Source organism: Osmerus mordax, chromosome 17 (assembly GCF_038355195.1).
Source record: "Osmerus mordax isolate fOsmMor3 chromosome 17, fOsmMor3.pri, whole genome shotgun sequence".
NCBI lineage: Eukaryota > Metazoa > Chordata > Actinopteri > Osmeriformes > Osmeridae > Osmerus > Osmerus mordax.
This window is the reverse complement of record NC_090066.1, coordinates 15,006,493-15,078,581: the sequence shown is the minus strand read 5'-3', so window position 1 is coordinate 15,078,581 and position 72,089 is coordinate 15,006,493. Positions and strand designations below refer to the sequence as shown.

Sequence of the window (72,089 nt, the reverse complement as noted above, 5' to 3'; positions counted from 1 at the left end):
ACCAAGGCCAAAAGCTCAGCCTTACGGGCCTGCTTCTGCTTCGGGATCGTCAAGCCATAGTGGTCAGCCACGGCAATGAGGTCTTCTTTAAGCATCCCCTCCAACTGATCAACAGAGGGTGCTTCTCTAAACCTGGAAACGGCTCCTGAGGCCGCCATAGCGTAAACGCTCCAAATCCACTAAATGCTCTGTACACAAAACCAGGCCTCACAACCCTATACCACCACACCACAATCCCAAAACCACAGAGAGCTCAGAGCAGCTGGGTATCGTGGATCAAAGATCCCGGACGAGCCCCCATTCTGTTACGTACGCCTCTTGGAAGAGGGAACGCAACGCCCCGCTGCTAGTAAGCCCCCCTAGTGGAGTCAGAGAATGGGTGTGGGGTCGTAGGTGTGAGGAAAGGACACAAAGACTGTGGTACCGTTCACGGGGCTATTTATTTGCCAAAACACGGTACTATGGGGGAAAGGGCTGGACGGAACCAAAGCAAAGGAAGTAAAAGAAATCACACCCCTATCTCACGCGCCAGTCGGCGCACTAAACAAAAATACAGGGGGTGGTCCGCCCAGATCTTACCTAGTGTGCATAGACAAGGTTTCAGCTACGGGTAATGTATGCCCATGGGCCTCTTGCCTAAGCACTCCCAAGGTGCCTTCCCCTTCCCCCTGGGAACAGAAAAGAATACAGGTTATGTCTTTTACACAGACTGATAACAGAAAATATGGTTGGCACAAAAACAAAACGCGTAGCACAGTAGGGATGGGACGTCTGGCACTGATGCATCGATGCTTGTGTCGCAAAACCAATACGCACAGTTTCGAAAAAGTGGTTTGGAGCTTGTGTCAAATTACGATGTCACGTGATTGATGACGTTCAATGCTTCAGACCTCACGAACTGGTTCAAAGTTGTGGCGCACTTCTAAACAACAACAAACAAGTAACAAATCCTGTTCCTGAATAAGAACTTATAAATGTTATCAAATAAGACTGTTGCACAAACACATTCCCCCGAACCCCGTTATGGTACATTGCCTTTTCATATTGCACAAGCACATCCCCACTGTCCCAAGTATTCCCCTGATTCACAATACATATCACAAAATGTAAGGAAAGAGACAGCTATATAAGCAGAGTGGTCGTGTAGGCTACTACTCTGTATCAGCGGTCATTTAATACTTCCATACACTTAAGCATTCTACCGCCCTTATACTGTTTGCTGAACATTACAAAGTGTGGTGTAGACATTTATTCATTTAGCAGACGCTTTTATCCAAAGCGTCTGCTAAATGCTAAATGAATAAATGTAGACTAGTTGAACATCACAGTAAAACATATTTATTGTATGAAAATTACACAGTTCTCAAATACACATGTATGGTTTTAATGAATGAACACGAATATTAGACCATCACGTAGCCTTACAAAAATGAACGACATTGAATAATTAACAGGCGAAGTACCGTCAGAAACTACTGGTACATCTCATTCAGTTAGTTTAAACGGCTGCTATAATTTTATCTGACCACTAGATGTCACTGTGCTCTCCAATTTCAATGCGCCAATAGTTCGGCTCTTTGGTTCGGCACAATCCGGAAGAAACCACCAAAGCTTCACAAGGCATCGTTTGCCCATCCCTATAGCACAGTAACACGGTTCTCACCGAGAGCAACACAACAACAGACTCTAACACAGAACAACACAATCACAGACCACAGTCAGCTCTCCCCTCTGTCACTTGGCAGGGACACGGAGCTTATATGCAGGGGTGGAGATTGAATCCAGCTGCAATCAATGAGGGGGGGAGGAGCCAGAGCTCCTACTCTGGTTCCCTTGGAGCCTAAAAGGGAAACACAGGCAACGCCAACAACATAGGACTGGGGAACGTAACAGTTGGGCTTTTCTCTTTTGAACAGAGATCTTAGTGGGACTTTAATTTTGGTTTGAATTGTAACTGTATTAAGTTTTGTGTTGGGCTTTTCTCTTTTGAACAGAGATACATTACATTTACATTTAGTCGTTTAGCAGACGCTCTTATCCAGAGCGACTTACAGTAAGTACAGGGACATTCCCCCCGAAGCAAGTAGGGTGAAGTGCCTTGCCCAAGGACACAACGTCATTTTGCACGGCTGGGAATCGAACTGGCAATCTTCAGATTACTAGCCCGACTCCCTGACCACTCAGCCATCTGACTCCCGAGTCCCTCTTATTGGGACTTTTATTTTGGTTTGAATTGTAACTGTATTAAGTTTTGTTTTGGGCTTCTCTTAAAACCAAGCACAGTAGGTGGGCGGTCATAATGTGTCAGGGTCAAAGGCTTTATGCGAGAAACCAACATTTAAGGGTAAAGTGGTTTTAAACAAGTTAGGGATACTTTGACAATGTAAAGGGACAGTTAGGCTTTTAACTGACAAGCTTAGCATTTAATGATCAGTGAGGGACACAATCAAATACTAAGGGAAAGATATAGACTGGCAGTTTATGAATTAACTTGTCTCTTTTAAGCACGAATTGTGGTTATTTTGTTACTAATGAGGTAACGGAGTTGAGGAAATTATTGTATGCGCGTTCCCAAAGAGTTGGGTCTTTGTAGGCGCGTCCCATGATCGAGCGCCGGAGGGCGAGGATAGTTTGGCTTGAAAAAGGCCATATTTGTAGTTCACTACCACATGATATTGTAGTTATTTTATTCTTCAATATTGTGACCGTTTTACAGTGCTATGAGATTGTGCGACTGTTTTATAGTGCTATGTGATTTTGTGACTATATTCTAAAGTGCTGTGTGATTCTTACTGCAGTAAATCATAAGAGTTGGCTTCATAGCCTACCGTTATGAGATTTGTTACAGATACTTTGTATTCAGATACATATCCAGGTCCTGATGTATGACAGCCTATGTACCTTTATCGCCCATGGTCAGTGACTGAGCTGAGGGAGCTAGGAAAGGGATTTCCTGACGTGAGAGGACTCAGCAACATTTCTAAGAGATTTGCAAATAGCTATTAATGCCAACATACCTACTTTTATTGATTTGAATCAAGGCTTAGAGGGTGAACTCCAGAATGGTATGCTGAGAAAACTTAAAGCATAGATTTCTGATGGTGTTTAATGGCAGTAATACTGGAGGGGTGTTGCTTGACTGGAGCAAAGTGTATGATCGCAAACAGAAAAGATGAGGATCCTACAGATGATCTGGAAAGACTTACTTGGATTTTTTTTGTTGTTGAAAAAACCCAAAAAACCATTCTGGTTTTACAGCAGCTGCATCCCCATGCCACTTTGTCATGTGTTCATATGTGGATTGCTTCCTGAACTCCAGGTAGAAGTTAAGAAACAGGTTCTAAATTGGGAGAACAAAACTGTTGATATGATTATGGATTATGTCAAACATAATTGTAAATTGATGCAGGAGAATGCAGGAAAGAAAGTTGAGAAATTGATGACATTGCAAATGAATGTCTTACAGAGAATAATAATATGTAAATGTTTTACAAAAAAAAATAGGTTCAAATCCTTGAGGTTAGAGTCCTCTAAAAAATAGGGTTAGAGTCCCTGAGGTTAGAGTCCTCTAAAGTAAAGAACAAAAAATGGTTAAAATCCTTGAGGTTAGAGTCCTAATAATAATAATCAAGAATAGGGGAGGCAGAGAGCTTCTCTTTTTCAAGTAAGACCCAGAGCTACTAGGTTAGCCAGTGCAACAGTATACAGTACCCAAATCAATGAGATGATAGTGGTAGTTTCTGGGGTTCCTGTGGACACAACTGTCAGTTAGCTCTTATGGGTGGATAGAGGGATCTTTGAAAGATGAACATGTATTTCTTTCAACTATGTAAAAGTAAGTAACAAGTAAATCTGTTGGAAAGGAATTTGTTGTGCAAACTGAACCGAAATGAAATGCACTACAGACTTTTTTCTTATCTATTCCTTAGGATAAAGAACACTTGGCCTAGCAATCCCATACACATCCCCCAGCAGTGGAATGCAGAGATTTTAGCGACCGCAGATGTGGCCTTGCTAGAAGCTGGGCCTGAGCTACTGTGGTCCACACACGCTAATCATATTGGGCGCATTAAGAATGCTACCCCAGTTGTTATCATTGTTTGTAGTACCTCAGTATGCTAGTAATAGAGAAGTAGGGAAAGGTATTGTCCCAGTTATTGATGCTTTGTTGTCATAGGTAGACTTAAGGTCAATTTGATCCTTTAAGGCTAATAAAATACTTGGAAGTTTATTATGGGTTTATAAGCAGGTAATGCCTGTGTTATACATCCTGTTGTGCCTAACCCTGTTACGATACTTAGCAAGTAACCCTGTTACTTTCTAGCTCTGTGAATGACTATTGTTTGCTTTCTTTTCTGTTCCCATTGCAGAAGAGAGACAGTATCTGTTTGCATTCACGTTTCACCAGGTCCACTATACATTTCAGTTCTACCACAGGGGTACACCGAATCACCTACGTTGTTTAGTCAAGCATTATGAGAGGACCTCCAGGATGTCACCTTAGCAGCCGGCTCTACTCTGGTGCAGTATATTAATGACCTTTTTGATATGTTCTAAGAATCTTGCCTCCTGCCAACAGGACACTATTGCTGTGCTACAGGCACTGGCTGAGAAGGGCCACAAGGCCTCAAAGGCAAAACTGCAGTTATGGTCTTAGGAGGTCAAGTATCTGGGCCATACACTCAAAGGTACAGAGCATCTATTGACGCCTGATAGAGTGGAGGCCATCCGATGGATACCGAAGCCTAGAACACCAAAACAACTCAAGTCTTTTTCTAGGTTCAGACGGGTATTGTCGTTAGTAGATCCTTGATTATGCTGTGTTGGCTAGACCTCTCCTTGATTTAAGGAAGGAGACTGATACTCATTTGTTGTGGAAAACGAAGCTGATAAATCATTTGTATCTCTCAAGCAGGCCTGGGCCCAGGCGCCAGCTCTCGGTCTGCCAGACTACACCAGGGTGTACTGACCCAGCAGTATGGTAATCTTAAGAGGCCTATTGCCTATGTCAGTTCTTCTTTAGATACTGTGGCAGCAGGTTTCCCCCCGTGCTTACGAGCAGTCTGTGCTGCGGCAACATGTGTGGAAACAACTTCAGATATAGTGTTGGGGTCGCCCTTGGCAGTGATGGTTCCTCATGCAGTAAGTGGTTTTCTGTTACGCACCAAAACTCAACACCTGTCAGCCACTAGAGCTACAAAGTATGAACTGTAATTGTTGACTCAAAGTAACATTACAATCCATAGATGCTCCCCATTGAATCCAGCTTCATTGTTGCCCACCCCTGATGATGGTGTACCACATGACTGTGAGATGGTTGTCGATAGAGTGCTAACACCCAGACCTGATATGTTTGACAAACCTATGGATAATGCTGAACTTGTGTTGTACGTAGATGGATCTTTGTCCCGAGCATGGGATGGCTCTCTAAACTCCGGATATGCGGTCTGCACGGACAGAGAGACATTCAAATCTGGTAAACTGTCTCCACAATGCACTGCACAGCAGGCAGAGTTTTGCTTTGACAAGGGCATGTTGTTTGTCAGAAGGCAAGGTCGTAAATATTCACACTGACTCAAGGTATGGATTTGGATTTACTTATGATTTTGGTGCCATACGGCGAGAAAGAGGTTTCATTAACTCCTTAGGTGGAGCAATCAAGAATGGAAAGATGATTGATAATTTGTTGTCTGCAATACTACTACAGAGAAAGCTAGCTATTGTTACTAAGTGTGAGGCTCATACTAACAATACAGATGATGTTTCAAGAGGAAATGCTAGAGCTGATTTAGCAGCAAAGGCTGCGGCTAAATCCTTCTGATGTGTCCCAGGTCTCTATTTGTTTGTGTCTCAGCAACCGGAAACACGCACTCCCTCTCTTCATGTTGTGGCGGACCTTTGAGCCTCTGCTGATAACACTGAGAGGGATGATTGGTTATCTGTTGGCTTTGTGAAAGATTCCATGTGCATTGTTACCTTGGTTGGCTCGCATGGCGCACGGATGTGCCCATACGAGCAAGGGGGGTATGGTCTCAATAGTAAATACAGATTGGTTTGCACCTGGTTTTTCCACAAAGGCTGAGCAACATTGTGCTCAGTGTCATATTTACCAGCAACATAATCCCGAAAAGGGACCAAAGAGAAGAGACGCAGCCCACCCACCACCAAGTGGTCCTTTTATTAATTTACAAATTGATTTTATGCAGATGAACAAGTGTTGTCATTTTGAGTATGTACTTGTAATTGTTGACATGTTCTCGAAATGGGTAGAAGCCTACCCATGTCGGAAAGTTGATGCTACCACGATAGCCAAGATTCTTATTATTAGAGATGTGATCTGTAGATATGGGATCCTCACAAGACTGTCCAGTGATAGAGGTTCACATTTCACAGGTCAAATTGTTCAGGAACTTTGTAAAGCGCTCCAGATCAACCAGCATTTTCACAACTTTCAAAACTTTTGTTTTGCCCTAACTAGAGCAGCCAGGGTTGTGCATTCACAGGTGAAAGCTGCCCGCTGGGGAGCCATGTCATCCCTATCAACCGGGAGACTATGTGAAAGTGCACAAACGGAGGGCTGCCCTCTCACCGAGATGGACTGGTCCATACCTGGTTTCTCTTGGTGACTCACACAGCTGTAAAAGTGGAGGGTCGTCCGACATGGATTCATGCAACGGAGTGCAAAATGGCCCCTCCACCGAACAACACGGTGGAGGGTCCCAACGGAGAGCCAGGGGCCGGTGGAGGAGCAGGTGCACCTCCAAATGGTGCCTGCTCCAACTTGTCATTTGTCTCATCCCCACTGGGTTACTCCTCCAGGAGTACACCAAGGGGTGTGGAGACCCGTTTGCAGCGGCTGATCCGGGAGCAGGTTCCAGTCCAGCGAACCAATTTGAGCCAAAACCAGGACTCCAATCCAGGGGCGCTGAGAAGGAGGTCCCAAAGAGCACCCACCCGGAGGTGTTGAAGACGTTGAAAGGTGAGTCACATGAGGAGAAAGCCAGAGAGGGGCTGCTGTTGCTACCATGCCTCTCTTCCCCATGTGTGATTCATGAAGCAGATGACAGCACCCAGACGGGAAACCAGAGATAGGAGCCTGGAGAGGGGAAGACACTTTTAGTCTTCCTCCAGCCTCTACATGAAGCAGATGACAATACCCAGAATGGGGACGAGAGGATACTGTGGTGGAGGCCCTCGTTGGTTTAAAGGAAACCGAGGCTGCTGCCGGAGCTACGATGAGAGATGAGATCCAGACATACTGACGCACACACCTGACAGACATTTACTGATACTGGACGCACAAGTCCATAGACATCGCATACATGAGCCACACCGAGAGTCACTATTGCATGCTCCCAATTATACTGATCATTGAGATTCATCATAAAGCACACATGAAGAACAATCTGTACAATAACACCTTACCGTGGACGTGAAAAAATGACTGGACGCAGCATTAGAGGGGACAGACCTTGCAGGGTTTGTGGTTAGAGTCCCAAGCATTCTGGAGGTTATCCTGGGATATCTGTCCCTCTGTCAATGGCTGATATGTGTAAGGTCAAGAAGTGGCCTTGTGTAGGGTTGGATGTGATAAATGTGACTGTTCTGTCAAACGAGTCAGTCATCTCTTGAATATGCCCCACCTGCATGGTTATATGTATGGCACAGTGGTACAGTGAGAGTGTTAATACATGCAAGGATACGGTTTCTATGTATGCTCACACTCTACTGGATGATTTGTAAGTTCAATTGTATCTGAGTTCAATGTTACTTGTCCTGTATACCATCTGGGCGGGTGACATCAATTCCTGATGTTGCTGACTATGCTATTCCTACACCTTTAGCATACTACAGAAGATGTAGTATATGGTTGATTAAATGTTTAAATAATTATGCGAAGGTATTTGGGAAAATATATGTAACCACACTGTGGTATGTATGCTAACAGCCTGTTACATGATTTGCCTGTTGCAGATGGACCTGTAAGTATAAGGGCATCACCATTTTGGGTTTCTCGTGCAGCTAACAATTGCACCATGTGGTTATGTGGTAAGAGTGCTTATTATTTACTGCCGTCCGACTGGTCAGGGACGTGTTACCTTGGGTTTATTGTAGGAGCCCTCAGACCTGTAGATTGGTTGCCCCTGCACCCCTTTCCCAAACATTGGTGGCACCGCCACAAGAGAAGTATTATTAATGCAGATGCTAAGAAGCTGGGATCACATCACATGGATTTAATAGTACACAGTCACTTTTCGTGTTTTCAGCTGCCATTCTCCCTGTGTATGGTGTTATCACTGCCTTTACAGATATTAGGAGCTTAGCACTAGGGTTGTAGTCCATTGGTAATGAGACAGCCGACGCCTTAACTGCGGTTGCTTCTGAGATGAAAGCCATGAGGCAGGTAGTGCTACAGAACCGTATGGCACTGGATTATCTGTTGTCAGCTCAGGGAGGTACCTCTGCTGTGATAGGTCATGACTGTTGTACTTTTATCCAAGATTAATCTGCTAATATCACAAGTATGGCTGCTCACATTAAAGAGTTAATGTCAGCTTTGGGGGAACCTGAAGCTTGGAATTGTGCTGACTAACCTCCTCTGTTGGGGGTTTCCTTTTCGACTATTATTCAAATGGGAATCACTGGATTGGGCATGTTAATCGTTGTTGTGCTGATTGTGGTTTGTGCTTGGAAGATGTGTACTGCCTGCTGTGTACAGTGCTGTGCAGTGGGCTCTCGTAAGGCTGCCAGTAAGATTATGGTAGCCCAAATCAAGCCACAGACAAAAGCAAGCAAGACTGATGATTACTTTATTGCCCTGAGAATGATTGACATGTCTGATATGTAATCTCATGTACCAAGTGACTACTTTGCCAATGTAATAAAGATGGCCATTTGCCTCCTTCTATTTTCCAACTGATATACAATGCTGTATGCAATGTGAATAGATCTGTCCTTGACCACAGATCAGTTAACAATAATTAAAGATGGTTACTTTATTACTTTTTATACTGTTTGAAATACTCTGAATTTAATGAACAGTGTTTGACCTATACCCTGATGTGTTGAGCTCACGAGAGCATGACCAGTGGGTATGTCCAGCAGAGAAATATGCCTATGTTTCTAGAACTATTGATAAACTGTCATTATGCTGTTTGCTTAAGAAGTGAATAGCTAGAAGCTGGTTCTTTTGTGGGGTCTTAGGAAATGCCTGTGTTACTAGGATGAATCAGAGGTCACAATATCGCCAAAGTGTATAATGCCATGCAACTTTGAACAAGGAAAATAGAAGGAGCGTTAAGGTCATTTCTGGGAGCCCTGTCTTGAGAACTAAGCAAAAAGCTATTCACTTCATTGACTTTGTACCTTTTCACCTGTGATTGGGTACTAACTAATGTCTTCAAATCCTATAACGCAGCGGCCCGCCTGGTCTACAATCTACCCAGACGCTTCCATGTTACCCCGCTCCTCATCTCTCTCCACTGGCTACCTATCATGGCCCGTATCAGATTCAAGACCCTGGTATTGACCTTCCGAGCAGTGAACGGGACTGCACCCGTCTACATCAAGTCTCTCCTTCAGCCTTACACCCCCACCCGTCACCTACGGTCTTCTTCAGACAACCGCCTGGTGGTCCCACCGCTCAAGACCGCCCGGTCCCAACACAAGCTCTTCTCCTGTCTGGCCCCCCAGTGGTGGAATCAACTCCCCACCTCCATCAGAGACACTAACTGTCCCTCCACCTTCGAGAAAAGGCTCAAGACGCACTTGTTCCGGAAGTACAACGGTACTTAGGAATGGTTCGCTTGACCCGATGTTAGTTTCCTCAAGGATCACAATGACTCTTGCTCAGAGACTTGTTGCTCTTGTGGTTAGTGGTAACTGATTTAAAATTGTTTGTACTCGCTGTGATATATTGTTTTTATTATTGTTGCTTGTTTGTTGTTTGTTTTTTTTCCACAGGTACACTTGCACTTATAGCAGTTCATGTTGTTTAATTGTAACTTGTTTAACTACATGCTCTTATGGTTCTTCCCTTTGGCACTTACTTTGTTGTTCACAATGTGTGCTTCATGTTTTGGCTACTCGCAATGTTTTGTGGCTATCTCGTTGTTATGATCAGTGACCTATGCACTTTGTAAAGCTCTCTCTTGGAAGTCGCTTTGGATAAAAGCGTCTGCTAAATGAATAAATGTAAATGTTTAATCATGTATGCTGTGCTGAGTAGTAACAGATACTGTATTGTTTGATTGCTAAGGTTTTTAAATGTTATGAAACTTGTGAAATGTAAGGCACTACAGCAGGCCCCAGATTAACAGTTGATGAATGGTTGTTGTGTTGACGTTAAAGGTCAAAAGGGGGGACTGTGGAAGAAATTGCGATTTTCGGTGTGCTTACATTATTCACTAATCAATAGAACTAGTCATTGGATACTAGTTAGTATGTTCTCATGTAAGCTTGCTATTAATAAGAGTAGATTGTGTCTATGTGTCAGGGTTAATAGATGTTCGTGATCAGGAGAAAGTACTGGGTAAACGTCCTTTGTCATGACTACAAGGAGAGCGCCAACTATGATCTCTCTAGTCTGAGTGGTCAGGTGTTGGGAGCTGTGAATCTATTCCTCTGAGACTGTTGTAACGTCATTACTGCCTGACTGTCACTATCTATGTTTACATTCCTGTGCCCTATAAAAGATGGTCCTCCGGCCTTCAGAGCCGAGAGAGACATGATTGAGACCTAAGCCTGGTGTTGTGTTGTCATTTATTGTCAGAGGTCTGGTTTTCTCTCCCAATCTGCAGATTGATAAATACTTAGTAAAATCCAGAACTCAACTGAACTTAGTCACTCCGTTTATGAAGAGATGGACAAAACACTTTCTTCATCAATAGCCAAACATGATGCATACATTGTGAAAACCAAATAAGTCCCAAATGGAAGAACAATAAGAGCATGTAGTTAGACAGTTACAACAAACCAACAAAAGCAACAAGTCTCTCAATAAGAGACATTGTGATCCTGGAGGAAACTAACATCAGGTCCAGCCAATCATTCCTAAGTGCTGTTGTACTCCCGGAACAAGTGCGTCTTGAGCCTATCCATGAAGGTGGGGAGACAGTCAGTGTCCCTGATGGAGGTGGGGAGTTGATTCCACCATTGGGGGGCCAGACAGGAGAAGAGCTTGTGTTGGGACCGGGTGCTCTTGAGCGGTGGGACCACCAGACGGTTGTCCCACCAAGGCTGAAGGAGACTTGATGTAGTCGGGTGCAGTCCCGTTCACCGCTCGGAAGGTCAGTACCAGGCTCTAGAATCTGATACGGGCCGTGATGGGAAGCCAGTGGAGGGAGATGAGGAACGGGGTAACATGGGAGCGTCTGGGTAGATTGAAGACCAGACGGGCTGCCGCGTTCTGAATCCTCTGGAGAGGGCGGGTTGCGCATGCTGAGAAACCGGCGAGCAGCGAGTTGCAGTAGTCCAACTTTGAGAGGACAAGTGCTTGGACTAGCAGCTGGGTGGAATGCTCAGACAGGTATCTCCTGATCTTCCGGATGTTAAAGATCCTGTAAAGTAAATTCCATGTTTTGCTTCTAAGTACATTATATACATTTACATTACATTTACATTTAGTCATTTAGCAGACGCTCTTATCCAGAGCGACTTACAGTAAGTACAGAGACATTCCCCCGAGGCAAGTAGGGTGAAGTGCCTTGCCCAAGGACACAACGTCAGTTGGCACGGCCGGGAATCGAACCGGCACCCTTCGGATTACTAGCCCGATCCCCTCACCGCTCAGCCACCTGACTCCCGTATATATATATATACGTGTGAAATGAGTTCCTGAAAGCATGTGCAAAGTGCTAAAACTTTGTCGCACTGAAATGTGGAGTTAGACCGAAGAACAGTTTCTCTTCCGTTTTCAGATCAGGTTTTAATGGGCGGAGCCAAAAAATGCCCTATCTACGTCAGATCACTGAATGGCTCCTCCTGCTGTACTTTTATTGTAGCTTACATCAGCTAGCTAGCTAGCTTCAGGATGTCTCCCACCACCCGCAACTGCATCTTCCCTGGATGCAAGAACTCCAGCTGCGCTGCAATGCCATTTAAGTTCCCTGTTGATAATGAAAGGAAAAATAGGTGGATAGATTTTGTGAAGAGATACGCTCATGGAAAGCTTCGGATAAACTCCAACAGCCGCCTCTGCGCCACTGACCATTTCACGGCGTACAGTTTTAACATGGACAAGAGACAGACGGGGTTCACCAACACACGGCTTCTCTTGCAGCGCGGAGTCGTACCGAGCATCGCCCCCCGGGCCGTTCATCCTCCGGTCGCACCTGGACCATCCACCGCCGCCAGCAGTTCATCACTCAGTTCTGTGTGCTTGTTATAATTATACTAGATAACTTTTCCAGAGGTATCTCTGCTATGAGTTAGTGCAAACCGCTAACTTGATATTAGGCTTCTCGGTGTAGAATGATGGTATTTTGGTGAAATGGTAGCTAATGTGCTAGAAGTAGTTGGAGAGCTCACTGTCTGCTGTCTCTGCTGTAAATGTTTACTCCTGTGTTACAGCTCAGTGGAATATTTCAATGCATCTGTATGTTTCACTCATTGAACAAATACATTCTAATTCTATACTGTTTTGTTCGGCTTGACGTAGCGTCCATTATCTGGGTCGTAGGTAGCTTACTTGAGAGAGGCGGCGCCTTCCAGCGAGGGGGCCGAGCTTCAGCTCCTTCAGGCGACACGCCTCCCCAGTCTTACTATTTCAAAGCCTAATTTAACATACTTGTCTGTGTTTTTTTTTCATTCGAATTTGGATGGGTAGTTAATAACACATTATTCTGTGGTGTGGTGAACTTGAAACTCGTTTTTAATTCCACATTACAGGATCTTTAAGAAGGGTGCCACTAGCCACTTTACACACTGTCACTTTCAGCTACTGGTTGTATTATCAGCAATTTTGCACTAATTGTTACCCCACTTGTCTTTAGCTCAGTATAGGTTTATACGGTTAGTATATGTTATTATGTGTATTAGAGGTTTAGTCTACTGTATTGTATATTATTTTGTAAATTTTGGAGTTTTTATTTAATTTTCTTATCATAGATGTAATCTATATTCAGAGTACTTATATATTATGCCAGGTTGCTTTGCGTTGACTTGTCCTAAGAATTTCAGTGCCCAGTCTGACCTTGTGTTGTTCTGTGCATCTGACAATAAAAGACTTGAACTTAAACTCAGCTAACAATCAGACTACATGGTAGAACAGTGGTGGTGAAAACACAGTGATTCAAGTTCACAACCCAATCCTCCTGTGGACACATAAAACAACTTAAAATACCTTAAATGGTATTACATTTTAAAACCAGCACATACAACTCATATTCACCTCTTTTGTTTGTCAGAGACACATAAAAAGGCTCTGTCTTGATAGTGACTTAATTAGGACTTCAGCCACTACTATTGTCTAACAATTGAAAGCAGGCTCCTGTCTGACAAAGGGATGGACCCTGTCTTTCCCACCCCCGTTGTTCCCTCCCTTGCTCCCCAGTATCCTAAAGGTATACCTGCTACACAAGGACAAGTAACTAAATGCAAAAACATAGTTTATTATCGAAATAGTAAGATAATCAATACATAATGAGAATGTAACAGAATCAATACAGAAACAAACGCTACCTTGAGAGCAAACAATAACAAAGGTATTTTAAATGCAAATAACCCTAGTGCACCGGAGCAATTATAGTAGGCTAATCAAACTCAGTGATCGTTTTAGCATGTCTTTTTGTTAACCCTACCTGCATACTAAAATAGCGACGCCAACTAAAACATTTGCCTGACACATACAAATTCAAATTGCCCATCACCGGTACTCGGTGGCTGCAGTCAGCCAAATAGGCTTTGCAAGAGAAGACACATTGTTTTAACTATGAATTTGACTATGATGGGTGTGAAAACAATTTGAATGAAATTATTAAATGAAATCATACTCTACCTTTACCACAATGTCTTTAAAAATGCATTGATTTGTTATGGCTCTCCTCCGAGTTTCGATACAAATTATCAGAAGTAATAAAAGCAATCTTAGATCACAAAAGAAATACATGTAATTGAAAACTTGGCAAGATATACAATAGAAATTAGTTTTTGTTCACAGAGGATGAGAAAACGCAGCTTACCACTGTTACAAACTTCCACAAGCGGGAATGTTTGAATGTGTGCAACCTGAATTATCGCCCCACTCGGAACAATACTAAACCCAGTATAGGAAACAAACAAAATATTAAATAGATTAGAATACATTTTGGAGAAAGTTCACTAAAGAAACTTAGCTTCATTTTAACCTTGTTACTTACTACCCTCTGAACTAAACCAAAATATAAAAAACCTGTCATTACCACTTGAGAAAGTACACTTCACAATATACTACAACACGTCACCCAACAAAGGGAAAGCGACCATAGAGGGCAGCACAGACCCCCCATAATGGACTTGCTACAGGCGTGCCTTATACACTACCCGTGACATCTCAAAATGACGACTGATACCTTACTTGGTATAGAATAAGCAACAACAACAAAAAATACACATACATATGATTTCCCACACACTCTTGGTAAGAGTGTCAGTGTGTCAGTGTACATGTTCATGACAGCAGTGCTCTAACTAAACTATGAACTGAACCGTTCGTGTATTGAGCGCGTTGCAATGTCATGTTCTGAATCAGCCGATTCACTGGTCTAACTATTCTCCCCACCCGGGTTTTGACAACATTCATCTTACTACCAGAAGAACTACTATCAGTGGACAACGGCATGGGGATTTGCGATCTCCGATCGACACAACGACTGGCAAGGCACACAGGGTTCTGATATGGGATTGCTTGGCCCACCAGCTTCTCCTGAGTCTGACTGCACACCCAAGTCAGTGCCCTCCGTATTTGGACTGTCAAACAGCTCGATGGATGCAGAGGCCTCTGCCACCCAACTGGCATTCCAGACTGTCTTGTCAACTTCTGAGTCTGCAACAAGTGACCCTTCCGATAAGGCTTCCCATTCATCCCTTGTCTCACATGACTCACTCATAATTGATTCGTCAACCTCAACGTCCTTCTCAAGTGGGAGGAAGTTGGCCAAAAGAAGTAAGTCGCGATGAACAACACGGCCCTGCCCATTGGAAGTGTTCCTGACACGATAAGTATGGCACCTGGGGTTAACAGAAACAACGACATATGGGGTCGAGCCCCACCTATCGGCCAGTTTCCTGCGTCCACGCTCCCCTTTGTTCGCCAACAACACCCGGTCACCTTCCACAATGATGTTGCCTTTCATCTTCCTGTTGTACATTTCAGCTTGACGTTCTTGACTATTGAAAGCATAGGATTGTGCAGCAGCCATAGCCTCCCCGAGATCTTGCCTCATCTTAACAACATACTGGTCATAGTCTGCAAGGTCTCAGTCTCTGCCAGCACCCTGGAACATAACATCAACAGGCAGACGTGGTACTCTTCCATACATTAAATAGAAGGGCGCATACCCCGTTGACTCATGTGCAGTGCAATTGTAAGCAAACGCCAGAGTCTGTAACATCTGCGGCCATTTCTGTTTTGCTCTTGGAGGGAGGGTTCTGATCATACTGCCCAAGGTTCTGTTGAACCGCTCAACTGTCCCATTTCCCATTGGATGGTATGCCGTGGTCCTAGACTTCTTCACTCCAGCAACCTGCAACAACTCTCGGATCAGTTCACTTTCAAAGTTGGCCGCTTGGTCCGAGGTAATCCTCTCAGGAAACCCATACACGCAGAAATAATTCTCCCAGAGCTGCCGTGCCACTTGCTTTGCAGTCTGATCGAGACATTGATAGGCATGAGCCATCTTAGTGAAATGATCAGTTATTACTAACACATCAACACTTTTCCCATTAGAGTCTTCAGCGGACCAGAAGTCAATACAGACCAGCTCAAGTGGACTTGAGGGTCTGATGCTTTCCAGAGGGGCTCTGGGTTCTGGTTCAGGAGTCTTACAAACCACACATCGCATGCAGGTCTTCACATACTCTCTAACATCCCGTTCGATATCTGCCCAAAAGAACCTCTGCCTCGCCAAATACAAAGTTCTGTACTGTCCTTGATCACCCGCATCATCGTGAATACCGTGCAGCACCTGCTTGGCTAACGAGGCTGCAACGACATACTGGAACCTTTTCTTTCCAGGCAGAGGGTCTTTGCTCACTCTATAGAGAAGTCCATCCAGCATCTTGAGTTTGTCCCACTGTTTGAGTATTTTCAAGACTTTGTATGTCTCAAGGGCCCTTTCCCTCCTCGACGGTCGCCTGCCACGCATCACATAAAACAGGACCCTGGACAGCGCACTATCCTGTTGCTGCTCGTCTTGAAGCTCCTTGATGGAGAACACAGGTAAAGGACTCTGATCAGCCGTCAACTGCTGAACATCATGAGCAAGCCAAGAGACAGGTCTCCCTTTAGGGCCCATTTCCCACTCAGCATGACCCTCCAGCACGGCTTTCACCTCATCATTGTCGAGTGAGTGGTGTTCCAGTGTAGTGGTGCGTGCGCAGTATCCGACACCCTGTTGATTGGCACTCAGTCTGACGACCTCCTGTATGGTGTTATCTTTTATCTGCTGTGCCTCCTCAAGCAGGGCTCCGTACGACTCAGACACCAACCTTTTACTAACGTGGCTCTGAACAAAGAGAGCTGTCTGCTGAGAGCGTCTGCGACAATGTTCTTTCTGCCAGGAATGTACTTGATACTGAAGTTGTACGGAGCTAACTTCGCCACCCACCTCTGCTCACATGCGTCCAACTTTGGTTTAGTAAGTATGTACGTCAATGGATTATTATCTATCCAGACAGTAAAGTCGTGGCCCTTGAGCCAATGGCTGAATTTCTTGCAGACCGCCCACTTGAGGGCCAGAAACTCCAGCCGATGTGCAGGGTACTTAGTCTGAGCATGAGAGAGAGATTTACTCGCGAAGGCGATGGGACGGGCCTTGCTTTCCCCCTCTGGCACCTGTGAGATGACCGCACCCAGCCCGTCAAGGGACGCATCAGTTGATAGAACAAAGGGCCGGCTGAAATCAGGATGAGCTAAAACAACTGACTTGAGCAGAGCGGATTTAAGTTGTTCAAATGACTTCTGATGTTCACTCGTCCAATCACTAGGCTTGAGCTTCTTAAAGAAGGCACCACCTCTCGCCTGGCCCTTGTTCTTCTTTGGTGTAGCAGTCAATGCAAAGAGGGGTTTAGCAATACCAGAGAAGTTTTGAATGAAGTGCTGGTAATACATCACCATCCCCAAGAAAGACTTTATCTTCTTTGGAAAAGGCGTGACACCATCATCCCCCATCAGCGCCTTTTCGGTCATGGCAGCAATTGTCTGCACCTTTTCAGGGTCGGTCGAAACGCCACTCTCGTCAATGACATGGCCCAGGAACTTTACACTACGCTGGAGGAAATGACACTTCTTGGGTGCAAGCTTCAACCCGTGTGCACTCAGCCTGCTGAACACTGTTTCTAGCTGCCTCAGAGCCTCCTCCTCATCGGGTGCAAAGACCAGGAGGTCATCCAGATAGCACAGCAGTGTCAGAAAGTTCTGATCGCCAAAGATGTTGGTCATAAGGCGCATAAAGCTGGCTGGTGCATTACATAACCCTTGGGGCATGCGGTTGAACTCATGCAGACCTATGGGCGTGGTAAAGGCTGTCAGCTTCTTGTCTTCTTCACACATCAGAATCAGAATCAGAAAGGGATTTATTCGCCATGAAAGTTTGCACAGACAAGGAATTTGCTTTGGCAGGAAGGTGCATACAATAAACATATACCTAAAATTTAAATATGTGGACTAACTATACTAAGGGTACATAAACTAGCAGTACTAAGTGGGATAAATATAAGTTGCCGTAAATTACAATATAAAAATACAAAAATACAAATATTACAAAAAATACAAATGTACAAGATACCATGTTGTGGTGCAGTGCAAAAGCAGAGTGTTTTAAGCAATAAGTCATTTGAGTCAGTGTGGTCCCTTGGCCTTGTTGAAGAGGCCAACAGCGGAAGGGAAGAAACTGTTTTTGTGGCGTGAGGTATTGGTCCTGATAGACCGCAGCCTTCTGCCGGAGGGGAGTGACTGAAACAGGGAGTGTCCAGGGTGGGAGGAGTCGGCCACAATCTTCCTCGCTCGCCTCAGGGTCCTCGAGGTGTGCAGGTCCTCGAGGGTAGGCAGATTGCAGCCAATCACCTTCTCAGCAGTACGGATGATACGCTGCAGTCTGCTCTTGTCCTTGGCAGTGGCAGCAGCGTACCAGACGGTGATGGAGGAGGTGAGGATGGACTCAATGATGGCTGAGTAGAAGTGCACCATCATTGTCTTTGGCAGGTTGAACTTCTTCAGCTGCCGAAGGAAGTACATCCTCTGTTGTGCTTTCTTGATGAGGGAGCTGATGTTCAGTTCCCACTTGAGGTCCTGGGAGAGGATAGTGCCCAGGAAGCGGAAGGACTCCACAGTGTTGACTGGGGAGTCACACAGGGTGATGGGGGTGAGTGGGGCTGTGTTCCTCCTGAAGTCCACAACCATCTCCACTGTCTTAAGAGCATTGAGCTCTAAGTTGTTCTGGCTGCACCAGGTCACCAGGTTGGCCGCTTCCCACCTATAATCAGACTCGTCTCCACCAGAGATGAGCCCAATAAGGGTGGTGTCGTCCGCAAACTTCAGGAGTTTGACGGACGGATGACTGGAGGTGCAACTGTTGGTGTACAGGGAGAAGAGCAGAGGAGAAAGGACGCAGCCCTGAGGTGATCCGGTGCTGATGGACCGGGAGTCAGAGACTTGTGTTCCCAGCTTAACGCACTGCTTCCTGTCAGACAGGAAGTCTGTGATCCACCTGCAGGTGGAATCAGGCACGTTCAGCTGGGAGAGCTTGTCCTGAAGCAACGGGAACACATCGGGATGTTATAATATCCTGATGTTAGATCCATGGTGCTGAAGAATGCACTGCCCCCCATAGCAGCGAGACAGTCAGCCTGATGAGGCAACGGGTGAGCGTCTTTGATCGTCCTGGAATTCAGCCAACGATAGTCCACACACACTCTCAAATCACCGTTCTTCTTCCATACGAGTACCAGGGGTGACGCCCACTCACTGGAAGACTTTCAGATAATTTCCATTTCCTCCCTCTCAGACAGCACCTGTCTCAGCTTTTGGTAATGCCCCGGCGGAACACGTCGGTAAGGGAGTCTGAATGGACGGGTGTCCGTGAGGTGGATTCGATGGACAAACCCAGGAGTTTCACCACAGTCTAACTTGCTTCTGGAAAACAGACCCTCATACCTCTGGATCAGGTCGACCAACCGACCCTTCCAGTGATGCAACGCATCAACGTCAATGTCACTCAATCCAAGCTCCTGTAGGGTGCCACTGAAGTGAGAGGTACACGGTAGGGGTGGAACGGTACACTGAAGTCACGGTTTGGTTCATACCGCGGTTCAGACATCACGGTTCGGTACGAGTTCGGTACAACGAAGGTAAAAGCAAAACAAACCAGGTTCCTCTACGAGTGAATACGGCGCATTGAAGATGACATGTAAATTCCGATTGCGTGGAATGGAATTGGGCCCTATTTGTATGTGTATCTAATGGCTGGTTAAGCACTGTAGGGAGAAGAAGTTTAACAGTTTTTTTGATCTTGTTCCAGTGATTGGCACACCTGAGTGATGGCGTTGGATATTTTTTGTCATTTAGCTAGCACACGCCAGATGTGTTATATGCGTTAGCACGTTGTATTTCCACTCACATACCCCACAACCAGTGACGTGCGGTGATGTCAGTAAGAGGCTAGGCACTTGACTGGGAAAATGTGTCCAAACTTTTGACTGGTACTGTACATGTTGAAGAATACAGGATCGAAGTGCGCAAGTGAGATTTTCGCTTGTCGTCCGCAGTGAACGGACAGTAAAAGCACTGCTTATTCTAAAAAAAAATTTGTATTTGATTATGCGTAACTGGTACATTCGTCATCGTAACGTCTAAACAATTGGAATAACACACATATTGCATATATAAATCACAAGAATAAACAGTAAAAATACAAATACAAGTTTATTCAATAAAATTATTAAATTAAAATGTTCATGTTTGAATTTTGGCAGGGTAGGCAGTGCCGAAGTTTTCCTAAACTTGCAATCTTAAAAATGCCGGCGGGTTCTCTATCTCTCGCGGGTCGCCACCACTCGCCATACTTGTCCTTAGTGCTGCTAGCTATCCTATCTCTGACTACCGATTAGATTTACATTTAGTCATTTAGCAGACACTCTTATCCAGAGTGACTTACAGTGAGTACAGGTACATTCCCCCCGAGGCAAGTAGGGTGAAGTTCCTTGCCCAAGGACACAACGTCATTTGGCAGAGCCGGGGATCGAACCAGCAACCTTCTGATTACTAGCCCTATTCCCTAACCGCTCAGCCACCTGACTCCCTTATGTCCCTAAAGTACACAAGTATCTAACAGTAGTTCCGCATTACATGAATTAATTTGCACGCAAGTTTTATTTATTTTTATACCGTGTATTCTCTGTGTAATTGCATGCACCGAACCGTGACGCTTGTACCGTACGGTTCGTTACGAATACATGTACCGTTCCACCCCTAGTACACGGGGAAGGGAAAAGACTACCAGTAGCAACATCATGCACACTCTGACTGTGCACCTGGAGTTCCTCCGGAGAGTCATGTGCCACACTCACATCCAGGTCTTCCAAAGCAACACAAAAAAACATCAGCCACTTTGGCGTTACGCCTCAATGTCACTTGCTTGTCAATTGAATTGATTATTTTAACAGGCACCCAGCAGTCTCCTGACATCGTAGCCACAGCTCAACCCACCATGAGGTTCTTCTTGTGAGGCTGAGAATGTGGTGCATCAACAAGTATGGCACTTCCCTCAGAGACAGGTGTGTCATGACGCGGCAGCAGCGTCACAGCTTGGGTCAACTTGACTGTGCCAATGATGTCAGGAATCACGTTCCACTTCCATCTGTTAACCCCAGACATCATGTTCAGGAAATGCTCAACAGCTGTCATCTGTGGATTCAGGTTTGTTCATAACACGCCAGTAACCAGGGGTTTGTTTGAGATGGTGAATCAGATGTTTTATCACATTGGAATCCTTTTGATCATGCTGACCAGGTACAACCAGAGTAGGTACACTCTTCCTGTCCATAGACATTCATCTCCAACTGATAAACACATTTAGGTCTGACCTGCACTCCTCCACAACCCACCAGCACAAGATTAGTGTTCAAATTACAGATCTCTGGACATAACCCAGCACCTTGCAGTTTTTGTTCGGCCTCTTCACTCATTGTACATGCCATTGAGCCACTCTCTATCAATGCATGCAATGAAACTTGATTCCCCACAACGACTTAAGTATAAAAAAGAGAATCAGATTTCGCTAACTTATGTATATTCTGACATACAATCACACTACCACTAGGGGCAGACTTGCAACTCTCCTCATAAACAGGTAGGATGTCATCTTCAAGGCTGAGGGACTGATTAAATGCACCCACATTGTCCCCTCCTACATGTGGGTAGTTCAGTTTCCCTGGTCGGGTGCAGTATGGTTAGGTCCAGCGGTCCCACGCACTGTGCACTCTCTTCTCTGATGACCAACTGCAAAGCACGCAAGACACCTCCTCTCTCTCATGCAGTGTGAGTTTGTGGAATGATCTTTGTCGCAACAAACACGGCAGGGCGAGAACCGAACCCAGGGCCTTGACTGCGTAGCACCTGTAGGGTTAGCCTGGTTGGTCCTCTCCAGCACCCTCTCTAGAATACACAGGACACGCTCAAACGCACCCCCCTCTGCACTCGAAGACTCGCAAGGCCTGGTTGAGCCGGGTGGACTGGGCACACTCTGCCTCCCTTCCTCTTCGCCATCTAACACAGAGTAAGCAGCAGCTGCAGCTACCCTGAGTGCTTTCACCTTCCCCGACTCTCTCTTGGACATCCCTTTGATATTCATCAATGGCCTCCTGTACTTCCATAGCCGTCCATCTGCTCATTGGCTTGCTCCTAAACACACTGAACAGCTCTGGGTCGTTACAGTTCCTAATGAACATCATAGAGATCTCGGCACTCATATTTTCCAATTTCCTGCCCTGCATTTTCAAGTGATGATCTGCCTGCTCAGCTGCTGTGTTCAACCACACCCAATAATCCAGTGGATTTTCGCCCACACTGGGTCGGGTGGCATAAAAGTCTGCTAACGGCAAGCATGACGCAGGACTCTCACTGAAGTACAACTGAGAATATCATAGTTTCTGGCCGGACCGCATCGTCAGGTATCGAGCTACTCCTCAAACCCACCTTCACAATATTTCTTAGCCTTTCCCGCTAAATGACTTAATATCTCATGTTCCCGGGCATGAGGTTCCCGGGCATCCGACTTGACAACCACATTTACTTTGGAGAGATCCGGAGTGTTACTGCCATGACTTATCTCCAACCACAGGAGAAACTGGAACGGGCGAAACAGGTTGAGTGCAAGCAAACATCCGACTGACTATTGAATCCCCTATTTGATTTCCCAAATCAGTAATCAGGTCACGGAGGTCGGCTAATGTGTCACTTCCACTGACAGGGACAATGGGCGTGGAGGATTTTGGCCCTACAGGAGACGTAACTACATGACCTGCCTGTGCATGTCCTACACTAACATGTGGAGGCGGTGTCGATGTAAAAGATGTTGATACCACAGGGTGTGTAGCCATGCACCCACCCACCCACTCCCAAAGTGTCCGTGAAAGACAGTTTTTTAACTTCATCCCCCATACTCATAATCAGGCCCCTGCCCCTCCCTATATACTCCCAATATAAGGAGTCACAGTATCAAAAGGTCGCCCACTAGCCATACTGTAAAATGAGTATTCACAATACAAAAGAAAACTTATGGAAATTTGTCTCACAGATATTCCTTTTTTCTAAACAAGAAAGAATAAAAAAAAAAGAAAAATCATAACATTTATCAGTCATCACTAGATAATCATCAAATTAAATGAAAATCCTCTTTTAGTATTTTTGTGGTCAGCTGTATGGAGAGTAGAGACGTAGAGACGTGAAGTCGCGGACATCAGGTTTATTTCCCTGTAACAGGAATAGTGAAGCGATCACGTAGGCTCACACACAGTAGAACACGTCAATCCTCCACTGTTCAGACCCTCCAGGTATTCGCGATGTTGCGATCGCACCAATTCACGCGAATTCAACGATTCCCCGCGAATTCCGCGCAACGTTGCAATTTTAACCAATCACCGCAATTTTCCCGCAACTTTGACCAATCATCGTCGTCTCCCACGACTCTCTCCATTAGGGGTTTAATCCAGTGTTGCGCCTGAACGCGTTCATTGAACGAAAGTTCATGAACTCGTTGATAATTTGGGTGAACGTGAACTGAACGTACTGTATTACTGCCTGATGAACAATACTGTGAACGCGTTCACTCTTTTTAATTTTGTTCAATAAGGTGCCAGATTTCTAGAGACTCCATCCATCATCTTCCGCTTGTCCGGGGGTCGGGTCGCGGGGGCAGCAACCTAAGTAGGGAGGCTTAGGTTAGCACTTTCCTCTCCCCGGCCACTTCCACCAGCTCTTCCTGGGGGACCCCGAGGCGTTCCCAGGCCAGCCGAGAGACATAGTCCCTCCAGTGTGTCCTGGGTCTTCCCCGGGGCCTCTTCCCAGTGGGACGTGCCCAGAACACCTCACCAGGGAGGCATCCAGGAGGCATCCTTATCAGATGCCCGAGCCACCTCAACTGGCCCCTCTCGACGCGGAGGAGCAGCGGTTCTACTCTGAGCCCCTCCCGGATGACCAAGCTTCTCACCCTATCTCTAAGGGAGAGCCCGGACACCCTGCAGAGAAAACTCATTTTGGCCGCTTGTATTCGCGATCTCGTTCTTTCGGTCACTACCCACAGTTCGTGACCATAGGTGAGGGTAGGAACGTAGATCGACTGGTAAATAGAGAGCTTCGCCTTTCGACTCAGCTCCTTCTTCACCACGACGGACCGATGCAGAGCCTGCATGATTTACATTTATTCATTTAGCAGACACTTTTATCCAAAGCGACTTCCAAGAGAGAGCTTTACAAAGTGCATAGGTCACTGATCATAACAACAAGATAGCCAAAAAACATCGCGAGTAGCCAAAACAGCACACATTGTGAACAACCAAAGTAAGTGCCAAAGGGAAGAACCATAAGAGCATGTAGTTAAACAAGTTACAATTAAACAACATGAGCCGCTATAAGTGCAAGTGTACCTGTGGAAAAAAAGCAAGCAACAGTAATAAAAACAATATATCACAGCGAGAACAGAAATTTAAAACAGTTACCACTAACCACAAGAGCAACAAGTCTCTAAGCAAGAGTCATTGTGATCCTTGAGAAAACTAACATCGGGTCAAGCAAACCATTCCTAAGTACCGTTGTACTCCCGGAACAAGTGCGTCTTGAGCCTTTTCTTGAAGGTGGAGAGACAGTCAGTATCTCTGATGGAGGTGGGGAGTTGATTCCACCACTGGGGGGCCAGACAGGAGAAGAGCTTGTGTTGGGACCGGGCGGTCTTGAGCGGTGGGACCACCAGGCGGTTATCTGAAGAAGACCGTAGGTGACGGGTGGGGGTGTAAGGCTGAAGGAGAGACTTGATGTAGACGGGTGCAGTCCCGTTCACTGCTCGGAAGGTCAATACCAGGGTCTTGAATCTGATACGGGCCATGATAGGTAGCCAGTGGAGAGAGATGAGGAGCGGGGTAACATGGGAGCGTCTGGGTAGATTGTAGACCAGGCGGGCCGCTGCGTTCTGAATCCTCTGAAGAGGGCGGGTTGCACATGCTGGTAGACCAGCGAGCAACGAGTTGCAATAGTCCAACTTGGAGAGGACAAGTGCTTGGACTAGCAGCTGGGTGGAGTGCTCAGACAAGTATCTCCTGATCTTCCGGATGTTGTAGAGGGTGAATCTACACGACCGGGAGACCGCAGCAATGTGGGCCGTGAGGGAGAGCTCGTCGTCCATGGTAACCCCAAGGTTCCTGGCAGAGGATGAAGGGGTCACCGTCGCAGATCCCAGGGTGATTGAGAGATCGTGGGAGATGGAGGGTTTAGCCGGGATGATGAGAAGTTCTGTTTTGGCGAGGTTCAGCTGGAGGTGGTGCTCGGTCATCCAGGCGGAGATGTCTGTGAGGCAGGCCTCAATCCTAGCTGAGATCCCCGGATCGGTCGGGGGGAACGACAGGTGCAGCTGCGTGTCGTCAGCGTAGCAGTGGTAGGAGAAGCCATGGGAGGTGATGATTGGTCCAAGTGAGGTGGTGTACAGAGAGAAGAGGAGGGGTCCAAGGACGGAGCCCTGTGGGACACCAGTGGAGAGCTGGCGAGGTCCTGACAGTTTGCCTCCCCAGGAAACCTGGTAGGATCTTCCCGACAGGTAGGATGAGATCCACTGGAGTGCAGTGCCAGTGATGCCCATCTCAGAAAGTCTGGCGAGCAGGATCTGGTGGTAAACCGTATCAAACCGTATCATCACTGCGGATGCCGCACCGATCCGCCTGTCGATCTCGCGCTCCATCCTTCCCTCACTCGTGAACAAGACCCCGAGATACTTGAACTCCTCCGCTTGGGACAAGATCTCCTCCCCGACCCGGAGATTGCACTCCACCTTTTTCCGGTCGATAACCATGGCCTCAGATTTGGAGGTGCTGATTCCCATCCCAGCCGCTTCGCATTCGGTTGCGAACCGCTCCAGTGAGAGCTGGAGGTCACGGCCCGATGAAGCCAACAGGACCACATCATCCGCAAAAAGCAGCGACCCGATCCTGAGGTCACCAAACCGGACCCCCTCAACGCCCTGGCTGCGCCTAGAAATTCTGTCCATATAAGTTATGAACAGAATCGGTGACAAAGGGCAGCCCTGGCGGAGTCCAACCCTCACCGGGAACAAGTTCGACTTACTACCGGCAATGCGGACCAAACTCTGGCACCGGTCGTACAGGGACCGAACAGCCCCAATCAGGGAGTCCGGTACCCCGTACTCCCGGAGCACCCCCCACATGAGCCCCCGAGGGACACGGTCGAATGCCTTTTCCAAATCCACAAATCCTTTTCCAAATTTTTTTTGGTGGATTTGGACAAGGCGTTTCTAGAGACTTAACAGTCCTGTATCCAGGGTTGCCCAATGAGTCAATTGCTGCGTGTGCTTTCTTCTACTGTCTATGCCTGGCAAGCGTGAGAGCACCGAGTTGCGTAGAGGCCAAGAGCGACAATCTTTTTTGTTAAAAAAGGGAGATTCCTCCCTTCAATGCATGTGAATGTAAATCCTGGTTGGATAAGGATTAAAAATGGGATATGATGAAAATTGGCATGTTGGTAAGGTTATTTAGGGGACCATTTCTCAATGGTTTTATTCTTTGATGAATGTTTGTTAATTACTTAATTTTCAACCAATAACTCAATTAAAATTACAAAGAGGGAAATTCGCAGCTTTTTATCTTTACTTTTACTTGCTCCCGCAATTTCATCGCAACAAACACCTAAAAAACACTGCAACTTTCATCGCAACTTTTTGGAAAAGCTCCCACGAAATCAGGAATTTTAGCCCGCAACTATAAAAAAAAGGCCTGCGAAATCCTGGGGGGACTGACTGTTACAAACTTCCACAAGCAGGGGGCGTGAGTTTTTGTAGGCAACTATAAGCTAACACATTACAGACTGCTAGCTACACAATTTGATCGTATAGTATAACAAATGACAGAATTAAAAAGAAAGTATATAGCAGGTAGCTTTACAGTATTTTAACAGACTAACAGACAGGCAAACATACCTGTAACAGGAATAGTGAAGCGATCATGTAGGCTCACACACAGTAGAACACGTCAATCATCCTACAACAATGTAATTAGCCAGTTAGCCCCTTACTTGACTGCTAAACAAACATTCAACAACACACATATCTTAAGCTAATTTGTACATTTAACACAATACAAATTATCAGAAGTAATAAAGGCAATCTTAGATCACAAAAGAAATACATGTCATTGAAAACTTGGCAAGATATACAATATAAATTAGTTTTTGTTCACAGAGGATGAGAAAACGCAGCTTACCACTCTTTTGTGTCGCCGACATTAGCAGTCGGTTCCCTAAACCCACCCTTCCTACCCTCTCACCCTCCATGACTGACCCAACTAAATGTCTAAACTCTTTTTCTCCCCTGTCTGAGGCAGAGATCTCTGACCTCATTCTCTCTCATCGCGCCACCTCCTGTCCCCTTGATCCTATCCCCTCCCCTCTCTTTCAAACCATCTCCCCCTCCATCATAACTTTTCTTCTCCATGTCCTAAACTCCTATCTTACCTCTGGCACCTTCCCCTCTGCCTTCAAACAGGCTAGAGTTACCCCTCTACTCAAAGAACTACTCAAAGACCGGTATCACTGTTACCCTTCCTTTCAAAAACAATTGAACGTGCTGTATCTAACCAACTGTCTAACTTTCTCTCTCAGAACAACCTGCTTGACCCCAACCAATCGGGCTTCAAGACTGGCCACTCCACAGAGACTGCCCTCCTTTCAGTCACCACTGCCCTCCAGTCTGCCAGAGCGGCTTCCAGGTCATCCGTCATCATTCTGCTGGACCTTTCTGCAGCGTTTGATACGATTAACCACCAGATCCTGCTCGCCAGACTTTCTGAGATGGGCATCACTGGCACTGCACTCCAGTGGATCTCATCCTACCTGTCGGGAAGATCCTACCAGGTTTCCTGGGGAGGCAAACTGTCAGGACCTCGCCAGCTCTCCACTGGTGTCCCACAGGGCTCCGTCCTTGGACCCCTCCTCTTCTCTCTGTACACCACCTCACTTGGACCAATCATCACCTCCCATGGCTTCTCCTACCACTGCTACGCTGACGACACGCAGCTGCACCTGTCGTTCCCCCCGACCGATCCGGGGATCTCAGCTAGGATTGAGGCCTGCCTCACAGACATCTCCGCCTGGATGACCGAGCACCACCTCCAGCTGAACCTCGCCAAAACAGAACTTCTCATCATCCCGGCTAAACCCTCCATCTCCCACGATCTCTCAATCACCCTGGGATCTGCGACGGTGACCCCTTCATCCTCTGCCAGGAACCTTGGGGTTACCATGGACGACGAGCTCTCCCTCACGGCCCACATTGCTGCGGTCTCCCGGTCGTGTAGATTCACCCTCTACAACATCCGGAAGATCAGGAGATACTTGTCTGAGCACTCCACCCAGCTGCTAGTCCAAGCACTTGTCCTCTCCAAGTTGGACTATTGCAACTCGTTGCTCGCTGGTCTACCAGCATGTGCAACCCGCCCTCTTCAGAGGATTCAGAACGCAGCGGCCCGCCTGGTCTACAATCTACCCAGACGCTCCCATGTTACCCCGCTCCTCATCTCTCTCCACTGGCTACCTATCATGGCCCGTATCAGATTCAAGACCCTGGTATTGACCTTCCGAGCAGTGAACGGGACTGCACCCGTCTACATCAAGTCTCTCCTTCAGCCTTACACCCCCACCCGTCACCTACGGTCTTCTTCAGACAACCGCCTGGTGGTCCCACCGCTCAAGACCGCCCGGTCCCAACACAAGCTCTTCTCCTGTCTGGCCCCCCAGTGGTGGAATCAACTCCCCACCTCCATCAGAGATACTGACTGTCTCTCCACCTTCAAGAAAAGGCTCAAGACGCACTTGTTCCGGGAGTACAACGGTACTTAGGAATGGTTCGCTTGACCCGATGTTAGTTACCTCAAGGATCACAATGACTCTTGCTTAGAGACTTGTTGCTCTTGTGGTTAGTGGTAACTGTTTTAAATTTTTGTTCTCGCTGTGATATATTGTTTTTATTACTTTTGCTTGCTTTTTTCCACAGGTACACTTGCACTTATAGCGGTTCATGTTGTTTAATTGTAACTTGTTTAACTACATGCTCTTATGGTTCTTCCCTTTGGCACTTACTTTGGTTGTTCACAATGTGTGCTTCATGTTTTGGCTACTCGCGATGTTTTTTGGCTATCTTGTTGTTATGATCAGTGACCTATGCACTTTGTAAAGCTCTCTCTTGGAAGTCGCTTTGGATAAAAGCATCTGCTAAATGAATAAATGTAAATGTTACAAACTTCCACAAGCGGGAACGTTTGAATATGTGCAACCTCAATTATCGCCCCACCCGGAACAATACTGAACCCAATATAGGAACCAAACAAAATATTACATAGATTTGAATAAATTTTGGAGAAAGTTCACTAAAGAAACTTAGCTTCATTTTAACCTTGTTACACACCTTTAGGCCTACATATATTTTTTTGTTGTTCTTTTAATTAGTTAATTATTTTAAATACAATAAAAATTCATTATTTCATAATCATACATTTTTTATAGGCTACATTAATCTATTAAAAATAGAGTCGGCTCTTCAGATATGCGAGCCAGCTCCCGACGTTCACCTACAAGAACTCTTAGAGCCGGCTCATTCGCGAACAACCCATCACTAGTTTTTAACTCCTCCCCGACTGCAAGCGGCTACTCTCGCCGGTCGTTTCATGCAGCCGCAGTCGATGTCGACCGCACCTAATGACTGTTGAGAGCTGTGTTGTTTAAATGGTTAGCATGGAGACGAGCTAGCAGACAACTTTGAACGACCATGGCTATTTGTCTCCTTGAAGCCGGCCGCAGGTAATAAAGCTTCCTTGACTTCATCGACTCTGTGCATTACTTGATAATGAGAATTATCTAACAGTTACCATCCTAGGATCAGTGTCTTCTACACAACAATCCAAAAGCAACGATCATTGCTAATCTTACTCCAGCCAAATCAGTCACAGATATATATGCACCAGGTGCCAAAAATAGCTGAACGTCCATACAGCTCTATATTTCTAGTGCTCATTACTACCACAGCCATTAAAATTCTTATTTTTTTGTCATTTGATCTTTTATATGTCACCTCAAGCACATGTTGCTTAGCCTACGCAAGGGACTGGTCTGACTTAAGAAAATCCTGTTGCTTTTGGTCATTCTTTGTGCAACATATTATAAATTATATTATAAATGTGCAACATATAATAAATTAGAACAAACTTTTTGTTACAAGTTATGTTGTGATAAGATTCACAATTTCAGGAAATTACAAATCTAACTCTGCACAAACAAGGTTTATTCCAACACACAGCTATTACAAATGTTAATGCACTGTAGCCATGTTGGTCTACTGTATTCAAACATCACATCCATCTTTGAACACCTTGTGCATCCTCTGTTTGTTTTTTATTATTCTTTTTCATTAACCATAACTCAGCACAATATTTGTTTTATTGTTTATAAAATGTGTACTTGTTTAATGTGTAAATGTTGATCAGTCAAATAAATTGAGAATAATCCTCAACACAACATTTCTAGACTACCGTATTTTTCGGAAAATAAAACCGTGGGTTGTACCCCGATTTTACTGTTTTCTTGTGGTTGTAGGCTACGGGTTATATTTCGAAGCGGCATTAGCCTGGTTTTAGAACAAAAAGGTGGCTTTGTCCCAAGATCTCTACAGACCGTGCAGCTAATTTAATGCTCAACACTGGAACGGGGGCTTATTGAAAGAGGAATGATTCACTGTCGTCTCAGTTACACTATCAGGGCTTGGAAATACAGTGACTTGCTAAAGTAGGCAAATGGCTAGTAGAACATAACATTAGCTAGCATCGCTAACGACATTGGCTTATTCAACTTCGGTAGGCTTTCCTCAGGATTTGCCAGCTAGCTAAACTTATACTATATCTAAAATAATTTTGTAGACAATGGATTTTGCCACGCATGGACATACTAGCCACAACCGAAGTGTGTTACAGCATACTGTAAGATCGCCTACACGTGCATTGCTTGGTATCATTGTTCCCGTATCAAGTACGGCATATTTTAAGTGCGGGTTAAAATCTGATTTATAAAACACAAACTTCCCATTCTGGTGGGGTGCGGATTATAGAAAATGCAGCTTGTTTTCCCAAAAATATGGTTCCATTCCTTGGTACCAAAGTATACACCCTCCTATATAAAAAATAAATAAATACTATTACAATTTAATACAATACAATTACCACGGCACAGATGGTCAAGAATTGACACCCAATTCAGTCGTTTTATTCCATATCACTACTTATAACACAATTCTCACATGCAACAAAATAGACATCTGCCACAACAATATTAAAGAAAGGCTTTGCATTGTGCTGCAGTGTTCTGAGTCTGTGGGACTAGAAGTGAGTTGGGAGGGTGGAATGGGAGGAAGGTCCTACAGGGCTTAGCTCTTCCGAAGGTTGATGTCAGCCCTGGTTAAAAGGGCCGACAGTGAAGAGCTATCTGAGGCATTCTCTCTCTCCATTACCCAGAAGGCCTCTCGGCTGACTCCCAACAACTCACGAAGTCCATTATTCTCCAGCTGAAAGAAAATGAATAACAGACACCACATGTGAATTGGCTAAAGGTTTTAACCAACAAATCACCATGAAACTTCCCCAGTTGATCACTTACATCAAGACAAAAAAACATGTATTACAAGTTTTCAAAATATGTTTTTTAAATATGTTAATTATATGCAAGTTAGGCATAATTTCATAAAATATGCATAGTTTTCCAGAACATAAATCTAAACAATGGAGAATTGTCATTTGAGTCAAGGTTTTTACAGAGGACATTTTTGCTATCTATTTTTATCACTCCAAAAATCAGCAAATACTGTCGACAGCCATTTGTCAAAACCTTCTGAATAAAGATAGGAATCTAAATGGAAAGTTTGATGTAAGTGCTACTGAATGAGATTTCTGGCTCAGAGTATGAGGAAAAACTCATTTTGTGAGCCTTTAAAAAGAAAAATTCCATAGGGTTAGGGTTAGAAATTCCATACATTTGGAGGGGAAATACTATTTACAGACACAATATCTTAAAGTATCATTAGCAACAACACTAGAGAACATCTCAAACACATCAAAACTTAACTGAATGACAGCATGGCCTTCAACTGAACAGAACTAGTAAAACAGTCACACACATACACACACACTGGCACCAGTAGAACTGCCACCCTAGTTGGTTTTATGTCCATCCAGGACAACACTGCCTAGTTACCCATCCTATTTACAGCCTAGTTCTCCATGCCTGCTCCATATGTAGGCCCCTTGTCCATTTCCTGCTTGTGTCTTTTCAGGGGGTTTTCTGTGCTCATACTCTTGCGACTATGTTTCATGCTGGGGTTAACAGCCTCAACTTTTGAGATTCTTAACCGATAATTTTCCTTCATTGCATCCACAGTAACAACAGTTCCCTGAAGCCACAACCTCCATCACAGTTGGCAGAGGCACTTTCATTAAAAGTGGAGATGGCCATACTTGCTGCTGCCTCAACCCTGCTTTTCCCTACCTACAAAGACCGTTTTTGGACATATAACTGGTTATGGCACTCGTTTGCATTCTGTGTGCCTCCATGCTGCATTTGCTGCAGCAGGCTGTCACTTGAAATGCGGTGGTACACTGGGATAAGCTTCTTCCCCACCTCTCGTGTTACAAAGTTTCCAGCATGGTGTTTATAACTACCAGGTGTTTCCCCATTCTCCTCTGCTTTCTCATACCAACACCAGGAGGAATTGCAGCTGGTGTGCAAGGGGTTGTCATCAGTGGACATACAGTGGAGGAGACCTTCCCATATTGCTGCCTTCATCCCATCTATTGAACCCTGGTTGTTCAGAATTGTCCCCCTGTATTAATTTTGAAAAGTTTGACATTTACTTGCAGTCAGCTTTCCCACACCCTTACCTCCTAACTTACACTGTGCATTCAATTTTCTCAGTGCTGTTCCCATTTGCTTGTGAGCATGATTGAGATACACCAATTTTAAAACGTCATGCCCAGGTGTTCCAGGGTTCCTCCCTAAATGCTGCACTATCCCCATCTGAGAGCATCTCAGTGTACCGCACCTGGTGGCGATACACATATCTGACCCACATCCTCTTTGCTGACTCCTGCTCCATTGCCTTACTAGATCCTGCAAAGTTTTTAGCACAGTTATTGTGCGTCTCTCTCCAGCTTCCAAACTCCTGCTCTGTTATTTCTCTCTCTTGGCATTTTCCTTCAGGGCACAAGCATGTCAATATGAGGATAGGACCTCAGTCCATCACCAGTCCTGAAAGGAGGTCAATGCAAACACCAATTCCATAGGGAGAGGTGAAGCCTCTTTTGTGCCGTCAAAAGACACACTGACCAGCTACCATGGCTCTGACCCCAGGCGCATGTGGAGTGGATTTCTACCCTTGCTTTGAGAGGGACAGTGACCCCCCTGCAGTGGAGCTACCTGAAGGCCTAGCCAGTGGCATGCCTACATTAAGTGTAGCTGAGGTGAAGCACTGCTTCAAAAAGATCAACCCTCGCAAGACACATGGGCCCAGACGGCATATCAGGTAGGGCTCTCAGGGGCTGTGCTGACCAACTGCATGAATGAATGACTATCGCCTGATAGCACTGACCTCTGTCATCATGAAGTGCTTCGAGCGGCTAGGCAAATCATTCATCTGCTCCTCGCTGCCTCCCACCCTGGAACCTATGCAGTTTGCATACCGGTCCAACAGGTCTACAGACGATGCCATCACCCTGACAATGCACACTGCTCTCTCCCACCTGGACAAAGGGATAACGTATGTGAGGATGCTGTTCATTGACTACAGCAACACCATCATCCCCTCCAGACTGGTCTCCAAGCTTGTGGACCTGGGACTAAGCGCCTCCCTCTGCAAGTCGATCCTCAATTTCCTGACGGGGAGGCCACACTGATCACCAGCACAGACGATCCTGTTCTCCTTGTTCACGTACGACAACGCACAGCTCCAACCTCCTTGTTAAGTTTGCTGATGACACAACCATTGTGGGCCTCATCTCTGGCAGTGATGAGTCAGCCTACAGAGAGGAGGTTGATACCCTGACATCATGGTGTCAGGACAATAACCTCTCTCTCAACGTAAGACCAAGCAAGACCAAGGAGATGATTGTGGACCATAGGAGGAGGAGCATGCATCCCTTCACATCAACGGATCCGAAGTGGAAAAGGTCACCTGCTTCAGGTTCCTCGGGGTGAACATCAGCCATGACCTCACCTGGTCTGCTCACACGGACAAGGTGGTCAAAGCGGCCCGGAAATGCCTCTTCTTCTTGAGGAGACAAGGGCTGCCAGACGCACATGACGGGGAGAAGGCGGGCGCAAATACCGTCATTGACCTCAGTGCTGAGGCCGTGAACCACGCTGTCTCCGTTTGGGCCTGTTCCACTTGTTGCAGCCTTTGTTTGTGAACTTTAACTATTTGGACTTTAAAACTGCAATTGCATCCTTGTTTTTGTAACATAATTCCTCTACAATAAAACCAGCAACATTGGATGGTCAAACTCCCTTTGCATTGGATTACTGGACAGACCTGCGAGTCATGACATTGCTTCACCTGCTTTCTCCATGGTGGTAAAATCAACTAGGACAGGGGTCGGCAACCCGCGGCTCTAGAGCCGCATGCGGCTCTTTAGCGCCGCCCTAGTGGCTCCCTGGAGCTTTTTCAAAAATATTAAAATGGAAAAAGATGGTGTGAACATATGTTTTGTTTTAATTATTAAAACAGAAATGTTGAAAAAATATTTATTATACACATTTTGTACAAAATGTGTATGTGTATAATAAATATTTTATTTCAACATTTCTGTCAACGAAGATTTACGTCATAGCCTACGACACACGTTTCTTTCAGCTCGGCGTAGTGCCAGACAGGTGGCTGTTGCAAACAAACCGGCGGGTGTGTCATGGGCCATGGATCCCAAAGGGAAAAAGAGAAAGATAGCTGAGGAGAACAGAGGATTCAACCGTGTTTGGACCGAATCATTTGCTTTCATTGCCAATGCGGAAGGATTGCCTGCATGTTTGCTTTGTAATAAGTTGTCAAATAACAAAAAGAGTAACGTGGAAAGACATTTCCAGGGAAGGCATGCTACATTTGCAGCCGAGTACCCAGTTGGGAGTGAGAGAAAAAGTGCGATTGCATGAATGCTCATTATGCATTTGTAGCCTACTTATCATTTTGATAGTAATATAGCTAATATAGACCAATTTTCACCCTACGTCACACCACTGTCAAGCATGCTCAACTGCGCATGTCGGCTGCAAAGGACGGACTTCTCCCAGGTATACACTTGGATCAGGTCATCATATATCTCTGGCCACTGGATTTCAGAGCTTGACATTAACTTTTTGAGGCACTTGTCCTTTGGACAAATACATTTACGTTTCATTTGTCCATGCACAAAAGTCACTTGACCGCCGATACCTATAAATAGCCTGACCAAGTGATAGGTCAAAACTAGCCTGGCTAACGGAGGTCACTTTCTCAGGCAAATGACGAATGAAACATGCTCGGTTAAAGAAATCCGAGATGTTGGCTATCTTCAGCAGGCTCGTATCTACAAAAGGCAGTCCTCCCTGACGTTTTTACTGTAGAATGGAGTGAACGGGCAAAACTAGGCTGGCTCGGGCAAAACTAGCCTGGCTAACGAAGGTCGCTTTCTCAGGCAAATGATGAATGAAACAGGCTTGGTTAAGGAAATCCGAGATGCTGGCTATCTTCAGCAGGCTTGTATCTACAAAAGGCAGTCCTCCCTGACGTTTATAGTGGAGAATGGAGTGAAATACAACATTGTGCACACTGCCAGTGAGCGACCCGAGTCTGACTGAGGCTAACAACGTCAAAACAGTGTAACGGGGACGCAGTCAGAATCAGGATGGGATTTATTCGCCATGAAGTTTGCACAGACAAGGAATTTGCTTTGGCAGGAAGGTGCATACAATAAACATATACCTAAAATTTTAATATGTGGACTAACTATACTAAGGGTACATAAACTAGCAGTACTAAGTGGGATTAGAATATAATTAAATATACAATAAAATATAAGTTGCCGTAAATTACAATATAAAAATACAAAAATACAAATATTACAAAAAATACAAATGTACAAGATACCATGTTGTAATGCAGTGCAAAAAGCTGTGTGTTTTAAGCAAGAAGTCATTAGAGTCAGTGTGGTCCCTTGGCCTTGTTGAAGAGGCCAACAGCGGAAGGGAAGAAACTGTTTTTGTGGCGTGAGGTATTGGTCCTGATGGACCGCAGCCTTCTGCCGGAGGGGAGTGACTGAAACAGGGAGTGTCCAGGGTGGGAGGAGTCGGCCACAATCTTCCTCGCTTGCCTCAGGGTCCTCGAGGTGTGCAGGTCCTCGAGGGTAGGCAGATTGCAGCCAATCACCTTCTCAGCAGAGCGGATGATACGCTGCAGTCTGCTCTTGTCCTTGGCAGTGGCAGTAGCGTACCAGACGGTGATGGAAGAGGTGGACTCAATGATGGCTGTGTAGAAGTGCACCATCATTGTCTTTGGCAGGTTGAATTTCTTCAGCTGCCGTAGGAAGTACATCCTCTGTTGTGCTTTTTTGGTGAGGGAGCTAATGTTCAGTTCCCACTTGAGGTCCTGGGAGAGGATGGTGCCCAGGAAGCGGAAGGACTCCACAGTGTTGACTGGGGAGTCGCACAGGGTGATGGGGGTGAGTGGGGCTGTATTCTTCCTGAAGTCCACAACCACTCCACTGTCTTAAGAGCATTGAGCTCCAAGTTGTTCTGGCTACACCAGGTTGTCAGCTTCCCACCTATAGTCAGACTCATCCCCGTCAGAGATGAGCCCAATGAGGGTGGTGCCGTCCGCAAACTTCAGAAGTTTGACAGACGGATGACTGGAGGTGCAGCTGTTGGTGTACAGGGAGAAGAGCAGAGGGGAAAGGACGCAGCTCTGAGGAGATCCGGTGCTGATTGACCGAGAGTCAGAGACTTGTGTTCCCAGCTTAACGCACTGCTTCCTGTCAGACAGGAAGTCTGTGATCCACCTGCAGGTGGAGTCGGGCACGTTCAGCTGGGAGAGCTTGTCCTGATGCAGGGCAGGGATGATGGTGTTGAAGGCAGAGCTGAAGTCCACAAACAGGATCCTGGCATAGGATGCTGGGGAGTCCAGGTGCTGTAGGGTGAAGTGGAGGGCCATGTTAACGGCGTCATCCACAGATCTGTTGGCTCTGTACGCAAACTGCAGGGGGTCCAGTAGAGGGTCAGTGATGGATTTAAGGTGTGCCAGCACCAGGCGCTCGAAAGACTTCATTACCACAGAGGTCAGGGCGACGGGTCTGTAGTCATTATGTCCTGTTGGCCTTGGCTTTTTGGGCACAGGGATGATGGTGGAGGACTTGAGACAGGCCTGCACATGGCATGTCTCAAGGGAGGTGTTAAAGATGTAGGTAAACACCGGAGACAGCTGGTCAGCGCAGTGCTTGAGGGTGGCTGGAGAGACAGAGTCCGGCCCAGCTGCTTTGCGGGGATTCTGCCTATTGTAAAGTCTGTTAACTTCACCCTCCTAAATGGAGAGAGTCGTCACTGTAGAGGGGGGGAGGTGGGAGGCATCCTGGGTGGGAAGGGGTAGTTCAGGACTGTCCAATTGTCTTTCAAATCTGCAGTAGAACTCATTCAGGTCGTTGGCCAGGCGGGAGTCGTTAGTGGAGTGGGGGGCTCTGGGCTTGTAGTTGGTAATTTGCCTGAGCCCTCTCCAGACAGAAGCAGAGTCGTTTGCAGAGAATTGGTGTTTTAGTCTCTCTGAGTACAGTCGTTTAGCCTCCCTCACCGCCTTGCTAAACCTGTTCTTAGACTCCTTGAAACTGTCTTTGTCCCCACTCCTAAACGCGGCCTCTTTCTCTGACCTCAACCTTCTGAGTTTAGCTGTAAACCAGGGTTTGTCGTTGTTGTAGCTTACCCTGGTGCGTGTTGGTATACAGCAGTCCTCACAGAAGCTGATGTATGATGTCACAGCCTCTGTGAGCTCATCCAGACTATTGGTAGCAGTCGTGAACATGTCCCAGTCAGTGCAGTCCAAGCACGCCCGCAGATCCTCCATGGCTTCACTAGTCCACTGTTTTGATGTCCTCACAGCAGGCTTACAGCGCTTTAGCTTCTGCCTGTATGCAGGAATCAGGTGGACCATGGCGTGGTCAGAGTGACCCAGTGCTGCTCGGGGGACCGCATGGTATGCTTTGCTGATTGTAGAGTAGCAGTGATCCAAGGTGTTTCCTTCTCTGGTAGGGCATTTGATGAATTGTCTATATTTTGGGAGTTCTTGAGTGAGATTGCCTTTGTTAAAGTCGGCTAGCACAATAACCAAGGAATCCGGATTTTCATGCTCCACACTCAGTATCTGGCTGGCGAGCACACTTTGAGCCTCGTTGACGCTAGCCTGCGGAGGCATGTAGACGCCAACCAGAATGAATGATGCAAACTCTCGTGGCGAGTAAAAAGATCTACAGTTAATAAAAAATGATTCCAGATCAGGAGAACAGTGCTGCAGAATCACTGTCACATCTTCACACCAGCCACTGTTAATGTAAAAACAAATACCACCGCCTTTCGTTTTGTCAGAGAGCACAGGGTCACGATCCGCTCTCAGCAGTTTGAAACCTGCTAGCTGTAGCGCAGAGACTGGGATCAGTTCACTCAGCCATGTTTCCGTAAAGCACAAAACGGAAGATGAATGAAAGGCTCTGTTTTTCCACACCAGTAGCTGAAGTTCATCCAGTTTGTTGCTCAGTGAACGCACGTTGGAGAGAAATATCCCCGGTAACGCTCGGCGTGCCCCACGCCGACGGAGTCGCACCAGAGCACCGGCTTGTTTGCCTCTCCTACGGCGCTTCGCTGCTAGGACAAAGCCGAGGGTGGCTTTGACTATAATTCCCACTAATTCTGCCGCTGGAAGCAGAAAAGTGGGAAATAAATCCACAGGAGTTGTAGTCCTGATGTTTAGAAGTACTTCTCTAGTTAGAGAACCCCGGAAATCTTGGCAGAACACTGAATTAACAGACAAAACAAGACAAAAAAGAGCGCACCTAACGACCGAGGCAGCCATCATCGGCGCCATCTCAGATTGCCAGTTTTACAGAAATCACAAAAATAAATCGGACCAGCTGGCTAAAAGCAGAATTCCCATATCTCTTTAAAGCTGCCCTGTTTGACTTTTAAGGTGTATAATTGACTTTAAAACTGTAAAATTATTAACTTTGTGATGTGAAGACATAGCTGCCGCATAATATGCGGTCTGCCGGGCGACATTCTCACTCAAATTTCAAGACTTCCATAACCCAAATCAAAATTCTGATGTGACAGATCAATGGGGAATTTTCTCTTAAAGGCTGACCTTCTCGACCTTTTTGGTCTTTTTAAATCGAACTATTTGTATAATCCGTTTACTTCTCTAGCCATTATAAAGGCTATCCTTTCCCGGTTTTCTGCAGCCACATTGCGCGCGCATCCCGAATGTTTACAAACAAATAATTGGTCTATAGACACTTACAGCATGTGTTGCCTTCATTATAAGTCTTATATAAGGCTTTGAATTTTTTGCGGCTCCAGACAGATTTGTTTTTTGGTCCAATACGGCTCTTTCAACATTTTGGGTTGCCGACCCCTGAACTAGGACATAGGAATAGGATTTAGGGGTTTAAAGGAAAAAACTCAAAACTTTTTTTGCCAGAAATTTGGAGTCCTGAAATTAGGACTGACAAGCCCATTATTTTTTAAGAGTTTCTCATCAATCAGCAAGTGAGGAGCTACTTTAAGCCTTAAGATTGTTTGTGAATACGGCCCCAGACCTTTACTGCTTTGGATTATGGGTAGTTATCACTTGGAACCTTTTATCATTTTATCACGTTTCTCATTTTATATGTTTTTGTGCATGGTAGATAATTGCCTTTTGAGGTGTTCCATATCTGGAGAAGTGCAGTAGTTTCTTCCTCTGACCAAACTACTCCCCATCCACTAGTAATACTAGCATTACCAGCTCCCATGGCTGCATGTTTCAGGGCTCGACAATAACGATGGCCCGATGGCCCAGGGCCAGTAAAAAGTAACGTCGGGACAGTTAAACTAGCAACTCACTGGCCCGATCGGGCCACTGCAAATTATTGATTGAAAAAAAAATTTGCATTGTAAAAGTTAACATCCTTCATATGTTTTGCTATCTGCTAAATGCATAAATAACTTTGCAGCTTGTGGGGCACACAGTTGGCAAATCAAGAGTTGAGTAGTGAGTGACGAGTGGTTGTCAAATTGTAATTCTCTAATCTCGATACATTTTTTAACAACTGGCGTGAGACAATAAAGTGAAGATGGCAGAAAAGTAGAGCTACGAGCTCAAATGGAAGCAACTTTTTTATGGAACGAAGATGCACTGTTGTCGTCTGTTCCCGTCTAAAGCAGACAAAATGGATATTTTTACAGAGGCACCGTCAATTTTCGAAAACAATACCTGACCAGCCATGCTAGCAGACAGCCCCTGGTTTGCGTGACAGCTAAGCGGATGGTTGACAATCCATCTTCGAGGCCGTTGACCATGCTGGTCAGGAATTTAAATGTGGATGCCCATCGTGTTATTGCACGACTTATAACAACCGCATATCACGTAATTAAGACGGGCCAGCCGTTCGCCTAGTTCCCCCAGGCAATTGAACTGCAGCAGAAGAATGGTGTCGACTTGGGTACTTAATATCATACTGATGAAATGCTATGGAAGCTTTTATATATTAGCATTGAGGGACCAGAGGTTTCAGTTTCAGCCAGACAGAGTTGTGCAGAGATGGCTGTCAGCAGGGAAGAGAGCACGTCATGTTTGAGGTTAAGTCAATTGTTTTGCTGACTATTACCTTTAAATTTTTTATCACTAGAAATGTGATTTCATTTTTGTTTGTTTTTATATCCAGGATGTGTTTAATAAATGGTTAAATATGTTAACAGAATAACACAACATATAAGTCTTTGGTTTTGTTGTAACAATGATAAATTACAACTTTTGGAGGGGGGGCCAGTAAAAACTGTCTTGGGGTCAGTAAGTTTCAAACCCACTGGCCCGATGGGGCCAGTGCCCAAAAATGTTAATGTTGAGCCCTGATGTTTGTTTTTTCAAATGTCCCAGTCAATATATGGCTGGTCTACATCTAGCCGATAGGGATAAAATACAATGGCAAAGGGCAAAGCGAGTGCTTTCTGTTCACAATGCACAGGTTAATGATCCACAACTTGAAGCGAAACATACTTAGACCTCCTCCCTAGAGTTTTAACATGCGCAATAAATGCGGACTAATCGATCCGAGTTTGTTTTGAGGGCTGAATGGGACCAAGTGTGAAAACCCCCAATGACTGCTCACCTCCAATTGTTTGATCCTTTCCTCATCTTCACATTGTCTCTCCTCATCCACTTCAATTGCCTTCTTCATTACTGTCGCCATCTCATTTATTTTATCGTAGTGTGCCTGCATTTCCTGTTTAAATATACAGAACATTTTAGGGATAAAAACATATTTGAATACTGGAATGCTCGTTAACAACTGTATTAATTTGCAAAGTAATCAGCAATTGGGACATTGTAAAATGCTTCAGGTTTATGTTAATAGAATCCACTTGAAGGTTGGGGATGAAAAAATAAATTTTGTATGAACCTATATGGTCAAGAAAACAAGCAAATATTTTTTTGACATTAATTTTACATTGTCAGAAAATACTGATGATTCCTATTAAGTTTATGGCATGTTTTGCATGCATTGCTACAGTATTTTTCTTAAGTACACTTAAATGCACTTATGCATAAAAAACACCCAGACCCATATTTATAAGAGCACAATGTTTCAGCCTAACCACACAAAGTAGACTAAAAAAATAAAATACAAATTAAAAAAAGGAGAAATGCATGCATGAAATAAGGATATTGGAACAATGGGGAAGCTTTTAACAAAATCCTTGCATTTTTATCTTCTGCAATCTATTTTTTGACCTGCCATTGTTTGATACATACACTATATGACCCAGTGTGGACACTTGGCCATCATACCTATATGAGCTTATTGGACATCTCATTCAAAAACCATGGGCGTTAATAAGGAGGTGCCCCCTCCCCCCTTTGTGGATATCACAGCATTTAACATGTCAATTATTTACAAAGTTTAAGCATTCATCTTGCAGAGTGGGTGAAATCAATTGGGTTCAAATCAATACAATAAAAATGTTAAGACCAAAAATCTGGCATTACTTACAGTGGTGTGCTGCTCCTTTAACTGTGTAACAATGGCGGGGTCATCTCTCTTACTGGCCTTAAGGAGTCTGAAGACCTGCTCTCTATACTTAGTCATAATAAGTTCAAGGGCTGATTGGTGTTCTTCTAGAGACGTTCGCAACTCTGCAGGAAGAAGAGGTACAGTAAACTGTGTGTGTGTATATACATATTTATATATCAGGGCTTGAAATTGCAACCATTTTGGTCGCATATGACAGGTCGCATCATAACAGTTATTTGGACTCGCACAAATGCTCCCAAATATATTTTGAGGTTGCACAGATTCAATATCGGGATCTGTATCTGTGCAAGCTCAAAATATATTTGGGAGCATTTGTGCGAGTGCAAATAATGTTTTAATTGCTTTATAAAACGCTTGCTAATTAGCCTACTGCACACCAGTTAAACTTCTTCTTTACGATTTTAACTTTAATGCAGACTTTTGATTGACGGCTCATTTTAACCAATCACTCCTTGTCACTGCATTCCGTTATCACATGACAGGGAGCTGACTTGTGGTCAAAATTTGAAGTGCTGAATAGACAATATGAAAGTTTTCGGTGGATGATCCAAAATTTATGCTGGTGCTCCTAACTTTTTAAAGTTAGGATGATAATCCTGATCTTCAATTATAGAATTTGATAATTTGGTCACATTGTAGAGACATTCAGATCAACTTTATCGATCCCAAAACGAGCAATTCATCAATCCATACACACAACTTCAAAACTCACAGGCAGGTAGTTGTCAAAAGCACAGATCAAAATTCATAGGTCAATACATAAAAAATCTTTACATTTACGTAAATGAACGAGTTTAAAAGAATGTCACAGCTAGGGTTGGGTAACGAAACCCGGTGCTAATATGGCACCTGTACCTAGGGGCGTGTCCAGGGAGTGGCCAGGGGTGGCACTGGCCACCCCTACCATGCGATCGGCTATTTGCTGACAGTCTTGTCCATATGCATGAATACTGGCCAATGAAAAATAATCTAAAATATGAGGGGCGGGAGTTCAGGCTGAGCGGCATGTTCAACAACTACACTGGAGAAGCATGAGAGAAGACGCTGATGATACTAACGTCGATTTTTTCATGTGTGCTGGGAGATATTCATAAGGATATAAACATTCAGAAACTAAACATGAGCTAGAAATGTGTATGACGTTTTTCAACACCATGCAGCCCCTTTACTTTCGGTGTATGGAATACAGTTCGTATTCCAAAAAACAGCCTGATGTAAAGTTTCTACAGACTGTAGCTTGCTTTGCTAAATAGCATGCTAGCTAGCAAGCATTCACGATATCTGAGACATTTTATTTATAAGATGTTAAATACCCATGCCATTTGTCTGTAAGTGTTTCACATGATAATTGGTTTGTAGAGTAGTTAATATACAGTTAGGTCCATAAGTATTTGGACATTGACACAATTTATATCATTTTGGCTGTGTATACCACCACAATGGATTTGAAATGAAACAATCAAGATGTGCTTTAAGTGCAGACTTTCAGCTTTAATTTCAGGGTATTTACATCCAAATCAGGTGAACGGTGTAGGAATTACAACACATTTGATATGTGGGCCCCCCCCTTTTTAACCCTTGTGTTATCTTCGGGTCATTCTGACCCATCAGTCATTGTGACCCACCGTCGTATTGCGACAAGTTTACCTCATACAAAAACAAAGTGAAGCATTTTCTTTTAACTGTCGGGCTGTCTCAGACCCCCCACATTGGAATGGTTAAAAGAAAAAAAAAAAAAAAAGTTTTTGTATTGGGTAAAATTGGGTAAACACAACGATGGTTCGTTATGAACCTTTGGGTCATGTGACCCGAAGGCAGCACGAGGGTTAAGGGACCAAAAATAATTGGACAAACTAACATAATCATAAATCTAATTGTCACTTTTAATACTTGGTTGCAAATCCTTTGCAGTCAATGACAGCCTGAAGTCTGGAACCCATAGACATCACTAGACGCTGGGTTTCGTCCCTGGTGATGCTCTGCCAGGCCTCTACTGCAACTGTCTTCAGTTCCTGCTTGTTCTTGGGGCATTTTCCCTTCAGTTTTGTCTTTAGCAAGTGAAATGCATGCTCAATTGGATTTAGGTCAGGTGATTGACTTGGCCATTGCAGAACATTCCACTTCTTTGCCTTAAACGCTTTGGTTGCTTTCGCAGTATGCTTCGGGTCATTGTCCATCTGCACTGTGAAGCGCCGTCCTATGAGTTCTGAAGCATTTGGCTGAATTTGAGCAGATAATATTGCCCAAAACACTTCAGAATTCATCCTACTGCTTTTGTCAGCAGTCACATCATCGATAAATACAAGGGAACCAGTTCCATTGGCAGCCATACATGCCCACGCCAAAACACTACCTCCACCATGCTTCACTGATGAGGTGGTATGCTTTGGATCATGAGCAGTTCCTTCCCTTCTCATCATTCTGGTACAAGTTGATCTTGGTCTCATCTGTCCATAGGATGTTGTTCCAGAACTGTACAGGCTCTTTTAGATGGTTTTTGGCAAACTCTAATCTGGTCTTCCTGTTTTTGAGACTCATCAATGGTTTACATCTTGTGGTGAACCCTCTGTATTTACTCTTGTGAAGTCTTCTCTTAATTGTTGACTTTGACACAGATACGCCTACCTCCTGGAGAGTGTTCTTGATCTGGCCAACTGTTGTGAAGGGGTTTTTCTTCACCAGGGAAAGAATTCTTCTGTCATCCACCACAGTTGTTTTCCGTGGTTTTCCGGGTCTTTTGGTGTTGCTGAGCTCACCAGTGCGTTCTTTCTTTTTAAGAATGTACCAAACAGTTGATTTGGCCACACCTAATGTTTTTGCTATCTCTCTGATAGGTTTGTTTTGATTTTTCAGCCTAACGATGGCTTGCTTCACTGATGGTGACAGCTCTTTGGACTTCATATTGAGAGTTGACAGCAACAGATTCCAAACACAAATACCATACTTGAATTGAACTGTAGACCTTTTATCTGCTCCTTGTCAATGAAATAACGAACTCCCTTTATGAGGGAATAACATACACCTGGCCATGGAACAGCTGAGCAGCCAATTGTCCAATTACTTTTGGTCCCTTAAAAAGGGGAGGGCCACATATAAAATGTATTGTAATTCCTACACCGTTCACCTGATTTGGATGTAAATACCCTGAAATTAAAGCTGAAAGTCTGCACTTAAAGCACATCTTGATTGTTTCATTTCAAATCCATTGTGGTGGTATACAGAGCCAAAATGATGAAAATTGTGTCAATGTCCAAATACTTATGGACCTAACTGTAAGTAACGCAATGCATTGTATTGTTATTCTGCCAAGCTTACTATATTAAGTGTAAATCATGATCCTGGCTTACTCCAGTCATAAGATGACCAAGGTGAAGTTACAATTTTGAAAAATGATGACTTATAATATTTTTATGAATATAAAACCTAAAACGGACACCAGAGTATTCTAACAACGTCTGGTGTACTTCCTCAGCCTTTACTTTTTCAATTAAGTTTCAAACTAAATTATAGAAAATCACTAATCTCTGAAAATAGCTTAATCCTCACAAATCTTAATAACCTTTTCAAAATGGTGTCAAAAAATCTCAAATATACACCAGATTATTCTAATAATGTCTGGCCTACTTCCACATACAATACAAAAGAAAAAATAATTGGAATTCTACATACGGCTGACGTGAGGTGAACATAATATTATTGAACAATGTGAACTTTCTGAAGAACAAAGAATTGACTGACACAGGCAGCAATGAGCCCCCAACAGTGCCTGATGCAGTGTCTGCTCATCAAGGTATGTCCTCTGAACATCAGTAAGATTGAATAAGTACGTAATACAGTAAAAGTATGATATCGGTTATATTGTTTGTTTTTTATTACTCTAGGAATCTATAAATAATGGTAAAATTACTGAATAAATGGTTCTTAATGTATGAGTAGGCCTACAAATAATAAGTCTGTCATTTCAAGTTTGTAGTTTGAATGTTTCTGACGTGTATGACTGTTAGAACTTACGGAATACATCAAAGAAACTGTAGACTAATTTCTAGACTGTTGAAAATTATTAGAATAAATCATAATTAGGGAATAGGGAAATCCCATATGCGGGATGCTCAATTTAGATTAAGGATGTGACCATTTACTAACAACTACACACAGGAGGAAAATGTTAATAGAAAATGCTTAGTTTATTGAGCTATAACACGCAGTGTTTCATTACCTACAACAAGAAGGGTAGATAAAAAATGTGAACTTGAGTCTCGATACGTGGTTGATGGCCACCCTGCTCTGAGGCTGTGCCCCTGCCTGGCCACCCTGTTCAAAATGTTCTAGACACGCCCCTGCCTGTACCTATATGACCAGTGTGTACTGGACCGAATCAGAAAGCAGATTTCGGTGTCTCATTTCGGTACCACTTAAATGCCTGAGCTGTCGTTTGAAATATTAACCCTCTAGTGCTCCGAAACGGACGTAAGAAGCATCATCGATGCACAGGCTAGGCTCCAGAATGAATTGGATGGGGGGCATTTGGTTTCCACAAGGGGGCATTTTATATATAGCACTCTTATAGAAACATATCGCTAAAATAATGGGGGAGTGGGCACAGCATTCCATTTGAGGGGGCATTGCACATGATCGCTAGTTACATTACAGCCTACTGCATTCATGTGGTGGTGTCAGAATAATCTGACACTTTTATAACTCCGGCCGGAGGGCATTATAGTGAATTTACTGGAAAGCACATGGTATGAGCATTCGTTTATGGAATGAGCCAATGTAGTGATGAATATACAGTGCCACTCAAGTTACACTAACCAAAGAGGCTACATTTTATTTACACAAAGTCTCAAAGTTTAACTGAATTCAAGTTGCAATACTTTTTCAGTGTATATAATACTATGAGTTAAACTATTTGTACCTCTGTTTTCTTGTTGTAGCTCACGGATCTGTCGATTTTCCTGCTGAATTCCCATTACAAGGCTGGAGCGGGGTCTATGTCTTGCCACCTCATTTAACGTCTCAATTTCTTCTTGATACTGGCAACAAAAACACAGGACATGGTTACATTTAGTTTAGGAGAGCAAAAATTATCTTTATAAAATGTGTGAAAGAATCCACAAATCCAAACAATGTCATTCTGTCATTATTTTCATAATTAAGGGCTCCACACTAATACCTGCCAGCTAATGACAATGGTTTACAAGGCCACAAGTTTAATGTCAGAACTGTTACCCTAACTAGAACACTGTTACCATAACAGTTCTGCCAAGTAATTGATAGAGCTTTGTAAGGCTTTAGTTTGTTAGAGAGAACCTCAGTTGGTTACATTCAAAATAAATAATATTTTATTAATTTACCAGACTTTTCTGAAGCGACGTACAAATAGTGCATATAGAAAGTACAGCAGAAGTGCATAGTTCTACGGTATTTTGAGGTCAGAATCAAGGAACAGTCTCTATTTAGGAAGAATTTCTAAACAAACAGCATTATGGAGATATTCATGTTGTGGACACTCCCAAATTCCAACAAATATTGACAAAGGTGAATGAATACTTATTATGTAACCAATATTTTTTGTGTTAATCCAATTGTCTCATTATTAACGTTAATTAATACGTTTGGTGGAAAAAAAACTAACATAACCAGAACAGAGAAAGACACTTGAAGCTGACAATGATTCAATACATAAATCAATTTCATATTAACCAACACGACTGTACACTTTTTATGTTGTACACTTTTTACAACATAAAGCTGTACACTTTTTATGTTGTTGAATATGTTGACATTATGCTGTGATCATACTTGCTGTGCAAAAGGCATTCTGACGACACTTTGGCACACCATACAGAACTAATAATCTGATACATGAATACCTGTTTCATTGCTTCTACTCGCTTGTTAAGGACAGTTGTCTGTTCAATAAGCATCTCTGCTGCGCTGTCATGGTTGCGCAGACGTTCCACGAGCGACTTGGCATCTGCTAAAACCATTTCCAATGAACACATCATTCCTGTTAAAGTACAATGAAAGAGTAGTTCAATTTCACTTTTAAGGAAGAGCACACAACTCTTGCCTAAACTATTCTGATTTCAGACTCAACAGTCGAATACACACGTACAGAAATGTGGCTCATCATTTGGAATTACTTTTTCCTTGTCCACCGAGTTAGCCAGTGGATTTACGAACCTGGTGTTATCTAACTAGCTAGCAAAGCACAATATATTGAAGTGGAATGCTAATGGTTACGTTCTTCAGCAGCTATGTTCCCATTCGTTTGGCACACATTCTAGACAGAACATTTTAGGCTACCTAGCCAAACTTCAGGTTTGAGAGACAAGGCTGCGCATGTCCGGAAAGTTCACAGTACTCTTGGTCTAGGGCCTACTAGTAGGCCTACTGCAGGGGCCCGTTCTCCGTACGTCACTTATTTCATCCGAGACCAAATGACACATCCAAGATGACATCATCTTGCTTATCATGATCTGGCTAATTCGGTTCTTCGAACACACTTGTTTATGATTAGTATAGCTCAGGGGTCGGCAACCCGCGGCTCTAGAACCGCATGCGGCTCTTTAGCGCCACCCCTGGAGCTTTTTCAAAAATATGAAAATGGAAAAAGATGGTGTGAACATGTTTTGTTTTAATTATTAAAACTGAAATGTTGAAAAAATATTTATTAGACACATTTTTACAGCAAAATGTGTATGTGTATAATAAATATTTTATTTCAACATTTCTGTCAACGAAGATTTACGTCATAGCCTACGACACACGTTTCTTTCAGCTCGGCGTAGTGCCAGACAGGTGGCTGTTGCAAACAAACCGGCGGGTGTGTCATGGGCCATGGATCCCAAAGGGAAAAAGAGAAAGATAGCTGAGGAGAACAGAGGATTCAACCGTGTTTGGACCGAATCATTTGCTTTCATTGCCAATGCGGAAGGATTGCCTGCATGTTTGCTTTGTAATGAGAAGTTGTCAAATAACAAAAAGAGTAACGTGGAAAGACATTTCCAGGGAAGGCATGCTACATTTGCAGCCGAGTACCCAGTTGGGAGTGAGAGAAAAAGTGCGATTGCATGAATGCTCATTATGCATTTGTAGCCTACTTATCATTTTGATAGTAATATAGCTAATATAGACCAATTATCACCCTACGTCACACCACTGTCAAGCATGCTCAACTGCTGCAAAGGACGGACTTCTCCCAGGTATACACTTGGTTCAGGTCATCATATATCTCTGGCCACTGGATTTCAGAGCTTGACATTAACTTTTTGAGGCACTTGTCCTTTGGACAAATACATTTACGTTTCATTTGTCCATGCACAAAAGTCACTTGACCGCCGATACCTATAAATAGCCTGACCAAGTGATAGGTCAAAACTAGCCTGGCTAACGGAGGTCACTTTCTCAGGCAAATGACGAATGAAACATGCTCGGTTAAAGAAATCCGAGATGTTGGCTATCTTCAGCAGGCTCGTATCTACAAAAGGCAGTCCTCCCTGACGTTTTTACTGTAGAATGGAGTGAACGGGCAAAACTAGGCTGGCTCGGGCAAAACTAGCCTGGCTAACGAAGGTCGCTTTCTCAGGCAAATGATGAATGAAACAGGCTTGGTTAAGGAAATCCGAGATGCTGGCTATCTTCAACAGGCTTGTATCTACAAAAGGCAGTCCTCCCTGACGTTTATAGTGGAGAATGGAGTGAAATACAACATTGTGCACACTGCCAGTGAGCGACCCGAGTCTGACTGAGGCTAACGACGTCAAAACAGTGTAACGGGGACGCAGTCTCACTCAGATTGCCAGTTTTACAGAAATCACAAAAATAATAGGACCAGCTGGCTAAAAGCAGAATTCCCATATCTCTTTAAAGCTGCCCTGTTTGACTTTTAAGGTGTATAATTGACTGTAAAATTATGAACTTTGTGATGTGAAGACATAGCTGCCGCATAATATGCGGTCTGCCTGGCGACATTCTCACTCAAATTTCAAGACTTCCGTAACCCAAATCAAAATTCTGATGTGACAGATCAATGGGGAATCGACTTTTCTCTCAAATGCTGTCCTTCTCGACCTTTTTGGTCTTTTTAAATCGAACTATTTGTATAATCCGTGTACTTCTCTAGCCATTATAAAGGCTATCCTTTCCCGTTTTTTTGCAGCCACATTGCGCGCGCATCCCGAATGTTTACAATAAGTCTTATATAAGGCTTAAAAAATTTTGCGGCTCCAGACAGATTTGTTTTTTGGTCCAATACGGCTCTTTCAACATTTTGGGTTGCCGACCGCTGGTATAGCTGGATTGAGTTATACGTTGGTCTAAAAGGGGGTATGTATCGATAGTAGAAACCTTGATCAGCAACGCTGCTATTGGCTGCTCACATAAGTCTATGGCTGCTCACCGTGGCCAAAATAAGCGCCCTGTTTTTTTCCGCAACAGAGCCAACAGAGCAACAGCTTGTTCGAAGGTTACTCCGAATTTGAAGATTTTATCAGAACGCCAGGGAACACCTCAAAGTCTGCAAAATCCAAGAAAGAGGGCTGGCAAAAAGTAGCAGACCAAATTAAATGACGCGTTTTATCGCTTATTACAGTAAGCTAGGCCTATGTTTTTTTTAATTTTCATACTTTCATATTTTCATTTATCATCTTTAATGTCATATGATGTGGTTTCAACAAATTTATTATGTAAATAACACCCTCACAAAAAAACGATAGGCTATCCTCTCAAAAAGTATAGGCTACCATAATATCGCGCAGTGCTTAAGGAGCCTATCTATCACGCAATGAGCAATTCATTCGGTTTCATGTTAAATTCTGCTAATTATTCTTGCACCTTCTGCAACAGTTTCCTGTAGTAAAAACGGACAAGACATGTCTGTGACAGACTTCCTGTATCACCTCTGCTTGTAAAGCCTCAATCTAATCGTGTTTACATAAAATAAACCTGCTCCCGAGCAGGTTTAAGCTTACGGAACTGTTGCTATCACAGCAAGTCCAGGATGAGCTTCGAAAAACCGAACAATCCAAGATAATGACAAATCGTCAACAATCAAATCCAGCTAACTGAGTTAGCGGAGAACGGGCCCCTGGAGCAAAAGTCCAACCAGAGAATGTAGACGGGCTCTGGTCCAACTCATCTGCATTTTATTTCCCAATAAAATTGTGCTTGTTTAAAACTGTGATTATATCTGTGGCCTGGTAATGGAAAGGTCGACATGTTTGTTTGAGATTAATTTGTGTAGGTATACAAATTATTAACACGGTGTCACATAACTATTTGCTAGCTAGCTAGCTGATTAGATAAATTAGCATGCATCACATCGACTGAGCTGATAAGTAAATCTTCGTCTGATAACTATTTTGGAACGTTAATCTTAATTGAAATAACTGGCAATTTATTATTAGCCAAAGCAACAGCTTCAGTTCGTGTAATAAATGTGTTTGTGTATGGATAGCTAGCATACCTTGGTTCGATTTTCACTTCCTGTTTTAGCTTGTTTGACTCATAGACTTATATACAGTAGACCAAGCGAGCCTGCTATTTAAAGAAATAGAATGGCTTCCCCATTCTATTTTTTTTTTTATGAGCAGTTTCAACAATGTCAAATACAATTGAATTTACAAGAAACACAGACTAAATAAAATAAACAAACTTAAAATTAAGAGTATACATGTATTAATATAAATTAAATTAACCAAAATTAACGCTAGGAGAAATAAAAGTATATATAAATATATTTAAATTAGTACAGATTGTTACTGTTATAATTGCCTTTTGTTTAAGATATATATTTTTAAAGAACATACTGTCTGAGCTCTCCATTCAAATCAATATAGCATGGTTTCTTTCCCATTAATTTGCATCTGTGAATATGATATTTGGCCATAATAATAATAAGATAAATTATATATACACAGATGTTTCCCCTGCAACCGTCTGATTGCCCAAACAGTACATCCTTCCAAAACAAACAAAGAACAACCTCAATATTTTCAGTACTGTAACAGTTTCTTCACATTCATTACAAAAACTGCAAAGAACATCAATGTCTTCCTTAAATCTATTCTTAATATAGCTTTTTGCTGGATAACATTTATGGATGAGTTTAAATTAATTTAAATGGTGACTAAATATAAATTAGGTAAAAGCCAGACATTCTTCCAAACAATATCATCATGGCGTCCCCATTCATTCTATGAAAAGTGCTCAGTGGCGCAGTGAGGCAAGCGAGATTGCCATCTTTCCAGTTCCGGCTCGTCCGGTCTTGCGCAGAACAGTGGCTCGCCTTGTTCCTAGCTCTGAGACTCGTGAACACTTGCAACTAGCTGTACACGTCATACTTTTCGACAACCAGTCGCGAGCGTGTGAGCTAATGCATTGCAGTGGAGTTAGAAAACTGGCAGAATGGGGTACAAGTCCGATCAAGAAGCAGAACTTCGAAAATCAATGCTAATCTATACTATTAGTACTGTATAGTAAGCCTTTCACTTGTTTTTTAGAAATATAGGCCTATTCTAGATGGAACATTAGTTCCACATACAACTCAGACTCACCAAATATACGTTGTTCTTTTTGCTCCGTGTTTTTAGTATGACTGCTTAAGTATTAAGAAGCACCAGAAGACGTCAACAATCTATAATGACGTCTTAACATGCCACGATATCACTTATGCTTAGGCTACGTTTGTCATGCCATTTCCATTTAGTCATTTAGCAGACTTGATTTGCTTGTTGTACCAGTAGCTCGTGTGAGCCCCTTACCATACTGATAATAAAGTGCATTATTTTGTACACCCCCTCCTCCCCTATTCATTTAATTGAACAACCATGGGAAATACCATTCTAGCTACCGCTGGCTCTAAGTGAAGAGCCAGTAGGGTGTAGGTTACACTAATTAAACGCCGCCCTCGAATAAACGCTGCACCAAAAATGATCGTTGTGTAATAAACGCTACGGCGTTTAATAGAAGAAATACGGTATTTAAAATGTTATATTTAAGTTGGATTAGCGTAAATATATAACATTACATACATTTTTGTTTCAACTAAAATATTTTAACCCTTGTGCGCCTTGGGGTCACATGACCCAAAGGTTCATAACGAACCATCGTTGTGTTTACCCAATTTCACCCAATACAAAAACAAATTAAAATAATTTTCTTTTAATCTTCGCAATGTGGGGGGTCTGAGACAGCCCAACGGTTAAGAGAAAATGCTTCGAGGGATCCAAGATGGCACCGATGATTGCTGCCTCGGTTACTAGGTGCGCTCTGTTTTATCTTGTTTTGTCTGTTAATTCAGTGTTCTGCCAAGATTTCCGGGGTTCTCTAACAAGAGAAGTACTTCTAAACATCAGGACTACAACTCCTGTGGATTTGTTTCCCACTTTTCTGCTTCCAGCGGCAGATTTAGTGGGAATTCTAGCCAGTGCCGCGCTAGGCTTTGCTCATGCAGTGAAACGCCGAAGAAGGGGAAAGCGAGCGGGAGCTAGTTTGGGTAATAAATGTGTTTGTGTATGGATAGCTAGCATACCTTGGTTCGATTTTCACTTCCTGTTTTAGCTTGTTTGACTCATAGACTTATATACAGTAGACCAAGCGAGCCTGCTATTTAAAGAAATAGAATGGCGTCCCCATTCTGTTTTTTTTTTTTTTTATGAGCAGTTTCAACAATGTCAAATACAAATTTGTTGAATTTACAAGAAACACAGACTAAATAAAATAAACAAACTTAAAATTAAGAGTATACATGTATTAATATAAATTAAATTAACCAAAATTAACGCTAGGGGAAATAAAAGTATATATAAATATATTTAAATTAGTACAGATTGTTACTGTTATAATTGCCTTTTGTTTAAGATATATATTTTTAAAGAATATACTGTCTGAGCTCTCCATTCAAATCAATATAGCATGGTTTCTTTCCCATTAATTTGCATCTGTGAATATGATATTGTGTCAACGTCAGCTACTGATGGTGAAAAACAGAGACTTTCTTTCAGGAGCGGCGCCAGATAATTTTTAATGCAGGTGCTAAGGGGGTGCTAGATCATTGACAGGGGGAGCTGCGCAATTCTATATATTATATATAAATACTATCAGGGCCGCCTGGGCCGGAGTGGGACCCATTTTCAGCCCGGCAGTGTAATGGCCAAAGCCAGCCCATCCCCCATCAGGGGCCGAGCCATACGTTGAACAATCGGGGCTTAACCCGACCTTAGAACCTAGTCAAGGTTTTGATGCGAGGTGAAATCGGAACTTCACATGAATGCGAGCGAGCACAGCGGTTTTAGTTTAGTGCAAAATAGTTTTTTGAGCTTTCTGTAGGCTAATATAAATATTTCGTTGGACTCAAATTGTAATATTTTCTGGAAATTACAACCCAAATTTGTACCTGAAAGATTCAGGGCTTTTGAGAAAACATATTTTTCCCACCCTTGCAGGAACCTAGATTTATGAAGTGACAGATCTTTCTTTTTTTACCTGTCTTTTTCAGTTCGTCCTGGCATCTTTCCCCCATCCATTTTATTCTTTTTGCATCAGCTTAATTTTGCTAACTCCACAACAGTAAATGATTGTTTAGGCTTGTGTCCGTGGCAACAAACTTTGTACACGCACTTGTGTTTGAGAAAGAGAGCATGCGCGACAACTGAAAACGGCACTTTTTAATCCACGGTCTGATCATGAGCTTATTTAGATTAAAACCTAGTGTAGCCTATTAGCTTACTTATCAGTCACAGTAACTTAACACATATCGTTTTATTCGGTGTGTGAAAAAAACTAAGAGAAAGCAGGCGATCTGCTGGGCCAATTTATGAGCGGGCAGAGCGGCCCACCGTGAATTCTCCCGATTCTCCCGATGGCCACTCCGGGCCTGAATACTATTAATAAATGAGCAATATTGTTGGGGGTGCTATCGGGGTGCTTTGTTCTTTCTTGGGGGTGCTGAAGCACCTGCTAGCCCCTCCCTAGCGCCGCCCATGCTTTCTTTCATCTCCGGTTTTGTGCTTCACTGAGACATGGCTGTGCTATTTGATTCCGGACTCTGCATTACATCTGGCAGGCTTTCAACTTGTGAGAGCTGACCGGGACACTGCACTCTCCGGCAAAACCAAAGGCAGTGGTATCTGTTTCTACATCAACAGTGGCTGGTGTGTAGATGTGACAGTGATTCTGCAACATTGTTCTCTGGATCTGGAAAAATGTTTTATAAAATGTAAACATTTTTACTCGCCACGAGAATTTGCGTCACTCATTTTGGTCGGAGTTTACATGGCACCGGGTCCACAGGTTAAAGAGACCCAACGCATGCTCGCCGACCAGATTCTGAGTGTGGAGCGAGCAAACCCGGATTCCCTTGTTATTGTACTCGGCGACTTTAACAAAGGTAATCTCAGCCACGAACTCCCTAAATACAGACAATTCATCAAATGCCCAACCAGAGAAGAGAACACTCTGGATCACTGCTACACTACAGTCAGTAAAGCCTACCATGCCGTCCCTCGTGCAGCACTGGGTCACTCTGACCATAACATGGTCCATCTGATTCCTGCATACAGGCATAAATTAAAGCTCTGTAAACCTGTTGTGAGGACATCAAAACAGTGGACCAGTGAGGCTATGGAGGATCTGCGGGCATGCTTGGACTGTACTGACTGGGATATGTTCACGACTGCTACCAATAGTCTGGATGAACTCACAGAGGCTGTGACATCATACATCAGCTTCTGTGAGGACTGCTGTATTCCAACACGCACCAGGGTGAACTTCAACAACGACAAGCCCTGGTTCTCAGCAGAGCTCAGAAGGTTGAGGTCGGAGAAGGAGGAAGCATTTCGGAGTGGGGATAGAGACAGATTCAAGGAGTCGAAGAACAGGTTTAGCAAGGCGGTGAGAGAGGCTAAACGACTGTACTCAGAGAGACTGAAGCGTCAGTTCTCTGCTAACGACTCTGCTTCTGTCTGGAGAGGGCTCAGGCAGATCACCAACTACAAGCCCAGAGCCCCCCACTCCTCTAACGACTCCCGCCTGGCCAACGACCTGAATGAGTTCTACTGTAGATTTGAAAGACAATTGGACTGTCCTGATCTACCCCTTCCCACCCACGGGGCCTCCTCCCTCACCCCCTCTACAGTGACAACTCTCTCCATTCAGGAGGGTGAAGTTAACAGACTTTTCAAGAGGCAGAACCCCCGCAAAGCAGCTGGGCTGGACTCTGTCTCTCCTGCCACCCTCAAGCACTGCGCTGACCAGCTGTCTCCGGTGTTCACCTACATCTTTAACACCTCCCTGGAGACATGCCATGTGCCAGCCTGTCTCAAGTCCTCCACCATTATCCCTGTGCCCAAAAAGTCAAGGCCTCAATGACTACAGACCCGTCGCCCTGACCTCTGTGGTAATGAAGTCTTTTGAGCGCCTTGTGCTGGCACACCTCAAAGCCATCACAGACCCTTTCCTGGACCCACTGCAGTTTGCCTACAGAGCCAACAGATCTGTGGATGACGCCGTTAACATGGCCCTCCACTTCACCCTACAGCACCTGGACTCCCCAGCATCCTATGCCAGGATCCTGTTTGTGGACTTCAGCTCTGCCTTCAACACCATCATCCCTGCCCTGCATCAGGACAAGCTCTCCCAGCTGAACGTGCCCGACTCCACCTGCAGGTGGATCACAGACTTCCTGTCTGACAGGAAGCAGTGCGTTAAGCCTCTGACTCTCGGTCAATCAGCACCGGATCTCCTCAGAGCTGCGTCCTTTCCCCTCTGCTCTTCTCCCTGTACACCAACAGCTGCACCTCCAGTCATCCGTCTGTCAAACTTCTGAAGTTTGCGGACGGCACCACCCTCATTGGGCTCATCTCTGACGGGGATGAGTCTGACTATAGGTGGAAGCTGACAACCTGGTGTAGCCAGAACAACTTGGAGCTCAATGCTCTTAAGACAGTGGAGATGGTTGTGGACTTCAGGAAGAATACAGCCCCACTCACCCCCATCACCCTGTGCGACTCCCCAGTCAACACTGTGGAGTCCTTCCGCTTCCTGGGCACCATCCTCTCCCAGGACCTCAAGTGGGAACTGAACATTAGCTCCCTCACCAAAAAAAGCACAACAGAGGATGTACTTCCTACGGCAGCTGAAGAAATTCAACCTGCCAAAGACAATGATGGTGCACTTCTACACAGCCATCATTGAGTCCATCCTCACCTCTTCCATCACCGTCTGGTACGCTACTGCCACTGCCAAGGACAAGAGCAGACTGCAGCGTATCATCCGCACTGCTGAGAAGGTGATTGGCTGCAATCTACCTACCCTCGAGGACCTGCACACCTCGAGGACCCTGAGGCAAGCGAGGAAGATTGTGGCCGACTCCTCCCACCCTGGACACTCCCTGTTTCAGTCACTCCCCTCCGGCAGAAGGCTGCGGTCCATCAGGACCAATACCTCACGCCACAAAAACAGTTTCTTCCCTTCCGCTGTTGGCCTCTTCAACAAGGCCAAAGGACCACACTGACTCTAATGACTTCTTGCTTAAAACACACTGCTTTTTGCACTGCATTACAACATGGTATCTTGTACATTTGTATTTTTTGTAATATTTGTATTTTTATATTGTAATTTACGGCAACTTATATTTTATTTTATTGTATATTTAATTCTATTCTAATCCCACTTAGTACTGCTAGTTTATGTACCCTTAGTATAGTTAGTCCACATATTACAATTTTAGGTATATGTTTATTGTATGCACCTTCCTGCCAAAGCAAATTCCTTGTCTGTGCAAACTTCATGGCGAATAAATCCCATTCTGATTCTGACTGCGTCCCCGTTACACTGTTTTGACGTCGTTAGCCTCAGTTAGACTCGGGTCGCTCACTGGCAGTGTGCACAATGTTGTATTTCACTCCATTCTCCACTATAAACGTCAGGGAGGACTGCCTTTTGTAGATACAAGCCTGCTGAAGATAGCCAGCATCTCGGATTTCCTTAACCAAGCCTGTTTCATTCATCATTTGCCTGAGAAAGCGACCTTCGTTAGCCAGGCTAGTTTTGCCAGAGCCAGCCTAGTTTTGCCCGTTCACTCCATTCTACAGTAAAAACGTCAGGGAGGACTACCTGCTTCAGGACAAGCTCTCCCAGCTGAACGTGCCTGACTCCACCTGCAGATGGATCACAGACTTCCTGTCTGACAGGAAGCAGTGCGTTAAGCTGGGAACACAAGCTCTATCTCTCTGTGTCTGTCTGTCCAATGATGGCGTCCAAATGTCCATCGGATAATCTCAACCAAGGGGGCAGACTCACTGCGCTCTCCATCAAGCAAAAACATTTTTTAAGTGAAGCGAGGGTTAGTGCTTTTACAATAATCCTACATTTAGGTTGCTATACAGTATCATTATACAGTAGCATTTCAAGGATCACAGTCAAATTATATTTTTAACAGAAACTGAGTAATGGTGCATCCGGAGAGGCTACTCCACCGATTAAAAGGGGATGTGTAGTTGGTCCACGAGCCAAGCCTAGGGGAAGATGTGGTGGGCGAAGGCAGGGCTCAACTACTGGTTGGTTGTCGTTATTCATACAAATGTATCATGTGCAAGTCTGAATTTACCTCTATTTATCACACTTAAGAAATACAATAGTCTGACACTGTGGCGTAACCTTTTGAGAATCACTGAACCTAAATTCGGTCTAAATACAATACAAAAATCTGACATCTAAAATGTGTTTTATTTATTCTCTCATGTCTTGTTTTACAGGAACTCCTTTCAGTGCAGAGGAATCCTCTCCGGAGCTCCAAACTCAAGAAGAATTTGGTAATATTGTCTCTACAGATTCTAATCTTAATTTGTCCAACATGGCTAATTTAAACCATTTCTTCTATAGACCGAAACATGGAGTAACTTTCGGAAATGTTGAAGTCTTGCCCAGTTGCAATGCCAACGGAGTCCCCACAAACCACTTCATCTTGGCCCTCACGTCACCTGACAGCACAAGAGCATTGGAAAGAAGCTCGGCCATTTCACCTGAAATGTCTTCTGGACTCAGAGGATGTTGGCCAGGAACTGTGCTACATCTGCCAGAAGACTGCTGTCATACGGTTGGACCACTTGTTTGCATTTTCTAGCTACGTTTGGGAGTAAAAAGTAGTTTGCACCTCCATTTTAGTCTGAAAACTGAAACACTAAAATAGCTAGCAAATAAACCTTGTTTTCCTGTCTTAGGTGCAGAGATTGTCTTCCTGAGGAGTGGCTGTGTGAGGCATGTGATGTCCACATTCATAAAAGATGGCCACTCCACAACAGAGACAGTGTGGTAGTCCTCCATCCACCTATCTAGCTATTGGTGAAGCTCGGCAGTACACCACCCAAGAGCAAGGTACGCTTCTTTTACCCTGTAATAATACTAAGATTTTGAATTGGTTATTTTTGATTATCAGTTGAAGAGCAAATGTGAACTTCACTGGTACAGTATGTTTCTGTGTTCCGTCTGCATGATTAGTTGAATATACGTGTTTATTTTTTTTCCAGCTTGCATTTTACCCACAGTGCGTGCTCCTAAATTGTGTTCCTGTGAGGTCGCCAACGTCACTGTGTTGGCTGGAAAAGCAGTAATCCTCATTACCATGAATGGTAAAGCAAGAAATTCCCCTCATTTAACATTCTTTAGTCAGTGTATGTACACAAAGTATAGAATGTTGACATTATTTACTAATTTTTCATCAGAATGTTATGACTTGCACAAACCTGTGTATTTGTGCAATATCTGCATGCAAAAGTGGACCCCAGAAGTCAGGGACCTGATCAAAAGTGGTTATTGGCCAGCTACAACACTTTCACAGACCCTATACTCTCTTGACCTCCTAAGCTTATTCCAGGAGCTGAAGGGGATCTCTCCAGGCTTGTCCAGGCAGGCCTTCACAAAATTGCTTGAACATCGCACACAGCGTGCTGGAAGAGTAAGTGTAAAAGAGAAAAGCATATCAGCCATTTTATGTATGTTTTTTGTATTCTCTTGTTGTGAATTGCTGTAATTGTATTTATTTATTATATTTCAGTCTGGTCAAATCAATGGGGATGCACTGCAGCGGAGCTTTCTGGATTTTATGTACTGTTCCTTTCAGAAAGAGCAGCTCGGCTGTGTGACCCCATTCACCTGTCCAGCCTGCACACCACAAACAGTTGCCATGTCAGTGGATGGTAACCGTAAACTTTACCGCTTTCGGCGATCAGGAAGGTGAGTTTGGTATCTAATTAAAATACATTTCAATTACACCTCAAATGGTTTACGCAATTTACATTATTGTTTTTTCTGTAGCTCTGATGAAGCTGCATTTTTTGATGGGCTGTTCCTTGCAAAGGACAGTGAGTTGACAAGTTTTGTTGACCTCATCCACAGTGCTGTAAAAACGTTTTTACCACACACAAGTGTTAAGCTAATACAAAGTTTTAGATTTCATTGTTATTGAATGTATTTGTTTATGAATTGTCTTCACAGACACAAGGGAGGGGCACGTGTGGTGCCTCACAGTGGATAGCCGCAAGGGAGACTTCCAGGAGGGCCAACAAGCTGGATGAGGAAGGGGTTGAGGTGGCTGTGTGTCGCCATGGATATTTGCTGAAAGGCCTCAGCATGTACAGGGGGGAGATATTTGCATACCCACTGTATCTACAGAAAGAGCTACATGCCACCGAAAACATCAGGTTCTTTGCAATGGACGTTGCCTGCAAATACTGGCCCTACCTAGAGAAGGTGGCTGGTGTTGTGTCATCTCTCCGGGGGCTCCTAGATATGAAGCCTTTCCTCAGCATCATGCATGCTAGAGCCCATGCCACAAAGTGTGAGGTATGTATCTGTTAACATTTTGCTATGTTACATTATAAAGGAAGTAGATTGAGAACATTCAACCAAAATGTAAATGTTCATAGTATTTAGTTCCCCAACATTGTCATTTGTACCCCTATCAGATCAAATGGAGTGGAAGGAACCAGAGCGGAACAGGCACAACCGCCGGTGAAGAAGTTGAGCAAGTCAACAGTTTCCTCTCCCGTTGTGCCCTGACAACCAAGTACATGTCCAAATCAGGTTGGCTACTTTTACGACTAATTGAGTATCTGTTCTCTTCTTATATTGCTCTTTAATTTGCCACATAACCACATCCTTTTACTTACAGCACGTGTGGACATGCTGACAGTCCATGCTATGGTGTGGAACAGGTACAAGGATGAAACTCTTCACCAGGCCCTCTCCACAAGATATGTGAAGGTATTCATGTTAGCTGTCTTATTGTATTTTGTGTATGTGTCCACTTCTGTAGGGAAATCTATATGGTGGTTCCAAAGAAATCCCACAGTTGAATAGTAATATTTAATTATTATTGTTATTATTATAAAACAGACTTGTCAAAGGGCTGTGGTTGAGGCAGCAAAACTGTCCGAGCTCAAGGCGGAGCTACATTGCTCCGACCAGTTGGCACTGGAGTGGGTTGCTGATATTCAGGATTGGGCAGTTAGCGGTAAGGATGGCACCCCTCCCGTGAGCCCTTTTTTAGGCATAATCTGTTCTAGGCAGCAGCACTACACTTTGTTACTGACTGTTCAAGCTTAACTACACATAAAAGTACACAACATACAAAATTACTACTAATGCTTTTTCATTACATACTTATTTTTTTGTAGAGCTTCAGGCTCTGCAGCAGTCCATTGAGGGGCTTCATATGAGTGTGCATGCACGAAAACAAAGCCTCTACCGTCAGAATGGTATGTGGGCATTCTTTTCTTTAAAAAGACTTAGATTAAGCTATAAAAATCTATGAATTATGAAGAACATAATCAAATTAAATTTGATTCAATTCAATATATTTATTTGTCATTGTCATAGAAAACAACAAAATTCTGTTTAGAGCATTCAAACACTGCATAGTTTGACATAAGTGCGTAACATAACAAGGGCGTAACAGTCAAGATATGTGGAGTATTTTGTTATTTGTGCAACAATGCAAGTCCAGTTCATTGTTATTGTAATTGGTGGGTGTGGTTACTGTCCATGAGAGGGAGGCAGAAGGGGGGGTGGCACTGTTCAGAAGCCTCACAGCCTGAGGGTACAGACTGTTGGTCAGTCTGGATGTTCTGGCCCGTATGGACCTGTACCTTCTACCTGAGGGCAGCAGGTGGAACAGATGGTGAGCTGGGTGCTGACGGTCTCGCAGGATGTTGTGCACTCTCCTCAGACAGTGGGTGGCGTAGACGGTACTGATCTCCGGGAGAGTCGTCCCAATGATTCTCCCCGCAGTTTTGACCCCCCGTTGCCTCGAGTGCCTGCTGTTCAGCCTTAGTGCAGCTGGAAAACCACACTAAGAAACCCTACGTTAAAACGCTGCTGATGGCACAGTTGTAGACGTTTGCCATCAGTGGTTTGGGGATTTTGGCGCTCCTCAGTTTCCTCAGATCGTAGAGGCGTTGTTGGGCCTTTCCCACACCTAAGGCAATGTGAGCACCCCAGGACAGGTCTTCAGTCAAGGTCACCCCCAGGAACTTAAAGTTGGGCACCCTCTCTACCTCCTCTGTGCCAATAGAGAGTGTCTGATGGTTATTTTGTGCGCATTTGCGGAAATCTCCAATGATCTGCTTGGTCTTCTTGATGTTCAAGACCAGGTTATTGCAGTGGCACCATGACGCCAGATGTCGCACCTCATCCCTGTAGGCAGTCTCATTGTTGATGTTTTAAAAAAAACATTTTCTCACACCAGTTGGAACTCTTCTGATTTTTTACAGACAGCAACAAGCTTCGTCATCGCCTACGTTCTAGGTTGGCAGAGGATAAAAGGCGGCTTTTTGAGCAGGTCTCAAAATACAATGGCATGGTACCTGAAGATGTCAACATCAATGTGGCTTTGTTAGAGGGGTCGCTGGCTGGATCGAGTGCAGAGTCACTGCTATTGCCATGGGGGGTGCTTTGCAATGGTATGTGTCGTTTTAGAAGTGTCCCTAAAGGTATCAACATTTTACTTGTATCTCTACAGTCTACAAAAATTACAAAACAACAGATGTACTTACATTTCTTAAATTATTTAGAATCACTAGTGTCCATTGCAACGAAAAAGAGGATGCATGATCAACATATGCTGACCACACGCCTGCAAGAGGAGAGGACCATCCTGGTCTGTGAGATTGCCCAACACTGCACCTGGCTGAAAAACCTGTCCTCAGTACAAAAATTGCAGAAGAGGGTAATACTGAGCAACATAAGTTTACTGGAAAAAATCTGCAGATTTGACATACATTGAGACACTTTAATGAAGTTCTGCATATTGTCTTGTTACATTTTAAATTGTTAGGGGAGGAAAATAATGGACTACATTGTCTACTGCGACAAAGACTGTCAGAGGTGGAGGGAAGATTGCAGCTGGTCCTCCAGTACTACAAGGCAGCTGTAGGTCAACAGACCTTTCTCCTTGACGATGTGGGAGAGGAAGAGGAATGTGACAGTGTGGGCAGCGATGAAGAGAGTGAGGAGGAAGAGGATAAAGAAGGTATTATTTAATGCAGTATTTCTCAATCCTGGTCCTGGGGATCCACTGTCCTGCATGATTTAGCTTCAGAAAAATATCTTAATAAACCACAATCACTCAAACGCTCTCTCTTTCTCCCTCTATCTCTGTCCTACTCTCTGTTCTCCTCAGATGTAAGCTGCTGAAAGATGAGGGGCGGTGGTAGCAGATAATGTGGATGGACTATCCCCTTGGAAGAACTATCTCTGTTCAAATAAACTTACAGTTAAAATTACATACTGGTCATTTCTTTGTCAGTGGGCAAACGTACACAACTAGCAGGGGATCCAATAATATTTCAGCTATATAAAGGATTCCTTATGAAATTATATGAGCTTATATATATATGGCACGCGAAATATGTAACAATTGAGACAGGGTAACACTTCTATTTTGCGTGCCATATATATGCCAAATCCCTGTTTTGCGTGCAGTTTATACGCAAATTCCTCCCATTCTTTCTATCAACAGAAAATGCCTCTAAATCACACGCAGAACGTCATCAACGCTTTATATCGATTAGACGCTAATCTAATTTGATGCTGTGCAGTCTGTTTTGACCATGTCTTATGCAGAGCTAATTATCCTCTTTTAAGTTTGGGGATAAACAAATGCACAAGTGGGTCTGTACCCTGATATTGTTTGTGCTAAACCAGGACTATGTGCCACCAAAACATAATTTGACTTTGACAACTGATGTAGTCTATTTAGATTATGAATGGTCTTGGAATCTATAGCCTACTTGGAAAGAAACCTCACTGCAATGGCAGATTTGGACTTTAAAAAGACTTTGTCGTACAACGAAATCAAACCCATTTTTGGAAAGGTCTTAGCTTGTAGGTTAATTTATGTAAGTTTGACACATTCCTGTCAACCCTTATCTGATATATTGACCTTTGAACCCATGTCAGGGTCACCTTTAAAGCCCTATAACCCTAATTGAGGTAATTCATACTCTTGGCTCTTGACGAAGGCGGTCGCATTTTTCTCTCCTCCCCTCCCTGACCTTCGCTGCTTGGCTGTGTCTTGAGTCTTGTCTTGTCTCAAGATACTCTCTCATCATCACTCTCCGAAACTAGAAGCATGGAATTAATTAGCTGGTCTCTCAATGCTATTGACACCATCTTCTCGAAGAGAAGCTCGGGTTCGGGGGAACCCAACTGTCCGGACGGGACGTTCGCAGCTGGCTACACGATGGACGCGTGGGAGAATTGGCGTGTCGTGTGTCTAGCGGCGCTTTCCGTGGAGGACGTTGAAGACATCTTCATATTCGGAACCATGATTACAGGCTTTCTGCTGTTTGGAATAGGCGCTGGCTTTGTATATCGTAAAATCAAGGTAACGGCTGCAGCCGTCAAAAGCCCCGTTAGGCTGCCCGATATGATTGATGCGGTGGGCAGAGTTGTTGGAGTTCAGTCTGTGAACTTACAACGCAGCATTGATTACAACAGGGATAAGTTTGCGGCTCTGCAAAGGAAGATGGAGGACTTGGAGACCTTCCTGAAGGGTGGACGCGAAAATTGAGTTGCGGCTACTCGTCAAAACAACTACCCCAATCTTATCCTCTTTCGGCCCCGTAACCAGCACAAGCCCTGGCCAAGGTCGTCGCTGGAAAACAACTCCCCTGGAGAGCGCTGAAGCGAGACTATCTTGCTCCTCCCTTCCCCCCCCCCCCCCACCGACATCTGTGGTTTGGTCTCTTCCCGGGTCATGACCAAGGATGTCTCCTGGCCAACACAATCTGCATAGGGAGAATCGGACTGATTGTGGCCTAGGTCGAGGGCGCCAACCCAGACCTACTCACACATTAACTTTCACCTACTACAGATATCACCACCCCCCCACCCCCATCCAACGCCTTCGCCTGCTTGTTTCCCCAGGGTGGCTGGCGGATCTGTGTCCAGCGCCTACCATGGCTGCAGGTCCAGATGCTGCTTGTCTACCCCCCCCCCCCCCCCCACTCCCCGTTGCAAGTATCGTGTTTTTGTAAATGTTGTTGTGCTTATGTGCTGAGGTTTTTGTCTGTTCCCACACTGTACTCCTCTAGGAGCATTGTCTGGGTGTTGCCTTTTTCTCTCCTCCTCTCTCCTCATGTAATGCTGTAACTTTCTAGTTGGCGCCGAAAATGGCTGCCTAGGTAGGCTCTCCTGCCAAAGTAAATTCCTTGTCTGTGCAAACTTTCATGGCGAATAAAAACCCATTCTGATTCTGATTAGGGTTCCTTTCATGGCACATAGTCCTGGCTTGGTACAGTTAATAACTGGGGTTAGATAAACAGTGTTTTTCAATTTCATAACCCTAGCCCCTACATCTTCCCATTCATTAGGTGCGTTCGACTTGGACTGACATCATGCAGCGCCGCAGACTTGAAGCAGCCAATGGCATTCTCAGATTCAAGGCAGCCGGCTGCAGCCACAGCTGTAGTCCATGTCGAACGCACCTATTTCTATCTACGCTTATCATTTTACGTCATCATCCAGACTCAGATTTCACGAAGGTCACTAATCGATATTAACGTGTGTGGTAAATAGAGTTAAATAAATAAAATAACTTTTTAAAAAATCTCCACAGCCCACCCTTCCATAGCTGGCAAGATCCAGGCCATAAACTAGCCTAGCCTAGCTGCTTATATTGTCTGTGTTAGGCTGTAGCTTGTCTTTTTTCTTATTTAAATTTACAAGAATGCTGTTTGGTGTTAGTGGCAAATAATTATTGTTTGTTATTTAAAGGTGTTTGAGGTGAAAATTCCCCCACAAAAACGTATAAAAAATAGAAGTAGGCAGGAATCATGATAATGTGTTTTCCATATTTGAATGGTCCGAATGGAAAGGGTTATGGTACCGCAGATCATTCCCTTGATAGCCTACGTCTTTAAGAATCTTCGTTAATTGATACAGGTCCTCAGTAGATGCTTGCTTCAGAGACTCGCTATACAAACCTACATTTGCTGCAGGCGTCCAGGTTGTCCCACGCCGAAGCACTGGTCACATTTTGGTCAGAAATACAGATGTAGAAAGAGATAATTTAAAGACCGGTATATCAAAATGTAATTCTTAATATAATTTCCTGTTCCTGATAAGACTTGGCACCAACAAACCTACTGAAAGAATGTTCACCCAGTTGAAAACAAGCACAAAATACTTCCATACTCAGTTACTCTCCAACAGAAAGGACCTATTCTTCAGAGACCAACAAAGAACTCTATCACCATTTTAATTTTGATTGTTGCAGTTTATTTTGTAAGTAACATTTAATTAATACAAAATATAACACCAACACAAAATATAACACCATATAATACTAACTAAATTGATGTTTCCAAAGTAAGTTGTTGGTGACGAAGCATTTAATTTAGTCAAATGTAGAAGACAAACACAAGACTCAGTCTTGCTTAGGAAATGGTAATATTCACCAGACAGAAAGGAATGAGTGTTTGGGATAAAGTTGAGAGATTCCTACAGAGAAGCATGATATCCTGGTTTCTAGAGTGAGGTTTATGCGGTTGGTGATTCAATGAGATATATTGCATTCAGTGTTGCTTGCAATTGCCATCTCCTTCAGCCAACGGCACTTTTCTTTTGTGTTGAGAACAAAGCCCTCTTATGCCCTTCTCTGAGATCATCTAGACTGCAGAGCGTTACACACAGCGTCAGAAGTAGCCTCATTTTGTAAGCCTGTTTTGGTCAGATTTTTACAAAAAGTTTTGGAACGATTATGGGGTTTAGTACAGTAGATGAAATGCTATTTGTGAGACTCCATTTAAAATATACCAGTTCAAACGGTACAAATATCACAGAAAGATCCTGGTGGAAATGCCAGAGTTTGACTTTAAGTACACTTGAATTTATCCAGCGCAGTGTGATTCGGTTATGCTATTCCACTTCACAATGATAAGCCTGATACCAGTTTAGATAAAAAGTTAGGTTACCTGCTTTTTTAACTAGTTGTCAATGTAGACATTAATAAAGTGACTTCACTGGCACTTCACAATTGCCAAAACAGATGTCCCACTCTTGGCCCTCTGCTGTTCTCCGAGATCTGCTCTTTTCTAGATGTTCAAACTCTCCCCAGTGGTGGTGTGTGGGATGAAAAGGGATGGAGGGATAGAGATGGGCTGGTGGAGAAAGGCTGAGGTAGAATAGAGAAATGTATAGTCCGCTGACTCCCCTCCACTTCAGAGGAGGGTGTTCTCTGGCTATTCCCAATGTTCCTCTGTTGGCCTCTTCTTAACTTGACCTACAAATAAAGTATGATATGTTTTTTCAGACACATATACAGTATATGACCCACAGGCTGTGCAAGCTTAATTATGACTATTGTCAATCATTTCATTTTCTGTTAATAAAGCATCACATCTAGGTAGGGCTAATACAAAGTAGAACTTGTGTAAGTGTCAATGCCCCACACACTGAGCATACTATTGCATATATCATGAACTTACCACACACACTAAGAGGAACACACTGGCTGTGGCTGGGAGAAAAAGCAGGGACAAAAGACTATTCCTTGAGCGAGTGAGTTCATGGTCCTGTGCTTTACTCCCTGTAAATAAAAACAAAACAAAGTTAATCTAATTACATTAATTACAATGTTTAACATTAACATACATAGTCCCTCCAGCGTGTCCTGGGTCTTCACCGGGGCCTCTTCCCAGTGGGACGTGCCCAGAACACCTCACCAGGGAGGCGTCCAGGAGGCATCCTTATCAGATGCCCGAGCCACCTCAACTGGCCCCTCTCGACGCGGAGGAGCAGCGGTTCTACTCTGAGCCCCTCCCGGATGACCGAGCTTCTCACCCTATCTCTAAGGGAGAGCCCGGACACCCTGCGGAGTAAACTCATTTCGGCCGCTTGTATTCGCGATCTCGTTCTTTCGGTCACTACCCACAGTTCGTGACCATAGGTGAGGGTAGGAACGTAGATCGACTGGTAAATAGAGAGCTTCGCCTTTCGACTCAGCTCTTTCACCACGACGGACCGATGCAGAGCCCGCATCACTGCGGACGCTGCACCGATCCGCCTGTCAATCTCGCGCTCCATCCTTCCCTCACTCGTGAACAAGACCCCGAGATACTTGAACTCCTCCGCTTGGGACAAGATCTCCTCCCCGACCCGGAGATTGCACTCCACCTTTTTCCGGTCGATAACCATGGCCTCAGATTTGGAGGTGCTGATTCCCATCCCAGCCGCTTCGCATTCGGTTGCGAACCGCTCCAGTGAGAGCTGGAGGTCACGGCCCGATGAAGCCAACAGGACCACATCATCCGCAAAAAGCAGCGACCCGATCCTGAGGTCACCAAACCGGACCCCCTCAACGCCCTGGCTGCGCCTAGAAATTCTGTCCATATAAGTTATGAACAGAATCGGTGACAAAGGGCAGCCCTGGCGGAGTCCAACCCTCACCGGGAACAATTTCGACTTACTACCGGCAATGCGGACCAAACTCTGGCACCGGTCGTACAGGGACCGAACAGCCCCGATCAGGGAGTCCGGTACCCCGTACTCCCGGAGCACCCCCCACATGAGCCACCACCGGGTCCGAGGGTTGCCGCCGCGACATGCACCGACCACCTTGCGTCCGCAGCTCCGGTCAACCGCCTCAACAATGGAGGCCCGGAACATGGCCCATTCGGACTCAATGTCCCCGGCCTCCCCCGAGACATGATAGAAGCTCTCCCGGAGGTGGGAGTTGAAGCTCCTTCTGACAGGAAGGAGCCAGTTATAGTATTGAAATACAGCACATTCCTGAAACTTCCACATCTATCTATGAAGGCATGAATCACGGTTTGTCTTTTCCACTCCAAGGAACAAATAGCTCAAGAGCCGGGCAGTATATGAAGTAAAAAATCGGTCTGTGTATTGCTCAGCACCCAAGGACATGCAGTGCCGGGAGTGATGTTATTTTGATTGATTTTTCGCATTTGCGAAAAATAAGTAGGCCTTTAAATATGACCACGTTACACCACGGAATGTAGCCATAATCTAGCGAACTGCTCACCCAATCAGTGTCCTCCTTAGGCTTGCCATGACAATAGAAAAGGCTGCTATGAACACCCCGGAACAGTTATGTCTCTTGTAAACTTGTCACCCAATCAATCACATGCAAAACTGTGTGAAGTTGAAATGCTGTTGGTGTATTGCTAGGATGAGTGGTTTGCAAAAAATTCAATAGATGTCAGAATGGATGTCAGAATCAGGTGGTGTATAAAAACATCAAATAAAAATACTTCAATTTCAATTGAATAATGATTTCCCATCAGTCTTATTGAAATTAAGGTTAAGCTCTTTTCTTTCAATGACATTAAATCAGCGTTCCCCAACCACCGGTCCGCGGACTGGTACCGGTCCGTGGGTCATTTGGTACCGGGCCGCACAGAAAAAACTATAATAACATTATTTCCTTTTAATTGATTATCAGAGTCTGAAATACGTTTTATTCAGAAAAAATTACCGTATTCTATCCTTTTCTGCTGGCCTTTTCCCCTGAGCAAAAATATCTGCAAAGACGTTTGTTTACTCATTTTTTAGCAAGTTTGTGGGCTTCTTTGAGCGGTAACTATCACGCGTGTCTCTTCCTCTTGACACATGATACGTGATAGTTACCACTCAATGAAGCCTGTTTGAGACAACAACTCTGCCGGTGTTTTGGATGAAGGCTGAATATCCTGAGATCGCCACAAAAGCACTGAAAACCCTGCTTCCATTTCCAACATCCTTTGTGAAACGGGATTTTCTGCCATGACAGCAATCAAACAAAATCACGGAATAAACTGGATATAAGGAACGCACTTTGGGTGTCACTGTCGTCTCGTTTACACACAAAAGTGGGACTGACAGATCGAAAGCTAGCTAGTAACAATATAACGATGGAAAACCAGGCTCTATCTAGGATCACATCAAACCCAGAATGTGCATGCATTAGCAGGGCAGCTGTGGTGGCGTAGGCCTATAAAGGGGCCGGTTCTGGTGGGCCAGTTTGGATCAAAGTCCATGGCCTATCTTTCCTCCCAGTCTGTCCCTGCCGGTCCGTGAAAATATGTCTTACATGAAACCGGTCCGTGGCGCATAAAAGGTTGGGGACCGCTGCATTAAATTATTTAGTACATAAATTGAGGCTCCAACTACTTTGTTCTTTCTGCAAGAATGAACAGCATTGACCTTTGCCTATAAATAAAGACATGTCCTATCCTCATTAAGCCAATGTTTAATGTAAATCATAATCATAGTTCTTAGAAAGTACTGATATTCAAGTCAGAAATATTGAATAATTAACCTATGATTGGCTTTGGGTTCAATGATTAAACTGACTCTTTACGAGGCAGAGGTGGCTCAGGAGGTAGAGAGAGTCATCAAGTAATTGAAAGGTTGGCGGTTTGATCCCTGATTTCAAGTGTCAAAGAGACCTTGAGCATGACACTTAACCCCAAGGTTCTTCCTGATTGCAGGCCAGTGCCTTGCATGGCAGCTCTGCCACTGTGTGTGTGAATGGGTAAAAGAGAACAAGTATGTTTAGTGCTGCTAAGGTACAAAAACGTGCTATTTAAATGCGGTCCATTCTCATCATAGTTTTAGCATTTACCAAATCTGGCATTGTTTATGTCAAAAGGATGAAAACAAACCACTTACAAAGGACTCAATTCTATTAATATTATTGCCAGAGGATTCAGTGGAACAACTCATGACTGTAGTGTAGTGTTGTGTCGTACAACAAAGCAACTAAGAACAGTACAGCAAAACATCCCCAGTTTGATTGGAGGGTGAACAATTAACTTGTCATACTTCAATTAGGCTTTCAGTCTCTCAGCTCTGAGTTGGGGCAATAGTTCCTTTCTCTTTAAACAAACACACAATAAAGTCCTAATTAATGAAAAAGTTAGTAACTTTGATGTTCTTTGCACATTTCAGGATTTGTTTCTTGTACCAGACTAACTTCAGTAAAATATATCTTGGATGTCTAGTGGGTCTATAATTTCCCGTTTTCTCAATTGTAATGATCCTAGGGTAAATTGTGAGGTGGTCAGACAAAAGTTTTTTTTCTTTGCTCTCAGTATCAATCCATGATACTGATTTTGCATCTGGTATACCATCAATGACAAAGTTATTTCTCTATGTAGCGATGTTATGTTCCATCAACATCGCTAATGAAGACACGAAAAAGCCTTGTTTAGGTTAACGTCAATGAAGACTTAAGTCAAGCCCTTCCACTAACACTCCATTCCACTAACAATCAATGCTAATTCAAA

General features: G+C 44.1%; 1 protein-coding gene and 1 long non-coding RNA gene across 5 annotated transcripts; one reads left to right on the top strand and one right to left on the bottom strand.

Annotated features, from left to right (window-relative positions):
- Nucleotides 1–31,190: 31,190 nt before the first annotated feature.
- fgfr1op2 (FGFR1 oncogene partner 2) lies at nucleotides 31,191–53,859 on the bottom strand. Of its 4 annotated transcripts, XM_067254394.1 has the most exons (7): nucleotides 51,767–51,810; nucleotides 48,171–48,307; nucleotides 47,213–47,330; nucleotides 42,256–42,398; nucleotides 41,374–41,487; nucleotides 33,594–33,744; nucleotides 31,381–31,517 (listed from the first exon to the last, which is right to left on the bottom strand). In XM_067254394.1, exons 2-6 carry the CDS (start codon nucleotides 48,303–48,305, stop codon nucleotides 33,631–33,633), a joined length of 624 nt encoding a protein of 207 aa, XP_067110495.1. In that variant the 5' UTR covers nucleotides 48,306–48,307; nucleotides 51,767–51,810; the 3' UTR covers nucleotides 31,381–31,517; nucleotides 33,594–33,630. The 4 variants fall into 4 exon arrangements, with proteins under 4 accessions (XP_067110494.1, XP_067110491.1, XP_067110492.1 ...); XM_067254393.1 differs by lacking the exons at nucleotides 33,594–33,744; nucleotides 51,767–51,810 and adding an exon at nucleotides 53,834–53,859 and having other exon boundaries at nucleotides 31,191–31,517; XM_067254390.1 differs by lacking the exon at nucleotides 33,594–33,744 and having other exon boundaries at nucleotides 31,191–31,517.
- A 9,228-nt stretch (nucleotides 53,860–63,087) lies between these two features.
- Nucleotides 63,088–64,038, top strand: LOC136960410 (uncharacterized). The gene is made up of 4 exons (XR_010878838.1): nucleotides 63,088–63,260; nucleotides 63,372–63,526; nucleotides 63,635–63,829; nucleotides 63,980–64,038. It is a non-coding gene; the product is annotated as an uncharacterized lncRNA (long non-coding RNA).
- Nucleotides 64,039–72,089: the final 8,051 nt, after the last annotated feature.

Excerpts from the sequence above, each read along its gene's own strand:
- fgfr1op2 (XM_067254393.1), bottom strand. The coding sequence starts at position 48,305 with ATGATGTGTTCATTGGAAATGGTTTTAGCAGATGCCAAGTCGCTCGTG. Across the intron at positions 42,399-47,212 it reads GCTACAACAAGAAAACAGAG|AGTTGCGAACGTCTCTAGAA; the intron begins GTACAAATAGTT and ends TTCTTCCTGCAG. Across the intron at positions 31,518-41,373 it reads AAAGGATCAAACAATTGGAG|CTGGAGAATAATGGACTTCG; the intron begins GTGAGCAGTCAT and ends ATTTTCTTTCAG.